At 32.2% G+C, this 70,497-nt stretch overlaps 9 protein-coding genes across 12 annotated transcripts in view; 4 read left to right on the forward strand and 5 right to left on the reverse strand.

Annotated features, from left to right (window-relative positions):
* Positions 1–5,562: 5,562 nt before the first annotated feature.
* On the reverse strand, positions 5,563–25,473 carry LOC130641280 (uncharacterized). Its single transcript, XM_057448017.1, has 6 exons — positions 25,078–25,473; positions 23,193–24,698; positions 22,938–23,010; positions 7,345–7,413; positions 6,471–6,586; positions 5,563–6,286 (listed from the first exon to the last, which is right to left on the reverse strand). Exons 2-6 carry the CDS (start codon positions 24,684–24,686, stop codon positions 5,753–5,755), a joined length of 2,286 nt encoding a protein of 761 aa, XP_057304000.1. The 5' UTR covers positions 24,687–24,698; positions 25,078–25,473; the 3' UTR covers positions 5,563–5,752.
* Positions 9,622–11,292, forward strand: LOC130641282 (uncharacterized). The gene is made up of 5 exons (XM_057448021.1): positions 9,622–10,080; positions 10,235–10,407; positions 10,490–10,561; positions 10,646–11,014; positions 11,129–11,292. Exons 1-5 carry the CDS (start codon positions 9,830–9,832, stop codon positions 11,260–11,262), a joined length of 999 nt encoding a protein of 332 aa, XP_057304004.1. The 5' UTR covers positions 9,622–9,829; the 3' UTR covers positions 11,263–11,292.
* LOC130641283 (uncharacterized) lies at positions 13,221–14,692 on the forward strand. Its single transcript, XM_057448022.1, has 5 exons — positions 13,221–13,313; positions 13,462–13,770; positions 13,895–14,071; positions 14,201–14,370; positions 14,474–14,692. Exons 1-5 carry the CDS (start codon positions 13,238–13,240, stop codon positions 14,690–14,692), a joined length of 951 nt encoding a protein of 316 aa, XP_057304005.1. The 5' UTR covers positions 13,221–13,237.
* A 586-nt stretch (positions 25,474–26,059) lies between the features above and the next one.
* Positions 26,060–28,755, reverse strand: LOC130641285 (uncharacterized). 2 transcript variants are annotated; one of them, XM_057448025.1, is made up of 4 exons: positions 28,209–28,755; positions 27,788–27,828; positions 27,384–27,496; positions 26,060–27,227 (listed from the first exon to the last, which is right to left on the reverse strand). In XM_057448025.1, exons 1-4 carry the CDS (start codon positions 28,753–28,755, stop codon positions 27,182–27,184), a joined length of 747 nt encoding a protein of 248 aa, XP_057304008.1. In that variant the 3' UTR covers positions 26,060–27,181. The 2 variants fall into 2 exon arrangements, with proteins under 2 accessions (XP_057304008.1, XP_057304007.1); XM_057448024.1 differs by having other exon boundaries at positions 28,101–28,755.
* A 3,478-nt stretch (positions 28,756–32,233) lies between these two features.
* Positions 32,234–44,741, reverse strand: LOC130641281 (uncharacterized). 2 transcript variants are annotated; one of them, XM_057448019.1, is made up of 16 exons: positions 44,520–44,740; positions 42,897–42,935; positions 42,404–42,484; positions 41,608–41,679; positions 41,159–41,248; positions 40,420–40,533; positions 39,885–39,980; positions 39,707–39,802; positions 37,721–37,828; positions 37,015–37,119; positions 36,839–36,925; positions 36,553–36,721; positions 35,227–35,298; positions 35,041–35,151; positions 34,353–34,397; positions 32,234–33,266 (listed from the first exon to the last, which is right to left on the reverse strand). In XM_057448019.1, the coding sequence occupies exons 1-16, from the start codon at positions 44,661–44,663 to the stop codon at positions 32,938–32,940; spliced, it is 1,758 nt and encodes a 585-aa protein (XP_057304002.1). In that variant the 5' UTR covers positions 44,664–44,740; the 3' UTR covers positions 32,234–32,937. The 2 variants fall into 2 exon arrangements, with proteins under 2 accessions (XP_057304002.1, XP_057304003.1); XM_057448020.1 differs by lacking the exon at positions 42,897–42,935 and having other exon boundaries at positions 44,520–44,741.
* A 225-nt stretch (positions 44,742–44,966) lies between these two features.
* On the forward strand, positions 44,967–48,806 carry LOC130641286 (N-alpha-acetyltransferase 20-like). Of its 2 annotated transcripts, none has more exons than XM_057448026.1 (7): positions 44,967–45,027; positions 46,283–46,346; positions 46,623–46,647; positions 47,312–47,402; positions 47,936–48,071; positions 48,160–48,296; positions 48,438–48,806. In XM_057448026.1, the coding sequence occupies exons 2-7, from the start codon at positions 46,294–46,296 to the stop codon at positions 48,521–48,523; spliced, it is 528 nt and encodes a 175-aa protein (XP_057304009.1). In that variant the 5' UTR covers positions 44,967–45,027; positions 46,283–46,293; the 3' UTR covers positions 48,524–48,806. The 2 variants fall into 2 exon arrangements, with proteins under 2 accessions (XP_057304009.1, XP_057304010.1); XM_057448027.1 differs by having other exon boundaries at positions 45,012–45,031.
* Positions 48,807–50,076: 1,270 nt separating this feature from the next.
* LOC130642239 (glutamic acid-rich protein-like) lies at positions 50,077–53,105 on the reverse strand. The gene is made up of 6 exons (XM_057449327.1): positions 53,060–53,105; positions 52,881–52,980; positions 52,490–52,729; positions 51,480–51,863; positions 50,995–51,184; positions 50,077–50,889 (listed from the first exon to the last, which is right to left on the reverse strand). The coding sequence occupies exons 1-6, from the start codon at positions 53,103–53,105 to the stop codon at positions 50,077–50,079; spliced, it is 1,773 nt and encodes a 590-aa protein (XP_057305310.1).
* On the reverse strand, positions 52,520–55,014 carry LOC130641288 (paramyosin-like). Its single transcript, XM_057448028.1, has 2 exons — positions 52,881–55,014; positions 52,520–52,729 (listed from the first exon to the last, which is right to left on the reverse strand). Exon 1 carries the CDS (start codon positions 54,980–54,982, stop codon positions 53,222–53,224), a length of 1,761 nt encoding a protein of 586 aa, XP_057304011.1. The 5' UTR covers positions 54,983–55,014; the 3' UTR covers positions 52,520–52,729; positions 52,881–53,221.
* An 11,609-nt stretch (positions 55,015–66,623) lies between these two features.
* Positions 66,624–70,497, forward strand: part of LOC130641289 (POTE ankyrin domain family member J-like) — an 18,242-nt gene continuing 14,368 nt past the window's right edge. The window contains exon 1 of the mRNA XM_057448030.1: positions 66,624–66,972. Within this exon, the coding sequence (XP_057304013.1) occupies positions 66,894–66,972 (79 nt within the window). The 5' untranslated portion in view covers positions 66,624–66,893. The remainder of the gene's footprint in view (positions 66,973–70,497) is intronic.

Here is a 70,497-nt window from a genome sequence, read left to right on the forward strand (position 1 = left end):
GCAAAGTGTAAATCAAAAAAACACCGTTGTTAAAGTTCTGAAGAATTTTTAAAACAAGAATTAATACTTTTCAAACGTATGAACAAATATAAAACAAGACGTATGATATACACAAACAACCTCGCGAATAAAGTTTACAAAAAGGTGTCTATCAAATTGGGATTTTTGTTACGAAGTTAGACACGACATATTTTACTATTCAGATACGCAATAATATTTGTTACACACTTATTTTTCAAAATTGATTTGTGAGACCTTCCTGAACGGAAAATTCTTTGAACTTTTAATTTTCGATGGGTCCGTCTTGGGTGAACCGACTGACAGGAAGAAGAAAGACCACAAACCCACAAACCCCAAAATTTGCGAAATTCATTAATTCAGTTAATTCTGCCTACATTCACTTTTAAAAAGTTTGGTGGAAACACCTTTATTTACTAGTTAGTTAAACAAGTGTTTTGAACACTTGTCTTATCTTTTTAAAAAAGAAAAAAGAAAAAAAAAGTAAAAATAGTTACCAAGATGAGATTCGAACACACGACGACTCCCGTGTCGGTGCTCGGAGAGGCAAAAATTTCCATTCTTGTAGGACACATTTGCGTTTAAATACAAGCTCACGAGCTTGTAATTAGTTTCTTTAAGCGTCCAAGTGATGTTATAAAATTAGTTTAATTCTGAATCCTTTAAATTGCTTACAATACCAAGGCATTGGATCTTAGTGCCCTGCAGTACTGAATTATACTTAACTTATGTAAAATTAAAAAACGAAACGCATGGAAATACTTGGATTAAAACCAAGATGCCTTGTTTCTGCTTTATTCTGTATGGTGATGGATAAGGTGGTGTTACTCGGATTAATGTCCAAGTGTTTCAACATGACGTTGTCTAATTACTCAAGGAGGAAAACTCTCGCGAACCAAAGTTACGCAATTTCGCATTTGTATCTAAACTGCGAACGTTAGGTCCTGCGAAAAATCTAATTTGAATGTAAGAATAAAGAATACAAAATATTTGTTTTTTACTTGCATTTCACTTTTACTTTACTTGCATTTGTACATATTTTTTTGGTTATATCTATGAATTCGCAAAAGTTAATTCTCGTAAGAAGTTCAAAATCGGTCAATTCGCAAAATTCTAGGAAGGTTTTATCAAATATTTTGCGATTGCTTTGTTTCGCAAAAGTTTTTTAAGATTTGTACTAAAAAGTTGTACTAAACTTATTCCTTCTATGCATGCATTCTTTATTTCCAGATGGATATTAGACACATAGCGCTCATTACTGTATTTACAACAAAGGTATTGCACGTGTCAAAAATCCGTGGGTTCGTGCGAATTTTAGTTTTTTTTCATAATTTAAATTTCTCCTTACTTTTATTTGAAATGGTCTATGTATATCTCGAGATTAAAGATGAACAAGCACTAGCTATTGTAAGGTACAGAATACAATATGGCATATTTTTTGAGCTCTTATATTTGTGATATTTTCGTCTGGTTATTTTCCGCGCATTTAGGCAAGGAAAAGAAAAAGAAAAATTTAGTTTAGTATAAATTTTTTGTTTACTCTTTAACCTGTGTTAGTTTGACTGACAAATGTTAGCAGCACGGGACTCTGAGTATCAAACAAATGCGTTGTTGAATTTTTCTTTACATCGTGCAGGATGAATTGTTTATTTCAGTGTGTACATTATAGTTTTGCATTTATGTATATATTCTGTTTTATCGTTTTAAAAAAAACACATTCTGCCTTTTTCTTCGATTTACTTTGTCTGTTTTAATGCATGTTTAAGTCGAATTATTAAGTAGTGACATTGAAAGTTACAGTTGCAAGAATTATATTTCCGACAAACTATACTTAGGATTTAAATTTGCACTATGAAAATTTTTTGTTATTTGACCAATTATTTGTCAAACAAATATTGTTTAATTTTCAAATATATATTTGCCCCGTGCAAATTGTTTAGATTATTTTTAAATTTGGTATTGTTTACAAAAGAAGTGTACACGGATAAAGGCACGGAAAATTAACATTGTTTTGTTGGTGCATGATTGTTTGAGCCTTCTTAACAAAATTGACAACAAATCATTTTATGATAAGAAGTGAAAGAAGTCTTAAAAAGTCTCAGTAATTTTATTCTTCTAAGGGGTTAAAGTGTAACCAGTAATCTTTTTTTTATTAATACCGAGCTTGTGATAAAAACACCACACAAGCAATCTGCAAGATACAAAAAACAAATACGATATAATTTTATCGATTAAATTTTTTTTTTCTTACGCGTAGTAAACCAATTACCTTGGAGGTAAGCAATCACCCCTAATTCATAGAAAATAGCTAATCCTAATTCTTCACTTTTTTGAAATTCCAATCAAGGAACATGCAAAGAGAAAGAGTTATGATAACGAGACCCAATTTGGTTTAAAAGTGATAGTATTAACATTTGGAAGTCTGTTTCTTGACTTTTTCTCTTTTAAAATAGTTGTACAGGAATATATGATTTTCATGTTCCCATATGCTAACATGAATCTTTCATCGCGTTTTTTTTCTAATACGGGAAAGGTGTATACAGTATCAGAACAAAAAATATCTATACGACGACTGCTTATTTATATAAACATATATTTTAATGCAATTTTAAATAATAATATGAATGCACAATAAAATTTATTAGCAGATAATACTCAACAACTAAAGGCTTGGTGATAAGGTTCAATGCCTGCTACTTGCTCCACTTTATTGTGGACAATTAGTGCATATGGCGAAATATATCTATCTATCTATATCGTATACAACGCCATTTCCCAACTTTGTGAACAAAATGAATGTAATTTTTGAAATCCTCACCTGAAATTTGACAAAATGTGTAATCTTTAGATTCATATAGCATTTTTAATTTTGTACTAATTGACCTCTGCTTGAAACAGCTTCGATACTATAATACAGTTTTTTTCAGTAAAAGGCCGATGGGGGAACAAGGTGAGGGAATGATTTTTGAATATTCTTTTTGAACATGTGTTCGTTGAGCGAGCGACGAAGCGAGCCGTATATTTTAGGTCTTGAATTTGTAGGGTGACAAAAAATTCTGGAATTGTACGCAGATGTTTAAGTCGTATTTCATTCTTTTGCTCTTGTTTATACATGCACAAGTTCTGATATGCCATGTTAAAAGTTTGCATCGTACATATTCTGGCCATCAAATTTTCTACCCATCGTACGTATCCCGTGTATTGCTATTTCGTGCACCCTTAGCATAAAGTAGCGATTCAATCACCATTATGTGTTAATTATTGTATGGCCATTTTCCACACATTTCAGTGTCTTCGTGGATTATTTCGGTGTACGGGCGTGCTAGAGAATGCGACTAGAAAATATTAAACATTGCTTGCCTGTGCGGTACAAGATTTTGTAAAAGTTCCAAATTGAAAGTAAGTGTCAATAAAAACAAAATTGTTACCAAAAATAAACCTGCTGCTGAATTATGACCAAAATGCCTTTAACAGAATTATTAACCTTAGACTTTGGGCAAAACCTTTTTACAGTAAAATTAAAATTAACTGTACTTACTGTAAATAATAAAAACTATATAGAAAATTTGTTTCGGCTAAAGTACAAAGCTACTTTTACTTTTTAACTGGAGGTAGCTACAGGTAACTTTAACCTCATCCTCCTAACAAAGAAACGATTTGGCTACGAAAAAACCACTTGTGTCAAGATAAATAAGTTTTTAGTCCAAATCCTTAAGGGTTTGTTTGACAGTTGTGCACGGCTAAAACACGCGATGAAAGATTCATCTTAACACATGGGAACATGAAAATCATATATATTCCTAAACAACTATTTTAGAAAAGAAAATGTCAAAGAACAGACTTCCAAATCTGTATACTACCACTTCCAAACCAAATTGGGCCTCGTTATCATAGCTCTGACCGTTGCATGTTCCTTTATTGGCATTTCAAGGAAGTGAAGAACTAGGATTATTAGCCATTTTTAAAAATTAGAGGTAATTGCTTAAAACAAAGTCGATAAAATAATAAAAAATTAAACAATATTTGTTTGACAAATAATTGGTCAAATAACAAAACATTTTCATAGTGCAAATTTAAATCCTAAGTATAGTTTGTCGGAGATAAAATTCTTGCAACTGTAACTTTCAATATCACTACTTAATAATTCGACTTAAACATGCATTAAAACAGACAAAGCAAATCGAAAAAAATTTATCCGTGTACACTTCTTTTATAAACAATACCAAAATTTGCACGGGACAAATATATATTTGAAAGTTAAACAATATTTGTTTGACAAAATAATTGGTCAAATGACAAAACATTTTCATAACGCAAATTTAAATCCTAAGTATAGTTTGTCGGAAATAAAATTCTTGCAACTTTAACTTTCAATGTCACTACTTAATAATTCGACACGACACAGTAAATCGATGAAAAAGACCGAACATGAATAAATTCGAAACTATAAAGTACGCATTGAAATGAACAATTCATCCTGACGATGTAAAGAAAAATTCAACAGCATATTTTGTTTGATACTCAAATTGTCAGTCAAACTAATACAAGTTAAAAAGCAAAAAAAAAATTAAACTAAACTACATTCCAAAATTCCTAAGAGATGCTAGAATCACGTTGATCATATTACAATGGATAATTAGATGCAAAATTATTTACAATCAATAATTAGATGCAAAATTATTTACAATAGGTAATGAGATGCAAAAATATATAGATAGATAATTGATAAATATATAAATATATAGATAGAGATAATTAGATGCAAAATTATTAACAATAGATAATTAGATGCAAAATTATTAGTCTTCATAGTTTGCTAAAAAAACTTGTTTGAATAATGACACTTGGCAATTAATTCACTACGTTTTATTAATAATAACTCGTCTTTATTTTGATAAAAAAGGATCTTAAATTTTTCTTGTAAACTGAAGGGACAATTGCTTGTGTAGCTGTGAACTTGTTTTATGACCGACCATTGAAGTGATGGTTTGATGTTACTTTTTTCTTTCAGATCCCAAACGTAAGATGAGAGAGCTATTTCTGTACTTATTGCTATTAAGAGATTGCTTAATTCGCCCCTTATAATCTTACTTGGGTAAATGATGACTAAACAATTTTTGTGGGGCGTTTTTCTACAAGTAGCTAAACAAGATTTGGAGTGATGTGCAAAAATTAATTGTTTATAAAAAATTAAAGTGTAGTGTGTCACCTTGTAATTCCGTCGCACTTTTTAATCTTAATGCACTATCCGATTTTGTCCTACTTTGTAATTCTATCGTAACCCATTTTGTCATATTTTGTTATCCCAAGTCTATGGCAATCTTTAATCCTTTATTTGTCGCACTTTGCAAGTCCCCCTTATCACACTTTGCTGTTTTTCTAGGAGTCTTTTCCAAAATGGCTGTTTTCCAAGATCAAGTGTAAAAAACAACTAAACTATCTTATTTATAGAAGAAATTTGTGTTCCCAACAATATTTTAGCAATTTGACAAAATTTGAGTTTTGAGGATGGATTTTTTTGGTAAATTAAAAGTTTATGTAAAGTTGGTTTTAGATTTGTGCTTTACATTTTTATTCACGTTTAGCATAATAAATTCATAATAATTATTATATACACTTCTAATAAAAATTTAAGAAAGTTTAAATCCTTGTCTCTTTTGTAAAGACAAAAAGTTACTGAATGTAATACATGCCTTTAGTCAATTTTCTCCAACAGTTCGCTGCTCCAATTTTTCTAGATCAGCTCATACTTCCATTTTTCGAATGCAACCTTCACTTCCTTCATACTCGGAGATCTAATTACAGATAAAAAATGTTTAATTTTCAAAATGTCTCCATTTTTAATTACTTCAGTATTATTTAGTATTGTGAAGAAGTCATGCGGTACAACAAAAACACCAGCCTGCCAAGAATTGGACAATTCTATGTCAACTACAGATAATAATCGACTTGTAGCTGGTTTTTTTAAAAACTTAATCAAAGATAGGAACCGATATATAACATGCTTTTGATAGTCCATGGTTTTATCTTTTAATAGTCCCTTTACTCTTTCCAAAATATAATATCGGTGCTCAATACTAAAATTGCCTTCCAATTCAAATATAATGCGTTTTAAATCATTGTCATCACAAGCAGCAAGTGATCTCTCAAGATCGTCAAAAATGGTACGATCTTTATGTAGTAATTCTTTAACTTTGGAAGAATTAATTGCAGTTGTTTTCCATTCACAAAATGAAGTTGCACATATGTTGCACCAGTCGTGTTCAGCCTAAAAAGAAGATAGCACATAATGGGTTTGTAAAAGATAACAACATTAGGTTTGGAAATTAAGTAACGCGTTGGGCATTTTCATGTTTAATATGTGGCACTTTAATAGTTCGGGTAGTAAAAGCGGTCATAAAAAAAACTAATTTTAAAGTTCCGAATGCTTAAAACAATAAGTAAATACAAACCATTCGACTTCGCCTAAGTTCATCGTGCAGCAGATTCTTAATTCTATTTCTAGACGCGATGTATGCAATGTAGCAAGCTTCAACTGCTTCAACTGACTTTAACCTTGTTTCCGCCTCTACGAAAATAAAATAACCGAAAAAAAAAGTAATTTTTAATCTTCGTGCACAAAAAGAAACAAAACAAAAGCTGAAAAATTTCAATTCTCAAAATCGCATTACATGCCTATGAAAAAATCGAACTGTGGCTCCGCCGCTAATGTACTAATTGATTCAAAGAATCAAATCTTTCTTACTTGCTTTACTTATGAATTACACATCCGCAAAATTTACATGAAAATGATGTGCTGAAATTTTAGTGTTTGAACTTATTGAGGGAGCCTTTACTAATTTATTGTTTAAAAATAGGGTGATAATATTTTTATTCCTAAATTATTGTACAAGTTATGTTTAGATATTTTGTTCACCATTCATAACCTTTTGTCATTTTGTATTATATTTGCCGAGGCAATATCAAATTGGCATACAATTACGGGGTGCATACAATTACGAAATAGGATGTAAAATTAAATGGGTTAGGGAAGAAATTTGAGGGGTGAAAAAGAGAGAATGCTGATATAAAAAGAGCAGAGCTTCAGAGTGGCTTATCGGTCCTATCACATGTGTGATGTAACAAAAAACCCTCCCATCTTCACTATACAAAATAAAATTCACAATGATCTATATCTGCAGGTACTTTTAACCCCCAAATTTGTAGCCTGCTAAAACATAGATGATCCCATTCTTCATTGTTAAGCAATTAACTTTTGTTAACATAATCTCGTTTGTTTTTTTTGGTTAATTTGTTTTTTTGTAAAAATAAAGAAAATTCAAATACCTTTTCGTTCATTAATGCGTTCGATCAAATCTTCATCTTCTGTTCTGTCCAATTGATTTCCTTGAATGACTAGAGTAAAAAATAATCAAAATTAACCTAAATTTGCTCATACATTTTTGTTATCTTTCATTAACACAGTCATTTAATGTTAAATAAAAAATGAGTTTTTTTATTTGCCTTCTTTTGTGTTATTATTTTCTCTCTTATTTTTAAATGCTAAATTTATAAAGTTACGCAATTCTACGCATGAATAATGTCTAACATTAACTAAAACGCGATCACTTACAGATTAGTTAGTACTTTTAGTTTTTAATAGCTAACTTAGGAGCATTTTTTCACGTTTTGGCAGAGTTGAACTAACTAATCTTATTACTTCTATCTAGTCATGGATAATTAACTTTTATTGTTCCATCGATGCAGTTTCTTTGTTATAAGCGGAGAATTAACATTGCGTTGTTTATTTCATTAAAGAACTATTAATTATTCGCGCTTTTTTTAAGATATTAATAAACTTATGATGAGAAGACAGGTTAATTTCAAGGCGTTTTTGTAAGTGGATTATGAAACGAATTATAATAATACAACATACTCACCTAACAAAAATGGATATAATAGCGATAATGCAAAATGGATATTATATCCATATGTACGGAGATATTAGAATGGATATAATATCCATTTCTAGAGAAAATGGATATAATATTGAATTTGAAACGACGAGAACTGGCAGCGTCCCAATAATAGCACATTGAGGTTTTAGTTATGGATACGAGGCTGTTTGGAGAGAGTTTCGGAACTGCGAAACAAACCTGGCCAACGAAGACGGTTCTCTTTTTTGCGTTTGCTTCTAGATTAGAATAAGGTCAATTCAAGTGTGTTTTGTGATAATGTAGTGTTGATTTATGTATTTTTTGTTGGTTAGAAGTTTCTGCATAAGAAGCAACTAGATGTCCTGACTCTTAGTAGGTGTTGGTGTGGCAATTATTGTAAAGACAACTCCATCCCATATCTGCCCATTTTTTTTCTTTTGTACTTTTTTTAAACAGCAATATTAGCTACCTATAGCTAACTAGCTATGGGATACATTTACGGTGACTTCATTGGATAACAAGGCAGGAACATAGCTAGTAAGGGTCTAAAAATAATATAAATAAGCCCTCTTCTTCTTGGCTTAGCTAGCTAAAAAATATCACAGTCGGTGATATTCAGGGCTGATACAGGGAGTACTCAATTTTCCTTGTGTTCTTTCTTGTTCTTCTATTGCCTGTGAGGATGCACGCACATAAACACTCACAACTCATCTATCGATGCAGGATAGCTAATGATATGGCATGTAAAAACTAGCACCACACCACTTCACTAATTACACTGAAAATATTTTTTAAATTGTTGTCTTTTGTCAGATCACGAAATTATAAGCAACCTTCTTTAAACCCAACAAGAAGTAAAAACTATCAGAGGTTTATCTGTTATTATATAAATGGTTTAGGAAAAATAATAATAATCACAAAAACCTATAATTAGGGGATTGTTCTGTTCTGCCCAGATTGCGAAAACGACCTGTTTACAACCGGGACAGCCGGATTATGTACGCACGGTCCGATTATGTTTTTTTTGCACTGTTATGTCGTGGTGAATGGATTATGAACGCTGATATAAATAGCTGGGAGACAGGCTGTGATTGGCATTTTCTTCAAGCTTTTGTAAATTAAACATTCTCTGGAAGATAGAACACCCCTAAAAACTAGACATGGCGAAATAAAAAAGTGTCGACGTAATTCTTAGTATAAACTACCCTTGTAGTAAATACATTTTAATATAATATACTTTGAAGCAACTAAATTTCACGGAACCTAAATTATTCATTTTGCGGGAATTAATTTTGGTGAAAAGTTATTAAACTTGCGAATCCCAAAATTTAGTATTTGCCACGAATGATATAAAAGCAGTCAGCCCCAATTATATTTGTGTTATTTAAGTCCTATAATTGTCGAATAATATTTGACTGTCATACATAAGTCGGCCTGCCCCGATTATGTTCGTTCTATAATAAGTGAGAAATAATATTACACTGTCGTATATAAACTGCCCTGATTATGTTCCTTTTATAAGTGCCAAATAATATTTTTTGAGTAATAAGCCGGCCTGTCCCGATTATGTTGCCCTGATTATGTATTTTCTGCCCTGTTCTTAACCGGGGCAAGCTGCCGTACTTAATCAGGCCAATGTTCATTATCCGGGCAGAACAGTTCCACTGTGGCCATTAGAACAAAAAAAAAATAAAGAAAAGAAAAATCTTATAGACTGCCTCAGCTTAATCACATAATTTTGCTAGTAGCCTAGTACAGTTAAAAAATGTATTTTGTGATAGTCCCTTGCTTTTCTTTCTTGCAGGGGCTTTTGCGTCTTGATCCGTATTAGAAAAACGTGGTAAATTATCTTTCTGACTAAACTTTCTTTATAGTAGGTAAAAACTAAAATCGAGATGGGACCAAAGAAAAAAGCTGGTGGTCAGAAGCTGAGTGACTATTTGTCTGTACCTAGTCGTCACTTATTGTTAAAAATGCAAGAAGAGGAAGGCAGGGTTTTTAAAGATCCCAATATTCTCAAAGCAATCTACCAAGCAAAATTAGAAAGATCAATGGATAGCCGCACGTCTTCAACGTCAAATTCTGCCAGTTCTGATTCTTTTATTAGTAGTAATAGTACACCATGCTTTGCAAGTTCAAAATTAGGGTAAGAACATAAATTAGCATGTAAATTGTATGAAATATATTATTTTTGATTGAATTAATATATCTTCTATTAAACATTGTGCCTACAACTTTATCGGAGTACGAGTATAGTCCGGTTATAATAGCCTTTTTAGATTTATGTCATTTTATTTAAGTAAACAATCCTTATTAACATCAAGTATGGTCGCACTTCTAAATGAAAAGAAGAAGAAAAGTGTGTCATTAAAGAAAAAGATAGTTCCCTTTGTGATGTCAAGGAGTGGAACTTACAAATCTAAGAGACCAGTGAAGTTAGTAAATGAAAGGGATAAAAAAATTGAATTGACTGGTAAGTTGAAATTTGTGAGAAGTATTGAAAGATGTATTTATTTCTGCAATATGTTTAACCTGAAATTTACAATAAACTTTAGCTCCACAATTACAAATGGATGTCTGCGAAACACCCAGTATGCCTGAATATGTTATGGAAAACAGCGAAGAAGGTTGGGGTGTATTCATATATAAATGTGAATTCATTGAAGCTTTGGTGTCATTTCGAGTTTTAGTTTATATATGTTTTACTTTAGCTTTAAACAGACAACTGCAATTATCAGAGAAATTTTTGGGCGAAATTTCAACAAACCGGAAAGCTCCTATAACCTGGGCTGAAAGAGCAAGTAGATTTCAAACATCTTTCATAGCAGAACGTGAGCAGTTGCACAAAGCATTTATGCTATCACAAAATCCAGGGCATAGTTCATGCACTAACTGTCATGAAGCTGAGTGTTCTGTGATCTGTATGGATTGTAAGCAGTACAAACACCTTTGTATTGTCTGTGATGAGATGCTACATTCACATCAACCATTTCATGATCGCATTGGTTATGTTAATGGAGAAATGGTTGAGTTAAAACCAATACAGTCAATTGATTTCAATGGAAATTTAATCGAATTTGGTAAAGTGTATATATAGATATTATGTGCATCATTGTTGGAATAAAGCACCACTTCTGTGCATGCTAATATCTATACTTGCTATGACTGTACAAAATTAATGTTTTGATATTCAGAAAAGCATGTACCACTGGCAGTAAAGAGTTGTCCACAGTGTGGTTCTTCTATTTTCCATAAAAGAACTGACAACAGTCGTATTATATCTGTTATTTCATTTAAAGGTAACAATTGTTTTCTGATATTTTGTTAACATTGCATTTATTTGATAAACACATTTTTTGCAGAAACAATGTTAAAGTACATGTATATTAATTAGTGTAAATATCAATGTTTAGATGACGTTACGATTTGTTTGGTTTTTCCTGCATTTGTGTCCAATGCTCAGCTACCTTCGATCCATTGACAATAGAAAGCATTGTTGAAAGCAATTATTGGCCAATGACTGTAAAACGCATTAACACAATCATTGATATTGCTTTGTTGGAATTTTTAACCAAACTTCAACAAAGGATGCCAGGTTCATCAGAGCATAGTTTATTATCAACACTCAAAATGTTATCTACAGATAATGGTCGGGTGAGTTTAAGAGTCTTGAAATGAAACATATAAATTGTATGCAAAAAACTTTTGATTTAATTTTAAATTTCAGTCCTCAAGCATAAACAACACTGCATTCTGTACATCTTGGAGAGAATACAAATTTTGCATGCATAAGATGGACATGCTGCAGCAGAAAAATTGGATGGAATGTCCTTCGTGTCATAATGATCAACATTCTTGTCATGTAGATGGAAACAACAAATTGTATCGCTACAAATCTGCTGGTAATAAAAGGTTGGTATTGTTATATTCATTTTTCCAAGTAAATTTTTATCAATTTGAATTCATTTACCTCAAGAAGTGTGTTGGAGTAGTTTAGATTTGCGTACAATATTTCAGCTCTGGGCCATCGTTCTATCAAGATTTATTTATTTGTGATTCGGAATGTGTGGAAAAAACGGTAGACAATGTATATTCAAAGAAGTCCGGTGTTATGTAAAGGTGTGTGCTTAAATGAAAACATTTTTTCTTTTTTTTCATTTTCTTGGAACTCTTTAATGTAGTTTTGAAATTTGTGGAAATTTTTCAAGATTTTTTTTTAATTAAAACACTAAATTTAAAATTTAGACTAAGAATGACTGTGGTAACACTGTCTGGAGGGCTGCTAAGAACACTGCAAAGCATAATAACAAATTAGATGTTACTGGACTGAGTTATTGTGCATGCAGACACTGTGTTGCTCAAAAGGGACTGAATATGACTCAGGGAGAAATATTTGCATACTCATATCACCTACAATCTTCCTTTATGACTTTAAATAAAGTAAAGTATTTTTGGTGTGATGTTGCTTGCAAATATTATCCATGGTTAGCAGATGTTGATGTGAACCTCAGCCGATCTATGACTCCAGCATTATCAGTTATGCATGCAAAGGCACATTCATCATCGTGTCAGGTACATTTAAATTTCTCAGGTTATGTTTATGAAAAATTTGTATCACAACGAGATATGTTTTTTATTTTATTTTTTGTTTTATGTTCTTAAATTTATCCTAGTACAATAAAAATAACACATATTTATTGTTGTGTAATAACATTTTTATTATCAATTAATAGATACTCTGGGACGGTCGTATGACGAGTGGCACAGGTTTGACAACTGGTGAGGAGGTGGAGCAGGTCAACAGTTATTTGTCTCGTTTAGGAAATTCAACAAAGCATCAGTTGCGTGAAGGTATGTTAATCTAGAATAAAAACAATTAACTGGAAACATTTACTATTATGAATATGGTAATGACCAGGAAGATTTCTTGTTTCATTCATTGTAATGCTTGCCCTACCTTCGAGAGTCTCTCACCATAGTTCGAAATGATACAATTACCTGCATGGTATTGTCTTGGAATCGTCAGAAAGTCATCAAATTATCATCCACCTTAAAAAAGAAATTCTTTAAGGTAGGATTTAAAGGCCCTTGCAATGTTATACTGTTGTCATTACCCTTATATAATAATGTTATAAAGAATAAATGCTAGCACAACATCCAGCATGTAAAAACTGGTAAATAAGGCAAATAAAGATGGAAAAATAATTGAACAGTTATTAATGGCTATTAAATTAATCCAGTTTTCTTTATTGTGTTAGACAAAAAAGTTGTTGGCTTTATCGAAAACACAGCTGGAAGATAAAATGATGGGAAAGGGGTGTGCGTTTCAGGAACAGATTATATTAAAATGGAAAGAAGAACTTATTTTTTGGGCTAAAGGTTATATTGATATTTTTATTGCTTTCAAAATTACTTTTTCACGTGTTAATGTGTTTTTATACTAGGCTATACATAAAGATTTTATTGATTGTCTCTCTTTTCAATTCATAGTGTTTTTATCAATTTACTATATATTCAAATATTGCAGAATCCCAGAATGACAACAGGAAAATCTTCACTGAAATGGAAGAGTTGGTCGTGTTATCTTGTTATCTAGGGACAAGTGATATTTTATCTAAGGAACTAACAGAATTGTTAATTGGCACACCTTATCTGCGAAACACAAATCAACAAAATTTCGAAAGAGCAACGTTTCTCAGATCTAAAGTATCATCTGAACCTACCTTGGACGATGTTGTTCCTATAAAAAGGAAGTTTCTGCAGATCTTCCAAGATGAAACCGAAAAAGCATATTCTGGCATAGCCCAAAGTAACATGCAGATGTCAAAGTTAGCAGGTCCTTATTTTCTTCTTTATATGTATGGATGATAAATATCTATTAAACTCCGAGTTTTATATTTGTGGTCAAAAATTTTGGAACAATAAAGTTTTATAATACGTGTGGAACTTTACTTTCATAGACTCCTGTAAAATGAGAAAAAGAATTCGACTTAAAACGTCTGAAGAGAAAAAAAAACTTAGCGAATTTATCAGGAAATATAATCAAGTTGCTGATGAAGTGGGTGTGGCTACAATTAATGTAGATGTTGGAAGAGACAACTTTGACTTTCCGTGGCTAGAAGAGGAAGGTCATGAAGGTACTGCAAATAAAATGTTACTTTGTGTTTGCCTTTGTACTCTCTGTGACACATTAAATCATTGAATGTATGGTGTGTGCATTTTTTATTATGTTTATTGCCTCATATTATTTTGTTTTTATGTTTCAGGATTATCGATGAACTTTAAACGTTCTGTTGTCATTCTTTTTGAACTGATAAAACGATGCGAAGAAGAAATCGAAATTTTGCAAAGAGAAATGACAAACTATCTGTCGTATTACAAAAACGTGATTGTTAAACTTGAAGAATCTACGAAAGTGATTCAACAGACTCCAAATGTTAGTCATTTACCTGCACAGCATAACTGATCAAACATTTAATTTAAGAGATTACACTCTCTTTTTTGTGTAAATTAGTAAGCCGTGAAATTTTACGTTTTAGGTGATATCCCAATCGAAAATTCTCTTCATAAAAAAAGGTGTACGATTTGCAAAAAAACAATTATTGAATGGTTACCAACATTTTTTGGACATAATGAAGACGAATACCGACAGTACCTATAGTGTAGAAGAATTGACTGATGAAGATGATTCCGACAATGACCTTGATAGTGATGATGATATTAGTGATGATTCGATTTCAGAAAACGAATACGAGTAATTAGTTGTAAATAAATAACTTATTTGTTTTTGGATTGCCGTTTTTACACCTTTTAGCAATTTCCTAATATTTGCATTCTTCGAATTCTACCATGGGGTTCTTTTGCTACGTAAAACATGACTTCTTAATTTCGCATGAGTTTTTAACTCCAAGGAGATTTTAGTATCTTTCTGTGTTTATATATAATTGTATTTTTAACAAAAAGAGTAAAGTATGTAAACAGTATATTATTCAAACATTCACGAAGAATTGGATTTATAATTTGACGTACGTGTACGAGTTCAACTCGACCTTCCATTTTCGGAGTATTTGTGTCTAAATCCAAATATTCTAACAAGACGTGGATACTAGCGAAGAATTGAATTTCTGATTTGACGTACGTGTACGAGTTCAACTCGACCTTCCATTTTCGGGGTATTTGTGTCTCTATCAAAAAATTCAAACAAGACGTGGATACCATCGAAGAATTGGATTTATAATTTGACGTACGTGTACGAGTTCAACTCGACCTTCCATTTTCGGAGTATTTGTGTCTGAATCCAAAAATTAACCCACGACGTGGATACTAGCGAAGAATTGAATTTCTGATTTGACGTACGTGTATGAGTTCAACTCGACCTTCAATTTTTGGGGTATTTGTGTCTCTATGAAAAAATTCAAACAAGACGTGGATACAAGCGAAGAATTGAATTTCTGATTTGACGTCCGTGTACGAGTTCAACTCGACTTTCCATTTTTGGAGTATTTGTGTCTGAATCCAAAAATTAACCCACGACGTGGATACAAGCGAAGAATTGAATTTCTGATTTGACGTACGTGTACGAGTTCAACTCGACCTTCAATTTTTGGGGTATTTGTGTCTCTATCAAAAAATTCAAACAAAACGTGGATACTAGCGAAGAATTGGATTGATGATTTGACGTAAGTGTACGAGTTCAACTCGTCCTCCCATTTTCGGAGTATTTGTGTCTGAATCCAAATATTCTAACAAGACGTGGATACAAGCGAAGAATTGAATTTCTGATTTGACGTAAGTGTACGAGTTCAACTCGTCCTCCCATTTTCGGAGTATTTGTGTCTAAACCCAAATATTCTAACAAGACGTGGATACTAGCGAAGAATTGGATTTATGATTTGACGTACGTGTACGAGTTCAACTCGTCCTCCCATTTTCGGAGTATTTGTGTCTGAATCCAAATATTCTAACAAGACGTGGATACTAGCGAAGAATTGAATTTCTGATTTGATGTCCCTTGATGTACGAGTTCAACTCGACCTTCCATTTTTGGGGTATTTGTATCTCTATCAAAAAATTCAAACAAGACGTGGATACTAGCGAAGAATTGGATTTATGATTTGACGTACGCTGGATCTTGCCGAACCATCTTAACCGTACGAGTACTGGGCATTCCATTTTCGGAGAATTTATTTTCTATCAGTGAAATTTAAGTTCACCGGAAATTTTATAACTTTTCCTTATGTGTGAAGTTTGAATCTGTGAAACAAACTCCATCCCCCAGCAGAGGAGCCAACAGCGAAACTTTGGTCCCAGGTAGTTCCCCCACCCCGCGCCTGAGAAACGCTAGATAGCCAATCAACTTCAAGGTATTGTTTTGAATAAGCTCTATGAAGAAAACAGTTCCACTCTCTCTTTTTGATTCCACGTGAAGAAACTTGATTGCTGTGAATCTGTACCATCTTTTTAGCAGAGGTAGGGATTTTTGGGCAGAAATGTTTTTTAAGCGTTGTATGATAGTATTTTTACTTTCTTTTACTTCATTCTTAATTTTCTTGTGTGAGCTGCTAGTTTTTCTGAAGCCATACTTGATTTGTTTTCTCATTAGTGTTTTGTTTTATAGAAAAAAAATGTCAACATCTTTAACGTCAGTATTGTCAATGACAACGTCAACAATATCAGCTATGTTAGCGACAGAACCTACGTCAACGACATCAGCTTCGTCAGCGACATCAGCTTCGTCAATAAAGTCAATTGCGTCAGCAAAGTCAGCTTCGTCTGCAAAATATGCAGTTAGTGATGGCAAAACAGATTCCAAAAAGCCATTTGGAAGCAAGGTAGGTTACTTAATATGATTCCACAAGGAGAACAAGAAATTTTTGTTGACTTGCCCTATTTCTCATATAAACATGCATTTTAATTTTTAGATTTGCCCCAATTGTTCTACCTTGAATGCATCTGCTTGTGGTCACTGCCGACAATGTGGTGAAAAATTTGAAAAGAAAAGTAGGAAGCGTGCATTAAACATTCCTAAAAACACGACCCGGAACGACCAAATCCAATTGTTAGAAAAAAGGGTAAGTAATGTTATTTCTTCATTCCTAAGCATGGTATAAATAAAAAACTATGGACAACTATGGTTGTAGAAATATTTTGATTTTTCGTAATAAACAACTGTTATTGTGTGTGTTTATATTCCCAGGCCCCTCTCTAAAAATGTTTTAACCATTTGACTTAAATCTGCAGTGAACAATATTCTTTTAGGCAAATATTTTGAACATGCAGCACAACATGCACGTATTAGTTTTGTATGGAAAGATGAATCCCTCTGGCAGGATGACATTGACATCTTTTAGCACAGAAGGATTTGCAACAGACATAAAAGAGAGTTACTCTGGTCAGTTGATCCAAAGCGTGTTTGCGGAAAGTTTAAAAGGTATAGTAAATTTTTCATTGTGTGTAACAGTGCACATCATTTTTACAAATTTTGAATCCCAAACATATTATTTTCAGATGAGTTTAAAAAAAATGTTACAGAAGAAAATGAACAGAACGCTGTAGGTAATAAGGGTAAGACAATTTTAATGACAATCATCTTGTTTTGATATTTCTATATTCTTCCCCTTCCTTTCATTTTTTTAATTCAGCTTGTTCAAAGTGGGTTAGGAAAGTGACCAACAGAATTGTCTTTTTGACGTTGTGAACATTTTATTTCAGTAACCAATAATCTTGAAGTAACTTCTCCAGAATTACAAAACGAGGAACTGCCAGGCACTAGCGAAGGTAATAAAAAAAAATTTTAATGTAAAAGTTCATTCGCTTAGGTTTTTTGTATATATATATATATTGTTAAATCTAGTTTAAACATTTAAATTGCTCAAATTCAATTTTTTTTAGCTACAAATGCACATACCTCTGTGGAACTTGATATGAACGTACATGCAGATAGTAATTGTCAAAGTAAGTTGGGTTACTTGCATGAAAATTAATTTTTGCATTTTTTTAGTTTTATTTCTCGATACCCACATAAATTTGGACTAAAGAGTTGCGTATAAATTTTTATTGAAATTGTAAATTGCAACTTATTGCTCTTATGTCTGCATTATTTCTATTCAGTTTTAAACAGCTCCTCTACTGCTGAAGACAAGGTAGATTTTAGAACTGATGTTGCATTGGAGTGTAAGTATTTAACTGATATATTTTCAAAATATGACATGCAAATTCTCCCACTAAATAAAATGTAAAGCAACATCCAGAAAGTCACAATATCAATTTATATTTGATTAGTTTTATGACAGACAGTCAATATTTAAGTAATAGTTGGTGGCCAGTGAAAAAATCCATAGTTCACAAGTTCTTTATACATCATTGCGTGTATCTCATTATTTAAGGTACCATTTTGACAGACAGATGTATACAGGTATTATAATATATATATATAATATATATTATTTGTTTTCAGCAGTGGATGCTATTGATCAAAATGAAGACAATTCTACAGGATTGACAGTAATAGATGTCAGGGAAGGTATATAATTTTAAATTTAAATTGTGTCTTAATACGATAAAATGCTTAGAACTCAGCATATCCAATTGTGTGTTTTAGCACCTACGAAAAATGACTTAAAGAAAAATGACATTTTGGCTGTTTATGCCCCAGAGGAAGATGATGAAAAGTTTTGGCTGATGCGTATAAATAAATTAACCAAGACTTTTATTCATGGGAATTGGTTTAACCAAACTGGAACGAATAATGAGTATGGATTGGGTGACAACTGTAGAATAATCTATAAAAATGTAATCCGCAGGGGTAAACCACTGGGGCATTTTTTTTTGGTAGATATGGCATGCGAGCATGGTGTATATAGGTTAAGTTCTGCACTAAGTTATATGATCACTAATGCTGTTGATAACATATAAAATTCTATTGTAGTCTTTAAAGTTTAATGAACTCTCAAAGGTTTTACCTTTTTGTTTCTTCAGATTTTGCAGTCTAATAATTTGTCATCCTATCAGGTAGCCCATGGAAATTAGCTTGTCACTAGTTACAGCCACCATCTAAGGTTCAGACAATAGACATTATACTATAAATTGCGATTTGCTCTTAACATTAATCATCATTGCAATTTCGTTTTGTTATCCGTTGTATCTTGAGAACTTCCAGTCCAGGTTTTTTTATATTTTTGCACAAAAAGTTTTTGTATATAGATTTATTTTTATTTTGTATGTATTTTGTACGTGTTTATTTTCATTTTTGATAGCAATACGTTTGGCATGGAAGTTCACAATGTGTGTATTTTCTTTGTTTCCCAGAGTTTGTCCAAAAGAATTCAAGTTTTTTTTCATTTTGGCTCCAAATATTGCACTAAAACGCTATTGTTATCGGCTCTTATTCCATCCAAAACTTGGAAGAGTGAGGTAGAGAAAAATGTTTTTATAATTTTAAAAATATAAAAGTTTATCATTGCTGAATAATAGAGGAATACGGCTTAGTATACGAAAGAATATCTCCAAGGCTGAAACTAGATTTCCCGCTGGCAAAACTTACCGTAGTTCGCCTGACCAAACTTTTTCTCTATACTCACATTTTGAGTTTTGTTGAGTTTTGAATAATATAGGAGCGGGGAAGGTAAAGAAAATTTCTTTAATTGAGACCGACGGAATGCGACTAAATTTATGCATTGTTGATTAAAAAATGCTCCCCCGACTAACCTTAAGCCCGTTTTTTGTATCTATAGCGTATATACTACCTACGCTCTCCGTCGCATTGAGAATGGCGAGTTAAGCGGCGGGTCAACACGAGAAGCGACGTGGGAAATTTAAGATAACCCCGCCCTAATATTAATCCTGAACTCCGGCATAACTTTCAAGGTTCAGCCCCACTGCGGTATAATTCTTATTCTTTTTTTAAGTGACTCATAAAATAAAAACATCGCGCCACAAGTAAAAGAGCGCATTACATGAGCAAGCAAAAATTCGAAATCAAGCTGGGCTATGCTTATCCAAACAATACAAGCAGACTTAGAATAATGCTTACGTTATGCTTATTGCAGAAACAAATTATAAACTTAAACGCTCCCTCGTATAAGATGAAAATGGTCTTGTTTTTAGTGTTTACAAAACAACCACAAAACGTAAAACGAGGTGCAGGCAATATAGTAATTCAGTCTAAGACTTTTAATATATTAATTGGGATAAGAGCACTTTAGGAACTTTAAGTTTAATACATTTGAAAACAAGAAATTTTAGGAAAGATTAACTTTTGACATAACATACCACAACAAATAGTAAACAACAAATAGCATTGTTACAAAGAATATATTTATATATACAATCTTCATATTAAAATATTTACAATTGAATTTGGTGTGTCACTAAAACATAATTTTCCTACAGCACCTAATTCTAATACAGCTCCTGTAAATTTCTTTGGCTTTAGTTTATTGCACTATTAAAAAGTCCAAAGCAATTTTCAAATTGAAAAAAATTGAAACAGTCTGTCAAATAAAATTTTAAAATAAAATAAGATTCAACCTTAAAATTACAAAAATTTTGGAAAGCTTACCTGGAACCAAACTGCGTAAATCAGGGCTATCAATAAGGGGAGAGCAAAGGCTCACTCAATTCTGAGAAATGAGAAACTAGTTTTGCCATTAATTCCCCCCCCCCAAAAAAAAATTCTGGCTGAGCAATATGAATTTATCTCACATGGAAATCAATGTTCTCTTTCTTATTATTTTCAGTAAAAAAGAACCAAAATAAATAAAAAAGACTGTGATAAAATATGCGTTTATAATCTTATTCTATTTATTCAGATTGCTCGACCAGTTTAAATTATTGTAACCTTGGGAAACGATGTATTTTTCTGGTGTTATTTTCTTATTGATAAGCCTGATAAATATATTTACGGCAGCACTAAAATATTTTGTATGTCCCGGACTATTGTGAAAACAATTACTTAATTTTGTAAACATACAGACATACACACCCTTTTTATTTTCCCACTTTGCAAAACAAACATATGTTTTGCGCAAAAAGAGTAAAAACCACAGAAATAATAACTGAAAAAAAATGAACTTGAAATGGAGCCTAGCTAAGTACAGTTAGCGCTCACAATAAAAACAGAGAATAAAATATGACAGACTCACTTTTGTAATTAGAAATAATACCAACCAAACATATTTTGAGGGTGGTCAAAACAAAAAACATAAGGGGCCATAACAAACGAGGTTTGTTACGCCTAGGAGATTTCGTCTATTAACATCCCCACACACCCAGCCACTCCCTTAATGGATACTTTTATTCCTAACCCCAGAATCCACCCAAAAATTAACTATATACACATTGAACTTCTGATCGACAGAACAAACCCTTGTAACAAGCTTGCAGAGAGCGGAATTTGATACTGGAAAATGAACCTGTCATGGATGACATTTGCCATTGTTCAAATAACCAAGAAACTTTATCCCATACCTTCTGCCTTTGTGGTTTAACTGCACAGCAAAAACACAAAGAAAAAAAGCCATGACCATGACTCATGCTTAAACAGATTTTCACCATGAAATAAATATCTTTAGCAAATTTATCTCAACCCTGACCACTACACCTTTTGCTGAAAAAACCCGCTAAGCGTCACAAACCTATTTTGTTGCCTGCCCCTAGCTAGCTATATAGGCAGATTTCTTTGTTTACATTTTCAGTGGTCCTCTAACATATGTGTGCTCTATGATGCTTTTGTAAGAAAAATCTGCTAGAAATTTTTTATTTTAGCAAGATCTAGCTAGCATATTATTGCATGCCACACGAGGAGATGTCAGTTGCTGAAACTAAACAAAGAAAACTGTCTGTGTTTAGCTAGAAATTAGACTATAAGTAACACAAAAATCGACATATAGTTATATAAGATTGTGCTATAAAGCATCGTCTGGTATTCTTCTCTGAAGAGTTATCAAACACCTATCAGTGATATCCGTTATTAGCTTATAGCTGGCTAGCTAGCTAACAACATACCACCATCACAACTTTTGCAACCCAGACAGCCATTCCTTTTTTCACTTTCTTCTTCTCTCTGACCTTTTAAATTTAAGCAGACTGGCTATAGCTAAACTAGATCTTTGTGGATAATTTCACAATACTTCTTTTTACGGTCCTTAAGTCGCCAACTGCGAAGGAAGGGCAGTATAGGATTCGTTCAAATCAGGAAGTTGTGGCTTCCACAGCTCAGTACACCATCTTTCTTTTTTGCAATAAACGGATTGATTAGTTGACGAAAACATAACAAAGCTGATATCAGCTATTATATCCATTTTCGCTAGAAATGGATATTATATTCATTTCATGAACCCGTGCATATGGATATAATATCCATTTTGCATTATCGCTATTATATCCATTTTTCTTAGGTGACTATGTTGAATAATAACTATACAAATTCGAATTTACTTTTTCGTGAATTTTCTTTGATCTTACAATAGGTTTTTTTTTTATAAGATCACTGAAGCTGGGTGTACTTATTTTTTGTTGAAATTGTTTTTATTATGTTCTTAAACAATCTGCAAAAGCGTATGAAAGTGTCATATTTAAATTTCTGAAAACTATTTACAGCTTTTCGTTCTTAACCCAGATCTGGCTGTAAAATGCGATCATTATTGTTACATATATGTCTTTTACGAGAAAGCGACATGACCCTACTTTGTCTTCTTTTCATAAATTTTGCTAAGCTTAAAAGTGGATTGAGACTTCGAATAGTGTTAATATGTTCTCAGCCTAGTGCTACATCATGATGTCCTACATATTACATCACCGTAACTCAATTCATTGTGACTGTCAGCTTTCAAAGGGGTATATATAAACAGCTGGGTGGTGATTATAGGTGCGATTATATCGGTTTGCAGACAGACAATGAGTACTATGATGTAGATTGCCTAAATTTGTCAGCATAACTTCGATTAACTAGCATTCTATCAGCAGACCAAATTTAACCATAAACACACAAAAATACGGTCTTACATGAGTCAAAATTCTCAGCCTTGGTTATTCCCTTTTGTTTTTGTTTTTTCATAAAGATATCTGCAAAGTCTTTCTAAAAAAATATATATCACATAGAAGCGTTATATAAAAATCTCACAGTGTAGTGAAGATATTATTAGTTATGAAAAAATAAAAATAAAAGATAACAACTCCAGTCAAAATAAAACCTAAAAAGGTTTTTAAATCTTTGTCCACCAATTAATCTTCAAGATATGAAAGTGTTACAGCACAAACCTGTATTTCCCTCTTTACTTTCTCTTTTATTTCTACCAAATCATCCTCAATCAGCTGTAGAGCTGTTTTATCATCACTCACGACTGTAAAACCAACAACAAATTCCTGAGTGCTGTCTTCGAATGATACGTTAACTGTACAAAAGTGCAAATCATGATTTTCAAGTATCTTTAATACAGACGGCATGGATATCACCTTTCTAAACCCATCTTTAATCAGATCTCTTAATCCATTGGTCAATGTTATCTTGTGATTGTATATCTTATAGTATATATGAATTGAAGCAAATTTGCACCCCCGGCAATCAACAGAAACTGTAATATTCGCGTTTTCCAATATTTTGTTTAGCTCATCTTCACATACTTTCTGTAGTTCAGATCGCAAATTTTGTGATTCCACAGAATCCATTTCTGTATAGCAGTCTGGAACAATATTTTCCCTTGATTCTATGTGTAGCGTCGCTTTTATATAATTACTTTTTTCAATATATACGTCCATTTCCTTCAGTTTAATTTGAAATGGTACTATCCGACCACTGGCAGTTAATTTGTTGGTCAACAACTTTCTAACCTTTCTCATGAAATTCTCTCGGAATGATTTATAACATTCTGAGTCATACATTTCAAATCTTTCTAGGAGTACAGAAATTTCATTTTGGCCTAACTTTAGCAAGGAATAATTGACATTGACAGGACATGAATATCGCAGGTACGGTACTTCTAGATTAACTAACCCAGCGAAATTATTCCAATAAAAGTCTTTCGTTGTAAGACGCACTAACTCAATTTTGAGTTTTTTAATGTCATAATTTTTTTGATTTATTTCACCTTTTGTTAGTAAAAAGGTTAATAACTTCTCAATAGCATCTGTACCATCTTTAGTATTTCGATGAAAATCCAAAGCAACTTGCTCAGACGGATTAGTTTCAATTTTTTGACATACTTCTGGTACTAAATGTGAGTAACCATCTTTCAACGCTTTAATCATCAGCACGTGCTTTTTATTCGCCTTATATGTACAGCAGTGGAAACACAAAAAGCATTTCAGGCAAATACCACAACATACTTTTAAGCTCGTACAGGGAATTTTAACTGAATGTATAATTCTGTCACGTTTTAATGGCACATAAGGCTTGGAATTAGAAGCGAATATAGGAATATTACTTAGAAAATCACAAAGCAATGTTATATCAAAATAGTTGCATTTAATTTTTGGCTTGATGTCAGTCAAATCCCCTGATGATGTAATTAGGTGTTTGTTGTTGTTAAAGTCTAAGCTTTTGATTTCTTTCCGAAGATTATAATGAGCTTGAAAGTTTTTTAAAACTTTAGGAAATACTTCACAGGGGTCAGTAAGGCTTTCCTCTTTAGCAATATCCACATTCTTCAACATCCATCTTAACAAGGACAGGAGCACGTATTTGCCAATACAACAAAAACATTTGACCTTACACTGTAGCTCGTGTAATTGCTCGTTTGTTTCAACAGCATTCATTTTATATTTGCACTACAAGAAATAAACAACATCTGTTTTAGAATACATAATTAAGAAGCTTATCAGAAACTCGTTGTATTAATGTAGAGACAAAACATCAACTCAAGAGGAATTACAACTCAGACTTTGTTGTTTTAAATATAAAAAAATTTATGGTATAGTTGGGTTTCGATTGCCAGAAGTTAAACATTGACTTTGAAGCCTAATTCATAAAGAAATTGAGCTTAAAAGCTACACAATTCAAACTTCAATAGCAATACACTTATATAAAAATAAACACGTCAATAGTTACACTATCGTAAACTTAATAAAAAGTTATGCAAAAAGTAAGTTCTAAGGTTTTGTTACAGATCGAAATGAAGATCAAAATTACAAACAATGGTAAAGTCACCTTTTTTTTAAAAGTATGAAATCTCAAATACCATTTTCCAACACGTCAAAACCATTGCAAATGGGTCATGATTTCATAATTTTGTTATTAAGAGTCTTCCTAATAAAAAAAATAAGCCAGATTTGAAATATCTCTGCACTGAAAGTAATTTGATCGGGATTTCTCACATTTTTCAAGTAGTACAAAAATCAGTTATACACACCATTCAGAAAAACGTAATACTTGTGCAATAAAAAAGTCCTTTATTCTTTTTTTTCACTTAAGAGGTTACAATAAAATTTAATGATAAAAAATGCTGAAAACAAAAACAATATTTTTTGTGTAGAATATAAATAGTGTCTTAAATTTTTACAAAAGAAGACGTAAGCACTCCAACCTTCGAACATTGTTTTTAATTTTATTCTTAACTCTGGTACATAAAGCGTTTAAAAACAGAAGCTAGTTTTCAGTGATAGGTAAATCTTTTTTTACTGTTATTATAACAAAAAATGTTCCAAACAGAAAAAAAATACAAATGTATTTACCAAATACAAGGTGAATAAAAAACAAAATTTAAAGTAAAACTTTTTAGAATATATCCATCATCAGTGCTTTCAATGGGTAAAAGTAAAAAAACATTTATCTGCATATACACAGTTAAAAACAGTGTTAACTTCAGAGCGATAGGTTTTCGGTGCATGGAGAATATTAACCGCAGCACCTAAAAACTACCGTTCCAGATAGAACTTTAAAGTCTCATTCATAGCGTTACGAAACACCACATTGAATATTCAAATGCAGTCAAAACAATTGAGGCTTTTTAGAAATGGCTGACGTGATGCAATTAACACTAATCGTTTTTAACTGTATATATATGTAGATAAATGTTTTTAATTTTTACTCTTTTAAGGATATTTTCCGAAAAGCTTTTGCTTTAAAATATGAAACATTTTTTTTCTATTTCTTCCCCCAACATTAACTTAAGGCAAATATTACTAACACATTTAACAAATACATCCATAGTTTTAAAAGTGATACAAGCAGTACCATGCACGCAAGTAAAAACATTACATAATTGCACAAAGAAATGTTAAACCACTTAAAAAGTTTAAATACTTTATAAATAAAATAACAAACCACCTGAAATCTGAGACAATTAACAGCCTTTTTAAAAAAGTTCTATACAAATAACATAAGAAATATCCTGTTATACATTTGTCAAGAGTCTGTGCAATATATTGCAAGAAAAAAGCAACACCATATATTTTAGGCTAATTTACGATATCCACAAACCATGTCTAAATTTAATGGACACGGGGCTTTTTGACGATCAATTTTTTATTTTGCTCTATTTTATACCTAATACGCAATATTTTATAACAGGGTCAATTTTTTGGAAATGCGGCTCATTTGGGTGACAAGGCAAATTCCATTTTAAAATGTAGAAAACTTATTAGGGAGTATGAAGATAAATACTAACATGCATTTTACAATTGTCTTGTAGCAGTTTACAGACCAAAAGATGTGAAAAGCAAAAACTACTTGCACCACTGGATAGAATTTTAAAAGTGGATGGGAAACGGTTTACATGTCAAATTAACTTGTTACATTACATTGTGTCATAGTCTGTTAAATGCTGAATTTCAGAAAAGATAAATGGCATTACTATAAAATGAGTGCAAGTGTGAGCCACTAATTATAACTCATGGTTCACTTTTTTGAAAAAAACACTATCTTCATGGCGATTACATAAATATTGCCTTATTCTTTCGCAAAAAGAACATTTAAAAGCCCTATCCTTAAAACAAAATCTTTCAATTCAGGTAAAACGTGTTGAATAACTCAAAAAATTCCGAAACGCTCTAGCTTAAATTGTCGTATAAAAATTCCAAAAAGAAAAATTTTTTGTAAAAATCTTTAAATCTTTAAAATAAATTAAAAATATATATAAAATTACTTACTAAATGCACTTCAAAAGCAAACTAAAGTCAAATTACACCATTGAGAAATAATTTTCAAAAAATAATACAAAAATACATAAAGATGCACTTGTTTCGTCGTCCAACACCATCATTTGTTTGAACATAATGCACATACCAATTTACAAATATTGCCCAAAATTCTTTTATTGACAGTAAGTGGTCTTATCTGCCAGAACTGAACTGCTAGTGCTGAAAAAGAAAAACAAATCAAGGTCATTATAAAACCAAAATAAGCAAACGTGGACATTGTGCATATTACACATTAAAATTTCAGCAGGCAATACAAAGTCTTTCAACTTATTATTTCCTAGGACTGTGTCTACAAACACCAAACACATAATGTACCTGAAATATTTTCCACAATAATGACACTTTCCATCACGGTTAACATAATGAATTTTTTTAATCACTTTAGGAAGCTTTCCTGTCGCAGCTAACATCTGTGTTAGGCTTGCACTCTAACAGATAAAATAGTTTAAAAATTACACAAGCTTTCTTGCTAAAATTGTTGCAAGAATTGTTGATAAGCACATTTATTTGTCAATTAATTTTTGGCTAAAAACACATATACGATAATTACAATTCCGAAGAAATGTTAAAGCTCTTAAAACATGTAGCCAGCTTAAAGTTTCATATTGGCAATGAAGTATGACATGTTAAGATTTCATAAGGATAAATATTATTAATCTATGAAATAAATATGTTGTCTAATAAAGAGACCGACGAAATTTAGAAATGTATTTCTATACCTGGGCACCAGTCAAAGATTTGTGCGAATTATCGTAAAAATCTAAAAAGAAAGGGAAAATAACAGAAAGTATAATGCCTTTGCTTTTATAATGACTGGCTTTTCTATTTTGTCATGCAGTTACAGTCATCTCCTGCAAGCAGTGGTCTTACTCTTTTTTCTGCATTTTACTTCAACAGGCAGACAGTCAATAGCTGCAATCCAGCTGACAACAGTAAGAACTAAATCTGCAACATTACAATTATAAAAAAAATACATTATAAAAAACCACAGTCTAACGCAATAATAACGCATAGAAGAGTCTGGAAGTATACCTAATTCTGGCGCTGGGCCTGGGGCTGTATGATAATAATAAAGTTGATAGCTAAATGTATTTTTATCATATAGGTTGGAGATAATAGTAAGAACAGGGCAATAAATACCTTTCTGTTCACCAGCAATAGCAATGCTCTTTTTTATATCACGTTCTAGAATACTTGATTTTCTAGTTAAAAGTTTTTTAATTTCATCATCAAAATATCTAACAGCCACTTCCATCTGCAGCATTCGGATTGCAGCAGCAGGGGTAACATCCACGTCCACTGATGCATTTTTACCAAGGAACTTCATTACCAATTTAAACTTGGATCCATTTAAAATACCCTGAAGTGTCATACTCGTTAACTCTTTTTTTAAATTAAATTCACCAGAATGATTAACTTCCATAGAAATACACAGTGTATTAAGCTCTGAAGGTTTTTCTTTCCAGCCATTAAATTTAAAACGTAACCTCTCTATATTTACCCCTATATCCTTAGCCATACCAACAGCCATGCATCGCTTAAGTTGCTGGGTCAATAAATAGGACTTCTTTGTGTCACTGCTACAGTATTGACTGAAAATTTCTTTATCGATATCCTGGAATGATAATCTCACTTTAACAGATGTATTTGGTACTTTATTAACAATAAAGCATTCTGATACATCCATTTTATATGTAGAACTACCTTCTTTAACACCTAGTGTTTTTTCCAAGTTTTGTTTATACCGACGAGCAAACAAAATAGCAGTTGCAGAACTCTTTCCATGTTTCTGAACATCGCGTAAACATTAAGCAGTATCGCCTTCCTTTAATAAATTTAAAGTCATGGATACTTTTTCAACAGGACTAGATGCACCCGTTTCATTACAGTTTCCTTCTTTGTTACCTTTATCATTAAGTGCAACAAGTGGAAATGACTTTTAAGTCTTTTAAGTTTTACCTTTTATTTCACAAATTTCCGTTTTTTTACATCTATTTTTTTTTCTCATCTTTAAAATGCTTTTCCAATTCGTCCTTCACAGCATCCTTCATCTCTTCAAATGCATCATCAGAGGATTTTGGAGCATTTGACTGTTTAGATGGTTTCTTTCTTCCACTTGATGAAGAAGTGACACATGCTTCTCTATCTTCTTTCATTTCGTCTGCAATTTCTTCAATTTTTTCAACAAACTTCTCAACAACTTGGTCCCAAGATTTGCACTTGTCAGTTTTCTCGTCCAACTGGTCTTCCTTGCCTTTTTCTTGTTTTTTACTTACTAACAATGTGCTGGGATCAAACTTAGTCAATTGATCTCTAATGTCACTGATCGTATCTTTCAATTTTCTCAGATCACATGACGTATCATTAGAAGCAGCACAAGCACGGCATTCATTACAATTGCAGCAACATACCTTGTACTCTCTCTCGCATTCCAATTTTGCCATACCACAAAACTGACAAAGATGATCACAATTATTTTCAACACAACACTTTCCTTTACACATATTCAATGTACACAAAGTACAAGCATGTGATCAGTTGGCACAACATGCTACATGTGACGGTCGCTTACAAGATAAACTATTTCCAATTCTGTCACTTGTAGGAAATTCATTAACATAAAGCAAAAGAATATACAGTGTAGGAATGTCTAAACCTTTTGATATCAATTTTTGATTTGAGCAAACCATTAGGATCAATAAATTTATCAATATACTGATGAGAAATATAAGTTAATGTGTCTAAGTTGCTGATTTTTTGAAGTAGCTTTGCCAGACTTTCTTCAGGATCCTCAGATCCACCATGCTGAAGACAAAATTTCTTCCACAAGATCGCATAAGTATTCATGACTCTCATAAAGATCTTTTGCTGGTCTTGATAAAATGTTGTTTATTGCTGTCATGTCTGTTGTTTTAATCTACAAAATATAGAAAATTATCTGGGTCATAGAAATCAAAGTACTAACAATTGCTAATCTAAAGGGAATTTGTTTTAAAAATCAGGGTAAATGTACAATAAACCATTAACCAACAATCACACCCAAATAAATGTTTTCTGCAATTGTAAAAAGGATTTGTATCTAATTTAGCAGGCCTTTTTGTGTTGCAAAAATATAGACATATAATCTATATAAAATATGCATACTACTTATTTCAATCTATAAAAAATTAAAACTTACATATATACCTTCTAAATTCTCATTCAGATTAGTATTAAATTAATATTAAAAACAACAATATTCCAGATCATAAAATTTTAAAATTTTAAACAGCAAACAACTACATTATTCTAATGGTACTTAAAATATTCATTTTCTGCCTTAATAATAAGGTAAAGATAGTCATTCTGCAGGCGAGGAATAGCTTGTATAGTAATAATGGCATTCAGGACAGCAAAAGAAATATGTTAAGGAATATAAAATCTACATTGCTCATGTAGTAAATTCTTTTGTAAACTTTACAAAAAACTATGCCATACTTCTGAAAACTCTTTCAAAAAACAAAAATACAACGTTCAAGAAATTGCAGTGATTTTAAATAATTAGAGCTACCTTATAAAACATTATTATATCTGGGTTCTAGCTAACACTCTGAATCAATAAGGAAATCTATAAAACCCAATCAAATTGAAGTAGAACTACTTTGCACATCGCTAATGCACTACGTGGCAGTGAGCGGAATTTGATCTGTGGTCCCCAAAACTCAAGAGCTGCAGAGGAACCCACTACACTACATGCAGCAATATATTAGTGGCGCACGCAGATAGCTGATCTGGATGGTGTATTATGTAGATAAAAGTTCATCATTGCACATCTATGAGTTCCATCTCTACTGAGAATGGTTTGGTGCGATCAAACCTTCGATCATGACAGGAGTGTATAATCAATGTAATGAAATTGGAAATAGGCAACTTTCTTATATTCAATGCCATACACCAAAAATAACACCACAATTTCAGTCAAGTTATCGGTATATTTACAAAATCATTATCCGGACAACTTAAGCTTCTAAGTTTTACAGAATTTATTTTCCGGTTATTTACCATTTGCAAAAAATTATATCTCAAGCCTTCAGGTAAGTAAAATATTTGTAAAAGTTCAAGAACAAGAAAAATATATGCCATAATAAATGAGATGTGTGGCACAACTAGTATATCATTAACTCAAAAAATATTTTTGCATATAACCGTTTTTAAAACATACATAACAAAACGGAAAGCATCGTTCAAAAATTTAGAAGAAAAACAAAACGCATGTTGCGGAGCGTTTACAATTTCAATTTTGCGTTTCTTTTAGCAATTAAGAAATATAAACGAACAACTAACATTTACTAAAGCGAATTAATTTATTTCCTTTGAAATTTGACAATACCTTCAGAGGTTTGTGCCTTTGTTTTCACCTGTTTTACGTAGAGTCACCATTTTAAGCGGTTTTTTATCTACATAAATCAACATTGAAAAAACAACAGCACTGTTAGCTACATGCTGAAAAAATTAAATTCTGCCATTGTAATATGATGCCCACCCGAATCCTTTTAGCCAATCATGTTTAAGATATTTTTGTGCTAATCATGATAATTACTAGTTACCACGCGGTACAGAAAACAACATGACCTCAACTTTGCGAGGTCTGATATTCTGCATATTGCACAATGTTCAAGCAAGTATCATCTGCAATAAAAACATTACCTTATTCAATACTGTTTAGCATATGCGTGAAAAGTTACATTTACAAGTGTGGTTCCAAATTAATAATAATAATAACAATAATAATAATCGATACATCTTTAACATCCATTTACAATGGTCCTTCTCATAGAAATGCCCAAGGAGTATTTATGTAATTTCTTCATATACTTATACTTCAACTAAAATTATGCTGCTTTAAGAAGAAATATGAATATACATATATAGATATGTTTTATTATAAATCAATGAAACAAGGAACTGAATTACTTATTTAATTATTTAAATTTATCTTGTTTAGATAAATTTAACAATCAAGATATATAACCTATATCTTTCAACAACTGCGACACTAAATTAACAATATATCTACAACACCATGAAATATGCATAATAATGAATTAAACATATCACATTAAAAGGACTTTCATTTTATATAGAGGACAAGAGGGGTCGATCCACAAAAATAAAAAACCATAAACGCCTTTTAAATTTACATTACCGAAATACAATAAAAACGCAATAATATTCTAGATTAAAAATTAAAAAGGCAGGCTCTTTTTATTCATTTTTATTGTCAGACGATATGTAAATATTATATCATAGTCTGATTTTCAGATCTAAAAAAGTATAAGTACTAAAAACATCAAAATCTTACAAATTATGAACAACTCTACACAAGAACTAAAAACTGTTTTTATATATAAAAAACAGTTTTAAAATTGCAAAATGATATGTATATCTTAAAAATAAAAATTGCAAAATTTTGCACATAAATCACATTGACATTATGCATACATAATTCATAACTGAAGCTATTGTGTTAAGAACAATAACTTTGCTCTTTGACTTTGTTTTGTTAGTCAATTCTCCCAGATCATTGGGAATAATTATATTTCAAGCATATGTTATATCCGAAAGAAAATATCAAAATCCTTGTGACTTGTTTAGTGAGAGTAAATAACAATAACCTTGGTAAAGTTTGTAGGAAATAATAAAAAATATTGCATGTCTTTTTACTGCAGAATTTATTTGCAATTCTAGTGTAATATGTATTATTCTGGTTGGTATTGAAAGTTACTTCTAACGCCATTTATTTTAATTACCACACCAAGGAAGCCATAATTAGAATAGCAATATGTCTTCCCTTCTTTAGATGATAATTGTAATTTAAATCTTTAACTGGTTATGACACCTTCCACCAATCGTTGTCTGTTTCCATCAACATTGCTATGTTGACATTCATTACACTATCATTTGATGTAGTGTATAGTCTGGTGTCCTGATTCAATGTATTTTTATATGTCCACCAGTTCTCGGTGTTACTATGTGAGATTGAAGTTGTAGGAGATTCAGTTTTGTTTTCATCACATAAGTTTTGTTGTTTTGATGGGTTTTCGTTTTCGAAATCCAGATCTGATACTTGAAACACAGAACAAGGTGCTGTGGATGCCAATGTTGTATCAATTTTTTGATCATTGCTTTCCTCCGAAATGTTTAATGGATTACCTCTTCCTTAAATATTTAAATAAATAAAATGATACGCCCACACAAAGACATATGTATAATAAATTAATTATAAAATTTCAATTTGTAAGAAGGATGACAGTTGGTGTACATAAAATGATTTTTCCCCTATTGTGAAATCCAGTCACAAAAAAATGTAAAAAACCTGTCTGTTGCAGAAGAAATTTTTGTTCTTTTTTCTGCAAATTGATGGAATAAACTTTTTCAACAATTAAATTTTGTTAATTTTGAGAATATTTTCGCTTTTCGTTTCAAACTTATCTTCCACGAAAAACGCAAGTAAAGCTTGTAGGGATCTCTATTGGTGTTTGTGATATAGGTCTCGAATTATTTCGTTAATTAATTAAAATTATCATCAACCACCCCTGAAACACGTAGATATAGTAACTAAATACGGAAATGTTTAAATTGCCAAATGCTAAAACGCATTTTTAATGCTACGTGGCTTGGGTAAACTGTTAAATACAACATCCTACCCAGAGCTAGTTCATGATGTCATGCATAATCAGTGAAGCTTCTAAGTCCAGAATCTTAAGAACCACTCAGGATTTTTCGAAAAAATGTACAAATTCCTAGACAACTTCTCAAGCTCTTTCAAATAAAGTAAACTTGTTTTTGGTGCGAGGTAAGATTTAAATCGCCAGTGCCGTCATTTGCGAAATTATTTTCTTGCAGATTTCAATAAATTTGCGAAAATATTTTCTTATAAAATTCAAATTTTTAATTGGCAAAATCAACAATATAAAGTCAATCAAAAATAAATTCTCAGACAAATATTTCTCGAAAAAACAATTATTGGTAACTGATAAGTTGAGAATTCAGGTAGAAAAAAAATGAAATAAAAATTCATGCTATCTCTGAAACAAGGTATAGTGTTGTACAGTTCCCATTTAACTCATTATACAGAAACCTTTCGCTTCCAAATGTACATAGACAAGTAACAAAAATAACATAAATTTCATTGAACCAGGAATCAGTCATCTGTTTTTTGTTGAATACAAAATTGTAACAGTATAATGCTAAAGTCTAGTCTAGTGCCTAAGCAAGAAAGGTTTGGAAACAAGGTTGTCATACCGTTACTGTCTGCACCATTTTCGTCGTCATTGTGAAAGGGTTTTACTATAACATAACAGAGATATAAAGTCAGGCTACAATATGAACTTAAAAAATATTATCACAAATTCACATATTTACATGCAAAAAAATGCTTCTTATATGAGAATGCATCAATTCGTTGTTGCCATTGTGTATGTATTTTGCAATTTCTCTGAAAAAAACTCAATCTTAATTTCAAATCAAAGCTTGTTAATGGAGATGATGTTTTCTGGCTTGGACAAAATTACCAAAATCATGCTGGAACATCATAATGTAGCCAATACAGGTGAAGGGGTACGTTTTAAAATTTTTCTTGCATAAGAAGAGTATAAAATAGGCTTGCTCAACAAAATTTTCCTTTTAGGTTCAAATAAGTTGATGGTATACTTATTTTAAATAAAATATAAAAAAAGTGTAATATTGTTCTGACAAAGATATATAAATAAAGTTGAAAACACTTTCTTCTTAGCAGGAAAATCCCTCCCTTTTCATAAAAAAGCCTGTTACGAATTTTAAATCATAAAAAAATGGAACATTCTAAGAACTAAGCCAAATCGTTATGCTTAGTGTAGGATTACTTTTTTGGTACACATGACTCTGAAATATGCCTAAAAATATGGCTTAAAAAAGATTTTGTAAGTCCACAAATATTCATTTAAAATCTTACCTAACTCTACTCTTTTGGTAACTTGATCGTGTTGGTTGTCCACTTCAGAATCCATATCCATATTAATTATAGTAGTATCTCCTGTTGATATAACATTCTGGGATTTTACATCTAAATAGATAAAAAGGAATAAAAAGATTAGACTACCTGGATAAATAAATATACTTAACAGAGAAGAGTACACACCTTGACTTGATTCTTGGATAGCATAAACATTATTACTTTTACCACAAATACTGTTGTTGATAACTTTATTTTCTAGAATTAAAAAATCATACATGATAAGAAAAACACATTCTGTTTAAAAAACCTTAAGCCTTGTTTTCATTTGGCTGTATTTTCTGCCATTGCGCAAAACATTGTTTTACTAGCACCTGTACACGAAGTCCAAACTAACACTGGTTAAGAGATTTTTTTTTCTATATTTGGATAAATAAATATGTTAGTCTATTTATGAAGTCTTAAGCCTCGTTTCTATTACCATTGTGCAAAAATTTACACTTTGACTCAGTTAACACTGATTGAGAAATTTTTTGTGCTCGACAAATTTAAATCAATTCTACTTTTTGCAATGTTGTTTTTCTCTCTAATAAGAGATATCTTTTTTTGATTATCAAAAAAAAATCAATATAATAATGTGAATTTAAACGTTCAAGTTGATTTGAAACTGGTGTTATCAGGAATACATAGCATTTTTCTTACATTAGTTCTCATTTTAAACGGCTATAAAAGTGTTTCGGCTAATCGAACAGCTTGAGATATTTTTACGAAAGTTGTTTTAAGCTTCTCTGGAACAACACAAAATTTTTGATCAGTTTTTAGTAACCTTAAGATTTGTTTGTGGATTAAAACAATTCTTGTTTACAGCAGCTGTCACATTACTCTTTGTTGTTTTCATTCTGTGCATAATAGAATTCAATCTAGCTGATTTTAGTTTAAGTGCAGAAGACTCTAAGAGCTTTATATGTCATGGTGAAAAATAAAAAATTAAATTTCGACGAAAGTAAAAAACCATTTTATCTACATCTTGACCAAGCCTACAGCTAATTACTCTTGGGTGACTAATGAATAGTGTTAAATTTAAAGATTTTTTTTAAAAGTTTATAAAATATTTTAGGACGTATATAAAAGACACAGGTTTATTTAGACTTTGGTATATGGATTTTGCCAATACCTAATTTAGACACCAAATTGATATACGTAGTTTTTGAAATGTTTGAAAAATATTTTAAAGTTCTCACCATATAAACAACTCTTCAAAAACCAAAATAATTACCCGCAATGGAAAAATGCAATATCCGACACTAAGATTTTTTTTACATAAGTCTTAATAAAAGTTAGGAAAATTCACAGAATCTTCGTCCTAAACATTAAATAGACTGCAGGTACCATATGACCTGCCATTTCCCTTGCTCTAATAAGGTTAAAGCATAAAAACACCAGCTAGTCTATAGGTAAAGAAAAGACAAGTAACAGCTCTTGTATTTATTATGTCAGGGATACGAAACTTACCAATAGTATCAGCCACAACCACTGTATGTGCGGCAGGAACAAATACATTATGTGCACGGCGAGGAATTATCAGTGTAATACTGGCACCGCTAATTTGTAATTGAGTATTAATATTTTGCTGGAAAACTTTTAGTTGGTCTTCCCATAGATCATCTCGATCATCTTCGTGCTAAAAAGAAACCAAACAAAATTATTAACTTTTTAAACAAAAGATACAAGCAAAATCATAAACATTGTCCTGTATGAACTTTGTTTCTGTTTTCATCTTCACCAGGTAACATCCCACCTTTTTTCTCCATGTTTTACATTCTTTCAGGATCTTCTTAGATTCCAGTGAAAAGGGAGAATTTATTTCTTGTGGGGTCAGTTCATTCTACAGAAAAAAATATAACCAAAATTACGAATAGTGATATTTATTAGGTTCTTTGTTTCATCTAGTAGATAAAAAAATTGTAAATGTACATTATTTTTTTCTTCAAAATCTTCTAGTCGGCAAACCATTGAGATGTAATAAACCATCTGGCAATTATCAGAATATATTGCTGAATGTAATGGTGTATCTCCAGCCTAATAATATAAGAAATACATCATATTATGCATTATAACATACTGATTTGAACATTATACACTGAGGCAATTAAATACTTATCCAGCACACAAATTGTAAAGAACCTTTACATAATACCTGAATGTTAAGACAACCTAAAATAAATGATAAACAAGGTCCCCCATATGTTGACTTAAATCATGTATGTAACAACATATCTAGAAATTATACTGTGTATACTGACTTTTTATCACATTTTTTATTTAAGAAATATAATAAAATTATATAATAAATTAATAAGTGCAAACGTTTTGCAACGCCCTGTTTTAAAATAATTCCAGAAGCGCTTCTTCAATGTCGACTGTCGACTTCAATGTAGACTTTAGATTGCTTTGCGAATTTCTAAGATTATTTCTTACTGTGACTAATTGGAATAAGAATTAAGCCCAGTAAATCTCTATTAACTTAAAGACTGTTACTCATAAATTTGAAAGGAAACAGATATTTATTATAAGCTTGAACTCTCATAAAACCTGACAAATAATCAATCACTTGAATGAAGAGATGTATCACAATTTTCTTTCAGGAATATCTAATTTTTCAAATTTCTATACATAATACCTTATTTTTTAAATTTGTTTTAAGATTGTTTGAATCGACAAATTCTCCAACTGCAGCAATGTTTTTCCTCATGATAGCATAGTGAAGAGGCGTTATTAGCTCACTTCCCTAAACAAAATAAAAAATTGCAAATATATTTTATAATTGTATGACATACCAAGTAGAAGTTGTTTGTCTGTACAAGAGTTTTATTCATTGAACGTTTCCTGCTTGCAAAGTACACATATATAGAGCTCTGTGTATATGTTCTAACATGGCTTCTTGAAATCATTCATTCATTTTTTGAGTGAAAAACTTGGCAAGAGAATTGTGTTAGGATTGAGTTAGAATTGTGTTAGAAAATTGAAGAATAACGTATACCTTTTAAGATTAGAAATTAAGTTGTGATATTAGTGGAGGTTTATTAATAGAAGGCAGCAAAAATTATGCTTGGGCAGTTAAATAAAACTGTAGTAGTGTACATCAAAAAAGCTTTTATCTCTTATAATAATACAGAGACTGTGTCTGTTTGTAACAGGCTAAGTGGATATCGTCATTTTCCTTTGATGTCGCCGAAAAACTTATGTCTAATATGTTAAATTTTCTGACGTTACGGCGCGGCGTCAATGACACCACTTTAACGTCAATATGGTATATTAAATTAATGAAGCCATTACAGTACACTTAAAACTTTGAGGCCAAATAACTTGGAAACGAGGTGATGACGTCAATGATTTTCACAGGGTGGGTAACTATAGACCACCTAGGACCAATTTGGGTAAGTTTGCCAAACCTGGGGCCCCAAATCCTTTTTGGAATGGACGGGTTATTGACGTCTTCTAAAACCTTTAAACACTAATATCTCTGCAACCGTTTGTCGAAAGGACATAATCCTATACATTTTCTTGATCAGCGTTTCAAGATCTATACGATAAAGATCTATACGAAAAAAAATATTTCGGTTTTGATGGGGCCATTGCTGACATCAGGAAAATCTTTAAACCCTTATATCTCTTTGACCGTTCATCAAAAGCAAATGATCATATACATTTTCTTGATTAGCGCTTTAAGCTGTTTTGTGGATGGGTTGCGGACTTCATGAAATGCAAATGACGCTTCTTTTTTTCATTTTTCTTCTGCCTTGGTGGATTTTTCCACAGGCTTTTTCGACTAGTGATATATATATTAAACTGTTGCAAAAAACTGTGAAAAAAAACGATGATGTCAACATACTCAAAAAAATTTGAGGATATTAATTGAGCACTTTTTGCATTTAAATGTGTGAAACAATGATTTCTATATCCCCTGCCAAGAAGGAAAGATAGAACAAGTTAAACTTAAATCTTTCTTGCAGAGAAAATAACAGTAACAGAAAAAAAAACCTGTTCTGGAATCCTTTTGCATTGTGTTTTTTCCAGTTAATATCAAAAAACAAGTACTTTTAATAGGGATAAAGACTAGTCCTAATCTCATGGAGACTTGACACACTTTATTTCATAAAATTACCGCCATTTTTACACTAATACCACTTCAATATACCTTATTACTAACTAACACATATGGTAAGTTAGTCAAGTGTCAAATTTGGGAAAAAAAAAGTATTACTTTATTTTAAATCCACTTTAGTATACAACCTTCGTTTTAATTAATTATAAGGTATTTATCACAAAAAAATAAGAATTAGGTTATGAGAATTAAGACTAGTAATTTCATGCAATGTGTATGCTCATTTTTAATTTGGAAGGTTTTTTGGTATAATTTTTCACCATGTTTCACGTTTCTTATCTAACTGAAAAATGTTAAGGTACTAATTGGAATTAATGATAATATGTAGATTGTTGCCAGAAAAATAATAAAATAATCTCGTTTTGCAGGAAAGAATTAATTTCTTTCTTCATTATTATAGTATAACGTGTCATATGATTTTGTGATATGTATTTTGTTCATATCACAAATATCTTTCTTTAATGCAACAAATAGAGCTACTCGCAATTTAAATTTGCTTACCACTCTCTGATTTACATCTGCATTTTTCATAATAAGCAAACTCAAAATACCAAGGTGTCCACATTCTATCGCCAGAAACAGAGGTGGTTCTAAATACTAAATAATAATACTAAGATTGTCTAAACGTTTCCAGTTCACATTGCTTCATCATTAAGGATAATACAACAGAAGACATTACCTTGGGTTCTAGCTGATTAACGTTTGCACCATGTTCAAGCAAATATTTGACTATAGTCATATCCTTTGTCTTTATTGCAGCAGCCAATGGTATAGTCTAATAGACAAACAATTTAATCCCTAGGAATACTGTGGGAAGAAAACTAGAGGCACAAAACAGAAACTGTTGCTCTTAAATTTACAAGAATTGTTATGTTTTAAAATGCAAACACGGCTTAGTTAGAATGGTTATGGTAATTTTTAGTAAAGTCAAGCTTGGCTGGGTCGATACTGATAACAGATTTCTGTTGACTCTGATTGACAGGAGCATTTTGGGAGTTGTTAGACCTTTATCCAAGAGAAAGCTAGTTCCATGACAACAGGAACTTCATTAACTGAAAACGATAAAGAGTTTCCACAACCTCATTACTATTGATATGTAAACGAAAAGAATTTTCTCCCCTTTTTTTTCAAACCTCCAGGAGTATAATCCATTTTCAGAGGTTTCAAGAAATACTTGTCATCCTGCAATTTTAAAATATGAATTGTAAACAAACCTTTTCATTATGATATTCAATATTTACAATTGGCTTTCCTTGCTCCTCACTTTCAAGTATAATTGTTTCAATCTCATCTTTTTCTCTACTTCTTAAAACCTCTAAAACAGCTTTCTAAAATTAGTCATAAAAATGTCAAAATGGCTTGAAATCATTAAATTAAATGTTTGTCAGTTTCAAAATATACACAGTGATTACATTTTATCATCAAGTGTTAGGCAGCGTCTACAATACTTTACTAAAAGTAAAAAGTGAAATGACTTAGGTCTATATTGACAAACTTGCTTAAGTGATACCATCAAAGTAACACTCACTTGGGTCTGAATTTCACTTATTACTTACCTTATGTAAACAAACTGTAAGCATGTGGAAATAGTCAGGGTAAAGATTGCTGTGGTGTAGAATTTTGCTTTACTTCTGATGAAATAACCTCCATGAAAACACCTAGCATTTCCGTTTGGTTTAAAATTACACTGCACTTTGGCAAAAGTTAAACATCCATGTAAATATTACCTCAGAATAGGGTTAAAGATGGGGCATATGAGGGAGAGCACCTACCTAGCTAATACAGAGTAAAAAATATGTGAAAATTAAAAGTTACTGATTCTTAATTATTTTACTTCCTGACTGGGCACAATCCTCTTGCTTAAAGTGATTTATTCCAGGAAGGTGATTAATCACCTTGAAAAAAACTATTTATTTTTGCGAAAACAAGTACAATATGTGTTATTATACGAACCTTTACTGCTTCATTTTTAATGGCATGCAATGATTTAGATTTTATTTTTTCGATAACTTCATGAAAACTATCCGTAATGTCATATTTTTCCTAAAATGAATATAAACAATTTTATTATAACTTTGTGAAATCTGAATACCATAGAACTTAAATAAACGTCCTAGGCATAAGCAACGTATTTCAAGGCGTATCAGCAGGGTTGACTTTTTCTCTATGAGGGAGGGGTTACAAGCATGATTACTCCGAAGCAAAAAAAGTTTTCTAAAAATATTTAAATAACCAATGCAATTCATCAGAATACCTTTTACTTTCTCTTAAACCGAACTTTTCCTACTTTTATTCCTTGTTTGAAATAAAGGCATTCTCCAGTAGCCATATCATTTGCCAACTATATTCTATGAAATCTGTGATGCTTTATATAAAATGTGGAGCACAATCCCCCTACATACCTGTTGTGTCTTTCCTTTATATTCCTTCATTGTCTTTGGAATTTCCTTATTTATTCTTTTAATCAAGTCTTCCTACAAAAAATGTAATTTAAATGCAAATTTTTATACTTTATTACAATATAATTTAGTACTATAAGAATTGAATAAATTGCGTCTCATGTCATAAAGTTGCCTACAATCATTATTTTTTACACATTTCTGTTTCCAAAACATGGTTTCGCTTTTTTTAAAATTTTAACGACATAAAAAAGTGCCCTAAAATTGCTTACCTTCCTTTTTGAAACAGTAGCTGTTAGATTCAAATAGGGAATTATATGACTCTATTTGGCCCAGGAAAAGGGGGGAGGGCTGCTATCTTTTAGCACCTTTTATCTATGTCCCATAGCAATTTTACTGAATTTTATATTTATTTGTTAGACACCTCCCTCCCAAATATTTAGGTTCCATGCTTCAAAGTATTGGTTGTTACTTAAAACTATTCCTCAAACTCTTATAATCCAAATATAACTCTAAAAAGTGTGGACACTTAACCCCAATTTCTGATATATTTTTTTACATTTTTACTTAAAGTTCAGAAAAAATGGTGTTTTCAAGCGATTTTTGGCAGTCATAGGAAATATTAGCCATTACATAATGTGGTTTAAGTAAACATTTTCCTCCTTAAAACACTTTGTTGCTGCCTAAATATTCATACTTTGCTTCAGAGTTTAATGGTATGAGTCCTTTGATATCATTACACTTAAAATTATGATTACATAACAACAACAACAACAACAACAACTTCAATGAACTATACCCGAATCCTATCACCAAACGTTTTAATTCTTGAAAACATTTTCTTTTCTTGTCTGCCACGAATTGCTTCAATTAATTCCCCCTAATATAAATAAAAAAGTGTGAAAGTCAATTTTTCAAGTCAATTTTAGGAGATAAGGGAACAGTTGGTATTATAGCTTTGTCACAAGTCCTAATTCTTTATAAAATTTATATAAAATTGCAAAATAAACGAGATTTCGTTCATTCATACAACAAATTTTATTAGTTGAACACCAGTACTTTTCCTCAAAATTTCAAGAAATTAAGAAAATAGACAAAAACAATTCGAAAAAAAAATTATAAAAAAAAATTAAACATAAAAATAGTCATGACAAAAAGCTTTTGATTAAACAGTAATGGTGTTTTCACTCACAACAATCAAGACTTGATATGAGCATGAGGGTTTATTAATTAATGTATTTGGGTACTGTATAGTATCAGTAATATAGAATATCCTGCCCTAAAAGACGTACCACTCTCTTTTGCTGCACTTGATTTGAACCATCATTTTGCTAAAAAACATAAAACATGTGAACTCTGAAAAAAAAACTATTTTTAATTTTAATATATTTTCTCGTCATTTTAGAACGAAATACAGCAATTTTTAGGCTTTGAAGGGATTTTTTCTCGTCATTTTAAACAAAATATGGTGATTTTTAAGTTTAAAAGGGATTTTTCTCATCGTTTTAGAAAGAACTACGGTAATTTGTAACCGGAAATAGAAGATCACATATTTTATTAGAAGTTATGTAATGTCAGCATCTTAATCATGACATCATAAGCTAAGCAATTTTAAATATTAGAAAGATTATGGTGGTGATCAGGGGCGATTCTATATAGGTGAGTAAATGTGGGCATAGCCTCATGTGATGAAAATATGGGAAATGGTACACTTTGTGGGCTGTTGGATGTTGCACAGAGTTGTCTGGTAGAGTGTTTACCCTAACTGGGTCTGTGTAGCTCAAAATGAACATTAAATACTCTAGGACTCCCCATATAAGCCATAGCCTGTCCCTTTTTATTGTTCACAACATATAAAAATATAATTTTTAATGCAATACCTAAGACTGAGAGAATCCCTAGCTTAGTTATTGTGTTTCGTTTCATAAATTTTAACGTTCCCTACTGGGTGCAGGACAAATCAAAAAATAAAATAAAAGAAACCATTTCCAACGTGTGAGTGCTAGCTACGGTATTACTTATAACATACCAGTACATACTTTATGAAAATATATATATAAGCGGTAAAAATTTGCAACTTAACCAGCCATTATAACACAGAACAGTCCTTTTGTCTTACTCCTGATGATAATAGTTAAGAAATACCATTATTATAAGTTTTTACAATTTTTCTCTAAATGGTTAATTCGAAGAATGCTGTCAAGGAAAAGGACTTTTTTAGGATATATGGTAAAGTATAACAATAATAATAAAAAAAAATTATTTTGCAACTTGAAAAAAGTTTCAGAACTTATTTAGATTGACCCGAAACTCCCCTTCCCACACCCCCCTCTCCTTCACTTTGTGAGAAAAATTCTGCTAAGTGTGACAAAAGGTTTTAGTGAAACATAAACGAAAAAAGTGGTTTCGGTGTAGCTACATTTTAAAGATTTAGCACACTGATTTATATGAAAAATACATTATGTATATGACAGAAAGGCACATCCTTTTTCAAAATCCCCTTTTTCTTTGCAAACAAACAATGAAAAGTTGACGTATATTACTTTTCACATGCATATGGTTTAATGCATATTAGAATACACTACTGTTGCATACCATTATTACATTTTAAAGATTTAGCACACTGATTTATATGAATTGCATTTTTGTTGACACTGGTTTGTCAGATAAAATAGATATTTGCCACAGAAAAATATTCTTCACACCCCTTCCACAGCAAAAGACTGCAAAGTGTGATAAAAAAAATTTGTGGTCATACAGTTATTAGTCAAAAAATAACGGAAATACAGTTTTAGTGTGTACAAAAAATTATTTCAAATCGATTTAAATGTTTCGTTTGCCTAAATAGGTCTTTCCATGGGACTTAGCAAAGGCTATAATAGTAATAATAATAACTTATAGCTAGCTACCGGTACCTGAACTTGATAATAGATATCATCATCTTGTTGTTGAACGGGCGTATAATTCTCATTACCCACTTCAAAACCAACCAAACCTAGCATCCTGCAAATAAACCCCATTGCTGTGTTTAGCGCACTGCCAGCATATCGAATGATCATCGTCGAGAAAAAGGGGAAAGTGAAATAGTCTCGTAGGGAAATTCCTAGTTTTTTCGTTTTATTTATTCCGTGTTTGGTTCGAAGGGACAAGAACGAAAGCAACTAGCCTGGAAAGAATACCGTATCCTTGATACTGGTTCGTTAAGGACTTTGCAAAGTCGGGACGGACAAATACTTAAGTCTGATTGGTTCTAAGAATTTTTAAGCTAATTTTTTTTCCGCCTTGGCTCAGGCTTATTCCCGCAAAATATTTTCGGAAGTTCAGGCTAAAATTCTTAGGAAAATAAATGAACACGGTTGGTCTCGCAAACATTACGTAGTTTTTTGCAGCGTGAACTCTATTTCTCAACAGCTTTTTGTAAGTGTAAGTAAGTAATATATTTCTCATGCAAAAACACGTATTATATAAAATACATTTCTTCACAAGTCTTTCATAGTTTAAAAAATCTTTTCTTTTTTTGACTTTTGGAATAAATATATAAACAGAGATATACTACAGGTATAAAAACTTGGAAAGTTGAGTATTAGACCTTTCCCGAATTTCCTAATTATGCCAAACTAAATTAAAGAGATAGAACAAATTACCTAATCTCGTTAATATTTCTGTTTGTTAAGTGCCTTAATTCTGAGCTGAAAGTTATGGTCACACCCTTCATATAGTCAAGCTTTCCAAGAATACCCTCGTTTTCAAAATAATTATATTCTTTAAATCTAAATAAAATCCAATCAGAATATTATATTGTTCTAAAAACTTCATTTTTGTCATGATAATTTAATATTCTGAATATCCTTGTTTGAAGAGCACAAAACCATATTAATTTTTGGATGACGTCATAATTATTATAATTTATGATATTCAGGAAAGGTGTATTAGGTTAAGATAATGATTGCATTGCATGAAAGAAAACACAAAAATAGCATATAGCTAGTATGACTTATAATCACCTGATATGCATGGCCTGAATGACAATATAGGCCATAACATTTCTGTAGCAGAAGTTTTTGTTTTTTTATTTCTTTGTATTTTTTAGCTATAACTTGTTGATAAGCCCGTAGAAAAATCTACTTAGGCAGAAGAACAATGGAAAATAGGCTAGACTTTAGAAAAAATCCTAGTTTTTTAAACATCTAACTGTAGCTAGCTAGCTATAGATAAGTTCAATGTTTACGTTTAGAGGATTCTTGAAAATCGACAGGCAAAAAAATGCAGATCTTAGGTAAAGAAAGTCAAATTATGGTTAAAAACGTTTGTACTGTGGTGTCAACTAGCATCTTCTCTCTGATGAAGAATAGATTTTAGTTCAAAGAACGTTTAAAAAATCCTATATATGAATGTTTAAATGTTTTGTTTTCTTTTTGTCCTTACTAATACTTTGTTTAACTTTTAGGAACACGATTATGAAAAAATGATGAACACATTATACACCTTTTTTCTTTTTTAAAAAAATACATTGTGTATATGACAGAAAGGCACATCCTTTTTCAAAATCCCCTTTTTCTTTGCCAACAAACAATGAAAAGTTGACGTATATTACTTTTCACATGCATATAGTTTAATGCGTATTAGACATAATACACTACTGTTGCATACCATTATTTAGTGTGTGTGTATTTTTTAGTTTGATAGACAATGACAACATTACGTCAATTCAGATGTGATGATTTGTTTCGTTTCAATAATGTGTGAGTATTAAGATGTTTTATTTTTTGGTGTATAACAGATTATTAAAATAAAAACTCAATCAGAACAGTAATACAATGTCCCTTGGTCTTCATTTATGAAATTTTTTTGTTCTTTCAATTACTGTTAACTATCGTTAAGACAGTGTGTGTAGATATGACAGATAAAATATATAGTTTTATAAAAATGTTACTACTGGGTCAATTCGCAAGCTTTAACGAAACATGTTGTTTTTGTTGTTGCTGTTTTATGTTTTATATATTTTGTTACAATTTTAGGAACCTGGATCCATTAACAGAAATTGTATCATTTCATTATTATGCGATTGCACTTTCATTTCCATAACAGTATTCAAAGTTGACAAAATATATGTTAAAATATTTGCATTGGTTTGAGGCTTTGAAAATTAGAAATGATAGACAGACAGACAGACTGACAGATAGAGCTATAACCACTAATCTACGGCGCCACAATGATAGTACATGTTTTTATGTATGCTTTCATTGCAAAGGGCTCTCAAAAATTTTGCTGTCAGAGATTTTGATTTAAGTATATATTTGTATTTTCGGGATCAGATTTTTTGGTGGTTTATATATTTCCCGTATAAAGTCATGAATGGTACCCAATACCCATTATATTATAAAGCACCTGAAAAAATTGCAACTTTTTGTTATGGTAATGATAAAAATAGCACTTTAGGAATTGTGACCAAAACAGCCCTTGCACGTATTTAAAAACACACCCAGGGTTATTAAGGCTTGGTTCTCACTATGGTCTAACAATGATCTAACCATAGTGCGCATAATGTGTTAGCCGATTTCAATTTTTGAGCTACCGGTACCTGACGTTTTTGTCTTGAGCCTAATGGGCACTGTGGTTAGCTCATCATTAGCCCATAGTGAGAACCAAGCTTTTGAAATATGTGAAACATTTTCCACAGAGCTTATTCCTTAATAAAAAATTACAGTATGGCTTGCCATTCTATCTTTCCTACATGGCACATTGGCCAGAATATTTTCAAGTGGCTGAATCACCTGATGGGAAAATAATGGGATACAGTACGTTGATTAAATATCATCTTTATTTTATTTGTTTTTTAAAATTAAAAACACAAACATATCCAGTGCACTGGGTTTATTATTTTTAGAAAATTTCTCTGTTTAGTTGATCAATGAGGTTCCTGCACATTTCTGTTTGGTAAAATATCAACTGAAATTAGTAGATTTGCAATGACAAAATTTAAGAGTGATTTCTGGAAAGAATTAAATATTTCTCGTAAGGCTGTTTTTAGTGTTTTAAAAGAAAAATAACAGAGATATTTATTTTTTTAGTTCTCTTTTTGGCAAACTGTGTTATGTGGACTTAAGTATTAAATTAAAAAAAGGGAATTTTAAAACCCATAATAGAAAATAAATATTTTATGTAAATGAACTGTGATGAACTTTGTTTAACCCAGTTCTGTTGATTATTAAAATATATTTACATAGAGGCTTCTGGAGGAAACAATTACCAATTTTAAATGTAACTTGTGTTTAATGCTGTTCTGAGATGGTAGTATTTATTAAAGCTAAATTCTCATGTTTGGTTTCAGTCATGGGCAAAGCAGAAGGGCACGTCGCTACTGAACAATGGCATGGTCACGTGACATGCTTGAGTGTAGCCCCGGAATTTCGCAGATTAGGACTGGCAGCAAAATTGATGGGAGGGCTTGAAGAAACTTCTGAAAAGTGAGTACTGGTGGTATGAAGAAATTATAATGTTAGTCTTCACAATAACGTCTAGCTACGAATTCATGCTTTGTTTTGGTTTTACTAGAAAGAAGTGTTTCTTCGTTGATCTCTTTGTGCGTGTTTCAAACGACATCGCTGTGAATATGTACAAGAAACTTGGTTATGTTGTCTACAGAACAGTGTTGGATTACTACTCAGGCGATCCTGACGAAGACGCATACGGTTAGTTTGTTTCCTTTGAAGATAGGGAGATTTCTAGAACGTGCAAGTGGACAAATACCTTAATCGTTGCGCAGGGCTGAGAGCAGGGAATATTTGATTAACTTAAACCTGATTGACATGTACACGCCTGTTTATCTTTAGACATGCGCAAAGCATTGTCACGTGATGTACACAGAAAATCTGTCATTCCGTTAAAGCATCCAGTTCGGCCTGAGGATATCGATTGACAAATGTGGATATTGGTTAGTGCAATCCTCGCACTTGCTCTAGCCATAGCATTTATTGTACTTAATACTACTATCATTTGGCAGATTCTTGGCTACTTCTTATTGACTTTTATTGTAATAGGCCTTGTTTATCTGTTTCAGTAAAACATGTTTGTTTTTGCTGCAGAAATAAACTGTATATTTTTTTTTATTCAGAAGGTGTAAACATGATTTTGTGGGTTTTTTTAAAAAAAATAACTCATTTCTGTATTAATCATTTCTGTGAAATATCTTTTTTATTCAACTAGTTGTTATTCACAGGGATTGTCTCCCATGGTACAATTTTGCATCGCTGATTCTTTCATCTTCAGGGCAAAAAAAACGAGATTGCAGTCATTTACAACAAGATGCAGGGGCTGCATAAACCATCTACCATGTCAATGTCAGTTACATATCACTGCAACAATATATTTTCAATTTATTAACGGAGTAATTTACAAAACATATAAATTAAAATACAGCTGTTCCTGGCGTAGGGGAATGATGCATGGCTATGGTATCTACTGACTTTTTATATTTATCTATTAGACACTTGCATGTGAAATTTTGGTTTCACAAATGCTTAATATAAAAGCCGTCAAATAAAATACTCAAGGCGTAATAGCTTAGTTGGCTAAGGCGTCGTAAGGTGAACCCAGAGGTCGTCGGTTCGAATCCACCCGAAAGCAGTCTTTTCTAAAAACGAAAGAAATTTCCTAAAAAAAAGCTTGTTGGTGACGTAGATCAAGGCGAGTTGGCTGCCATTAAAAAATAACCATGAATGAGTTGTACGGTAAAAAATTGGAAAAGCTCTTTATTTCAAGTTCCTTGAAGCTATGGTTACAGTCAGTTCGGCTTAGGCTAATTGGTCTAAGTACATATTTGCGCAATTTTTGCAGAATACGGTTGGTAATTTGACCTGTTTATCGCTGTCATAACTTTTATACCGATAAAATTATCACACATTTGTTATTAATCTGCGGTGCCTAAGAAAAACTGTGGAGCAACCATTTTCATTGCATAAATTGATGGCTATTAAACATATCACATGGAAGCATCTCATCGTATTTGGTGTCTCCGCCATTCTAAGTTCGGGATGTTTGGCTTGTGGGCTTGATACTGCTGTTATTGTCATTTTTTTTTTGTATTATCAATACTTGCGGAATGAGTATTGATAATACTATATGAATTAGAGTTTATGCGGCTACAAAATTAGGGTTTTTTTATTTAACCGGTTGTGTTTTTGCAATTAGCTTCCTTGTTCTGTAAAATATCACCTTGTTGAAAACAAATATTAGACAAACACATTTTTTTAACATTTAAATATTTACAAAAAGGGGGAATATTTACAACGGACAGGGCTATCGGTTTTATTTACAATGGTCTGGTTTATTCATTAGGGTTGGGCAGTATATTCAAGGAGGGGAGGTGCAAGGTGGGGTTTTTTAACAAGGAGGAAAAGGGGTAAATTTTTGAGAGAGGGAAAGTTTGATATTCTTCATGAATACTATTTAGCCACGTCATTAGTTCTTAAATTAATTTGATGTACTGTTGTGGCTACATTGGTTATTGCAAGCTTGGTATCGTCTGCCACTCTTAGGTCGCCGTTTGACAAAAGCCAGCTCATCTTTGAATAAATCATCAACAAGTTCATCATCTTCTTTGTTTTCTTTTGTTAGTTTCTTTGGAATGTACGTCAGAAATTCAGTTTCCTCTGGACTTAGCTTTTTTTGTCGTGATCTTCTTTCGCTACGCAACGCTGCTTCCCGATGCAAGTCAGTTGTAAACAACTCATCGAGGGATTTTTGTATTTCTGCGGCTGATTTTCGCACTGGTGGTGGTGATTCAGGCTTTTTGATGACCTTCTTTGCTGGTCGTTTAGGTTGGAGCTCTGCAATCATATCACTGAAAGAAATTCTCTTCACTGTCTTAGACGTGTGTCCTGGAAGTTTAAAGTTAGTTCCTTCAAAAATTGTTGGCACGTATGTGACATTTTCAAGATCTAAATCAATATCATAATCCGGTTTTGTTGTTGAACTTCCTTGTCCGGTTCCACTTGGCTTTATTTTATCATCAGAATTCTTTTTCTTTCCTTTGACCCCTTCTTTATTTTCCAGTTGTTGGTTTTTCTTCTCATCTTTTTCGCCCTTCTTAGCTTTGTTTAGTTCTTTCTCGCCAATCTTATCCATTGAATTCTTTACTTTTGCATCTTCTCTTTGTTGTTCTGGTTGTTGCTGTTGTTGTTGTTGTTTTTCAACAATCTCACCCGTTTTTTTGTTGTTCTGCTTCTTCTCTCTGATAACATCCATGAAATTCTTTTCTCTCACAATTTTTTTGTGGTCAAGCTGCTGTTCGTTTGCGCTAAGTTCATTATTATTATTATTATTATTATTATTATTATCCTTTTTCTGTTTTTTCTCTCTGATCATATCCACGAAGTTCTTCGGTTTCACCTTTTCTGTAACAAGCTCTTCTTCAACATTTCCCACCTGGCACTTATCAGATTCCTCATCGCTACTCGATTTCCATGTCATCCAAATTGGCCGCTTTTTCTTCTTACGATTTATTATTGTATCCCTCTTTTTTCCAACAACCGCTGTCTCAAGAACTAATTCCACAGATGTTTCTGGAAGTTCTTTTATACTAGAGATAAAAACAGAACACTGATGCAACAGAAGAATCGTTCTTAGAGCTAGTTTATTTTCTTAACTGGCTACAGTGGAATCTGTCTAGAACGTGCATGGTCTAAAACGGACATCCGCTAAACGGATACTAACACTTCGAACTGATCTAGATTGGTATAAGGAATAACACTTAGGGAACCTATAAAGGGAACCTATAAAGCCTACATCTGCATAAGCGAGCACTTCTTTGCACCAATAACGCCTGCTTTGGACAGATTATACCATAACAAGGGACTGTATGTGAAAATACCTACCATAGCTCTGTATTTTCTTTCTCTGTTTTGTTGCACTCAACTGCAGTTGGCACAGAGGAAACACAGTTGACGATATCCTGACCTTTACTGGTACTCTGTGGTAATGAACTATCAACATCACTTTGATCCACTGCTCGTTTCTCTGCGTTTTGCTTTGATCTATATGCAGATAATTCCTCATCGCTAGACGAATCGATGTAGTGCATCTTTCCATCCTTTATTACTATGTATTTTTGGATTAATTTAGCAGCACTTTCTTCATCGCTTTTGCTTTCGTCATTGTTTACCTCCTCTTTTGTTTTTACATCTTTCTTTCCTCCCAACTTTTTTCGTTTTTTCTTCTTTTTCTTTCCAATAACTGGTTTCATCGAATCATCTGAATGACTACAATACAAGGTTTAAGGCTTGAGTACATTAATTAACATTACGAACCTTACAAAACAAGAACAGGGGTTGTCTGCACCAGCGTCGTGAATGACTTTTCATAAAATCCCGACACAAGAAAAGGACGCCCAAAGTTGATTACACAAAATAAAACAAAAGCGACAACGTGAAAATATACTCATAAACAAACATGGCTTGAAAACAAGCTGTTGAACACACTGCTTGCTTTAATCAGTAGTATTTTTTTATGACATTTACTTCATTAAAATACTCGAGATGTACTACCCACAATCTCGAAGCAGCTCTTTTCAACTCGAAATGAAAACATCAACTTTGTATTTGGAATCTACACATGCGCATTAAAAAAATATATTCGCGGTAGATGGTCCAGTTCTTGTTACGTAGGATCGGTATTGCCTTATGCTATGCAGCCTTGCTTGGTGGGAAAGACTTTTGCTAGCAGATAATTTAAAATTTTTACATGGATTGATTTTTGCTTGAACCTTCATGAGGCTAGATTCTTTCGGCGACGCCTGTTTGATACAGGTTAAAAAGATGCAAGACTCATTTTATAATGTTTTCTATAACATTAAGGCTAGGTTGAGCGAATATAGCATCTAAGTTACCTTGCTAAGGAATCATCCTCGCTGCTACTGCGTTTTACAACTTCAGCACCCGATTCTTCACTACCAGATGATAAATCGGTTGCATTGGGATTTGCAATGTCAGAATGTGAGCTATTTTGTTTCATATCTGTATCATTTACAATGTTATCATTTGGTTCAACAACAGGTGTAGTATCGGGTGCAGTAATAGATTCGTTTTCATCACCAGGTTTGTTGTCAATGTTAGAATCACCTTCTGATCTATAAGTAAATTAATTTGTTATGAAGCCTTTCTCAGAAAAAGCAATTTAGTTCAAAAAAATTCTATTGTTTGCTTAAAGTGGATGACATGGCAACTTATCGCAGACGTCTTTAAAGTGAAAAGAAATGGTTAAACAAGGCCGTGTCTTACTTTTTCGCTTCTTTATTCTCTTTGTTGCGTCTCTCAACTTCTTCCCTCGTTACATTTAACTCATCGCATGCTACAATATTTTCTTCTTTGCCTGGCTCGTCTAGGTGTTTTTCTTCATTTTGTTCGTCATGAGTTGTTAGCAGAGGGCTTTGTTTTCCAACGTTACTCTGTTCGTTAACACGTATTTCGTGCGTATTTGTTAAAATTTCTAAACGGAAAATACATTATAGATTATCTATATTACAATAGCCGTATACGTCTGTCTGTCACTCAAAATTGTACCACAAGTAGCGAGACTCACAAAATGCAGTAGAAAAAGGACGCGTAAACCCGTGAATTTTTTACGGGCCAGCGACTAGTAAAATTAAGCAAGTGTTATGACAAGCACTGTGACACCGAAAAACTAAAACAGTAACCTTACCTTGTGCTGGAAATTCAAACAACATGCCATCCTTTATTCGTCCCACATTTGCAACCAAACTTGCCAGCAATCTTCCTTGTACAGATAAATCCTTGCCATCTTTGTCAGGATTGTTTTTGTTGTAATCTTCGGTCAAGAAACGCACAGCTCGCTCGATTTCTCTGATTAAAAACATTTGCTGGTTTTTAGACGTTCTAACACCATTCACTGAATTCTTGTCTGTTTCAAAATCAGGATTCCGTACCATTTGTTGTTGAATTGATTTCCGCTTACGTAAACTTAGCTCTTTCTTTTCCTTCTTGGGTTCTGCTTGTACTTTGCTTTTGTTTTCGGCACAGCAGAATTGGCAATGAAAACCCACATGCGCAATCGTAATTTTCTTTTCTTGTTTTGGTGTTTTAGGCTTGTTATTGACACCGAAGAATTGTTTAATTTTGGCATTCCCTTTATCCTCTTTCTTTTCTGATGCCTTGATTTTGTCATGGTTGGTGCATAGAATGCAATCATCTTTAGATAAACCTTTTCTATGTTTTTTCTGTTTACGAGCACTCTTGCTTTTTCCGTCGCCACACGCATGCAATTGCTGGGCCAATTTCTCGTTTGATGCAATCAAACATTTAATCTTTTCATCCTTTTCTTTCAATCTTATTGTTAACATTTCAATTTTCACTTCAAGCTCCTCAATTTCTACTTGATCTTCTTTAATATCCAGTTTTTCCTTGAGAGCATAATACTCCTCGCGTTTATGCCTAAATAGCTCTTTCATGCGCATTTCCTGTTGAACAAAGTGAACTTTGTCCTGCTCCTTGCAACGTGCATGCTCGTCCAAAATATTTTTTTGCTGAGCTTTTAAATCAATCATCATCTCCTGGATATGCTTCTCCTTCTCCTTTAACAAATCTAAACCATTCTCCTTTATTTCCTTATCTTTTAACTTGATTTCCAATTGGATCATCTTTTCCTGCATATCTTTCAGCTCCAATTGATACTGATTGCATGAGATATTTTGAAGCTTGTATCTAAACTCAAACAATAACCGTCTTTGCTCGACAATGGCATTATTTGAGAATGTGTCATATTTAGATTGCCATTGGTGAAACAACTTCCGGTATTTTTCATATTTCTTTGTTTCCTGCAGACTTGCTAATTCAGCATCTGCTTTGGCTTCCTTTTCCAAGAGAATATCATACTTTAAGTCAGATACTTCTTCCGCCAATCGATGTTTTTCTAGCATCATAGTATCCCTTTCACTTTTAAATTTATGTATTTTTTTCTTTAAGAATGTCGCACGTATCTTCAATCTGTCATGCACGCCAGATGGAATCATGGTTTTAATATGTTGTTGAAGAATGCTTATCTCATTTTTAAGGGTAACATCTTGATCGATGTATTTTACTGCACCATTCTCTTTCTTTATTGCAATTGCATTTTCAGCAACTGCGACTTTCCCATCATGTACGTGATCTTTATTATCATGAACTACTGAAATATCAACTGGGGTGCTTTCTTTTAATGCCAATGATTTAAATGCGAACTTCAACATCACTTTTAACTTATCAACAGGGCTCGTTCCACTGACTGGAATATATTTTTGAAATTCCTTCATAAAATCTTGAAGCTTGCTCTCGTTTGTGCTATTTACTAAGCTATCGATCTCTTTATCAGTCATTGAACTAATCATTGCTAAAGCATCAATGTGTCGAACAACTTTCTGAAGTCCATTCTTTCCCATGCTCTTGATCTCTTTCTTAATAAACTTTTCAGTTTCCTTCATCTGCTTCTTCCAATCTTTTAGCTCTTTCTTCGCCAACTTCTTTTCTTCTACAATATCAATATTAAAATCATAAAGAAATACAATAACATATACAACTAAAAATTCCATAGGAAAACAAAAATTATTACCCACATCATGTGGGAAGTCTTGTCGCCTGATTTTTAGGTCCCATTTTATACTTGCATATAATTTTTTTATTTTATTTAGTATCAAAGGAATTCTGTAAATTATAAAAATAATTTCACGAAGTTCTTGCCCGTACATTTCATATTTTGCGCGCGAAAAACAAATGTGGCTCAGATAAACTGAAACTAACGTAAGAAGGTTGGCTAAGCAAATGCTCAGATTGCATATTTCTTTTATTTCCTCTTTTTTTCATGGATAAACGTAAAAAGTTTTTTTTTAACTTTATTTAAATTGATCTTGACTCACACAAGTTGCTTTCTTCGATATTTATTCCTGTACCAATTTTTTAACTTTTGTAAGTAGTTTTCTAGTGATATCATATCCTTTTGTTTTGGTTTTATTGATTTCCAGAAGGAGGTATATTTTGAAAAAAGTAGCAAAGATTTATATTTATTAAATGTTCAGCGGACTTGTCTTTTCTTTTGGGAACCTAAGCCGTAAAAAAAGCAGAATTGAAATGTTGATTACCCCAAGTTGTCACTAACCTTTAATATCAATGAACTGAATAAGATCAAATCCATGGTCTGCATGCTAAAAAATAACAACAAATTCATTTATTCCAAATAAAAAGTAGAAATAATTTTACTGAGTTCAAGATTTCGGATTCACTACGATAGGAAGGCCATACTGGAGAGAAGACAAAGGGTTAACAAACTCAAAAATTTAACATAGCTTTTAAAAGACGACACATATACTGTAAACGACGGTTGAACACCCTGGGCGTCTTATTTAATCTAGCGATCCTAAGAATAGACATTAATCGGACTGGGCGTTGATTAAGAATGTCATTAAATGTATTTTCAACATATTTTATGTTTGTTTGTTTTATTTTTTTCTAACTTTAAGACTTAATGAGTCATGTACGGTACGTGCAAAATGTATTCATACATAAGCTACAAATGAGAGATACAACTGTATTTACGTTACTTTATTCTTTACTTGACTTAATTGATAAAACATCGACGTAAAAATGTTGCGAGGACAATGCCCTGCATTAATAAAGGCAAAGCTCTTTAAGTACTGATTCAACATAACAGAAAAAATTTTGAAATGTGTAAAACCTGTTAAAAGAACGTCCTGATATGTGTTCACAAGCTCGTGTAACCATCTTTAAGCTAATAAGTAATAAAGGACCTTACCTCTACGGCCATGCTTTCCCCTCTTCCTTTCAACTAGACCTTTAAAATGGTTCTTCTTTTGATCGATCGTGCTCTTAAACTTTTTACGATAAATAAATGCACTAACTACTTGTACTAACTTCGTTGTAAACTGTCTATATACGTTCTATCACTTTCGGCTTTATTCTTCAGATAAATACTATCCAATCTTTAAAGTTAAGCAACACTTTTCAAAGCGTCAATTCGCTTTAAAGAATGTCGTTAACTAATTTTTTTAAACATCGCGCAAAAAGATATATGACGTCAAAGTGGTTTTTCAACTTTAATACGTCAAATGAAACTTTCGTATTGCGTTACCATGGATTTTAAAGTTTTGTTTATTTTTTTATTTTGATCAACTTTGTTCCCACATCTCTTTAAGAATAATTTTCGCTAGTGATTAAGTACTTTTTGAAGATTAAAAAACAAAAAATTGGATTGTGTCATAGATGCTAACTATCTTGGTAAATATAGCTTGGTATTACTGGATACAAACTCGAAGTACTGTTTTAGCCGTCCCTTTTTCTCTAATAAGCACTTCAATATTTTCCAGAACATGGATGTACGCAGTGAAAATCCGATAAATCTTACACCGAATGACTCTTCGAGGTTATTTTCCATAATATTCAAGTGTATTCACACTTTTCTGGGCTAAGAATACTTTACTTGGGCTCAGACCGTTTTTTAGGATTGTTTGTACAAGTATGTATCACTTTGGGAAGTAGTGAAATTTGGCTTCTTACTTCAGTTAACTGATTGGAGTGAAATTTAGAATTGTTTGGGATATCCCTGTAAACACTTCAGCCCTGAGTGACATACAGTTCTCGATCACTACCAATTCGAAACTTTACAAATCAACCTCCAAGTCGAATTTAACCCGAAAAACCTCATGTAAGCACTTCCTTTTTCATTGCTGCGTTGAACTTCTCTTCGGGCTTCACCAGTTAGCCTCTTTTTTCTGTTTTCTAGCTCCCTTTTTCCCCATCGCTTTTATGCTTCAGCCATAAGTTAGTTTTCACTAAAAACCAATCGTTAAAACTTACCCGCAGGACTATTTTTTCATATACTATGCGAATTTGGAGCTAAAAAACCTTTTCGCTAAGTTGGTTTTGCAGAAAAGTCCGATTTAATTTGTTAGACTGTGGTTCACCGTGGTTCTAATAAAAACCAGACTGGTGACCTCAGGGTATCTTACATCGTTTTGACACAGGGACGGCGATATGAACATGATGTTGGTATCGCCGTCCCGAAAACCAGAAAGATAAATGATGCCCTGGGTTCGAGGTTGACTGGTGGTGAACATCCTACTTATAAGTTACTAATTGTATAGAGAGTCGTTTTTTTCACTGAAAGAGTACGGCCAACCTCGTCCTCAGGGCTTTTTCGCGCTTGAGCCGTCTTGTCAGTGTGTGGCAGATGTAAATGGAGGCCAAGTTGACTTCAGGAACTGCTTTTTTTAAAAAAAAAAACATTTTTAAAAAGCCTGACAGCAGAATTGTGAAATGAGCTTCTTCTCACAATCTTTTTTAGCTTGCATTAGCCCTGGTGACGAGTTTGTTGAAGCCAATTTCCAGAGTATAAGGGACATTTAAAGGGAATGCATTTCTAAATTTACTATCACCACTAATAATATTCACTATTTGAACAAATATTACAAAAGTAGAAAATGTATCTAAGAGTTAGTTTACTTTAAGCACGTTGCCACTAAAAAAAAAAAAATTATGAAAAAAAATTAGCAAGCTTAGAAAAGAAAGCAGTAGTTTTGACGACTAACGTGATTAAGAAAAACTAAAAAAATGTCATTAAAAAAGGAATGTCTTTTTATGTGTTGTAAGCTAAGTGAAAAGAAAAATACTTTGTGAGTTTATAGAAAACTTCATGTTGCACATAAGAACGGTTCAGTTCTTATTTTGTTATTTTAATTTAAAGTTTTAAAGAAGAAGAAAATGTAGAATTGTTTTTTGTTACGCGGGATAGAAATTTTTTTGGAAGTTTTGTTGTTATTGTTGTTGTTGTTGTTGTTGTTTTACAAACAAGAATTATGGAAGGAAAGGATGGTTTCAAATTCGGAGGTAAGACTTCCATGCTTCTTAATTCATATAAAAGTTTGTATAAAAATAATAATTCATATATCTTCAAATATCTGGACTTTTCTATTCTATTTCAGTAAATTTCAAAACATGATACTGAATAGTTTGTTCTGAGTTGGCAATAGATCCCTAATTTTAGAAAAAGTAAAGATTCTTGCCAACCCAGGGTCCTTATTTTTCACTAAATTTTGCAATTCAGTGCTAGGTTACGCCTTCCAATTGAGTCTCCCTGCAGAAAAGCGATGATAATATTGTGGAGGGCGTGAAAAAAAAAGATTTGGGAGGAGCCAAATATATTGAGGTTGTTTTAACTGTCACCATAATGCTTAACCAACCTCGTTCTCTGGTCTTTAACTCTGTCAAAGGCAAATTTATTTTGCCAAAAATTGATATCAGACTTACAACAGGGACGTAGCTATGACTATTAAAAAATCATTTTAATGCCATTCTCGTCCCCAGACTCTCTTTGCTTCTGAGCCACTATCACGGGGCGGGTAGTATCAATTTCATGAAAAAAGCGAAGTGGCCTGGAAAATAGGTTGCAATGATGTTTGTAGATCGCTATTTTATGAGATATATATACTGCCTTGATGCAAATTTCTTACTTAAACTTACTTTTCAATGTGAGCAGTTTTAAAACACAAAAGCAAAAGGACTTTCCCTTTACAAAAAACTTTTATTCCACGAAAGAGCTCTTGTTTTGATAATAAATGACCCGTTCAGATTTTTGCATATTCCGTTAGAATTCCTTCTTTTTATCGCAAGATAATATTAAATCTGTGTTCAGGAAGAAATTATGCTTCCGTTATATTTCGCAATAATGTTGGATATAGTGACTCACAAAACAGATTAGATTTAATTTCCCAAATTTGTTTGTTTATATATTTTATAGGTAAAGTCACGTGTACGAGTCTGGGTACGAAGTTATAAGATTTTATTAAGTTAATATTGTCATTACGCGTTAAGCTAGTGGATAAAGTTGCCAAATAAGAAAAATCGCATAATAATTATATGCTTCAGTTATGTTAGATATTTGAAATTGAAAAAAAAATGTACCATGAAAATGTGATGTATATCATTTCCAGATTTTTTTTTTAAGAAGGTTTAAAAAATATAAAACAGAAGAGTAAGATACCCATTTGTACAAATCTTTATTTCACAAAAAAATATTATCTCCTTTCCATTTTAACCTGCCTTCGTAAAAAAAGGTGATTGATGCATACTGCGTTCTCGTCCCCAGGGTTTCTTGACCCGAGAGCCGTTATTACGGAGCGGTCAATATTAATCAATGTCGCCGCTATCAAATTAATCAAAAAAACAAAATGGGAACGAGGTTGCGAATATTGACCTTTCCGTAATAACGGTTCTAGGGGCGAGGAGACCCTGGCGACATTTAGATGTTAATTTTTCGTAAAAAAATCCCTGTCCTTAACCCATTTCATACAACGTTATCCAAATTCCATTTCAAGCGTAAATTCTTCTTTGCTCGTAAGAGCTAATAATAAATGAGTACAGTGGAAACGCACAGAGAAAACACACTAAAAGGAAAATAAAAAAATTCTTTAAAGCTAATTACACACAAAAAATACATCAATAATTTCCTGTGACATGTAGTAACAGCGAAGAAATATCCAATTTATTCCCTCTAATCTTTTTCCACATCTATAATGGCTTCCTAACGACAAAATGAAGAGCTTAAATTGGTTTAAAATGCTAAGATGTTTCTCTCGAAAAGAGAAATTTATTCTTTGGAGAGTTTTGATGTGAGATGAGATAATATATTGACTGGTCAAGTCGATGTCTGTTTGAATGTATTTTTATGTTTGTTTGTTTGTTTGTTTGTTTGTTTGTTTGTTTGTTTGTTTGTTTGTTTGTTTGTTTGTTTGTTTGTTTGTTTGTTTGTTTGTTTGTTTGTTTGTTTGTTTGTTTGTTTGTTTGTTTTGTCTGGAATAGTTTAGTTCTTTTCTTTCTTTTTTTATATATGGAAAGTAATCTTTGTAAAGTAACCCTAAGTTTACCTCGCTTAGCACAGTATCAGAAGAAAGTTTGCTTGCACAGATTTTGGAGTAAACGAGTAAAATCTTATTTCTTTTCGACGTAGCAACACATTGTTTATCGAGATTTGCGTGTATCTGGTTTTAAGTTTGTAAATGTCTTAAGAGAGCTTGCTCATAATTTTAAGAGATGCTTACAGCTTTTTTTTCAAAAAAAGGCGCGAACACGTCTTCTGAAATCAGATTTTGGTGGCATCCATGAAATAAAATGACGGTGGCGAATACGTTTAATACTTTTAATAATGTTTTAACTATTTTTCCAATCAAATTATCTTATCACTCTCGAAAAGTGAACCAAATGTGCTCTTGTTACTCCGTGTCTTGTGATTTTGTTACATACAGCCATCATGTCGGTCATCGTTATTTTGAATTTCACGTGTTTTAATTTTTTTCTGTTTACGTAGGTTAACCGAATATGTCACTTCATTTAGACGTGAGTATATAGCGTAATTGTAGTGTTTTTTATTGCGTGATCAAGATTTCGGAAGTATTGCTTTTAGATTATATTTTTTCCCGTCAAAATCTTCCTAATTCGTTTTAAACGTTTTTGTACTCAGAAAGTTTTGATAACTCTTCGGTAAGACTTTCTTAAAAATTTTTTAACAAAGAGTTGAGAGGAGGAAAAATGAAGGATTTAAAAATATGAAGATTACTGTTCATTCTCCTTTGCTGATTTTAAGCATTTTTTCTGTCGTTAGTAGAGGTTTCTTAGGATTTTAACAACTGCAAGTATTCGTTTAGTTACAAGAAAATAGCACATACTTTCTGAGATTCAACAGAATTCAGTATTGGACTTTTAAAACTTTTGAAAGGCCGAGTACTTTCTTGTAAGCCGCTGACTTCAATAATATATTATTTATCTCAAAGCCTGGTTTTCAAACAGAGATAAAAAAGAACAAGATTATTTACTTTAAGTACACTCAAATGCTATACTTCGCTTTTTCGTGAATTTTTTAAATAGTTTCGGACTACTTCAATAGGTATCCAGTCAATTATTTTTAGACAGTTTTTTTAGTTTTTCTCATATTCCCACCCAAGGCATCTTGTATCTTTTCTGACGTCGGTACGGCGATACGAACAATGCCATCCCATGTCAGAAAAGAATGCCCTGGGGACAAGGGACCCTTAAACTCCACATTGTCTTGATTTTGGAGAGAAAAGCTACTGGTAAATCTCGAGTATTTTTGCAGCGTAGAGCCTTCTACTTTAAGCAATGACTGTATATGCAGTAAAAGAAACACCTTAACGGAAAAAAGTGATTGTACCAGCAGAACCAAGGTCATATCCATATATAGCAGCCTCTCTAGATAACGGACAGCACTGGATAAGTAGCTGATACCTTTTTTATTTTTACGACAGGGAATTATTTCTAACTAGGAAAATCAAGACTTTTTACTTTACTTTTAATTTTCATGCGATTTTACCTATTGTTTCCATCACATGCACCAAACATGTCCGCTATAATACTGCATAGTTCATTTTTTTTCTCCAAGGTTTAACTAAATAGCTATCCGCCTATTATTCAGTCGATACCATAATTTATGATTTCGACGGACTTTATGGAATTACTTTTAGGTTTTTGGCGGTGAAGGTTTTGATACTAGAGAAAAATTTTATCTATAAAGTTTGGGAAATTACTGTTCTAAGAGGAAGACTAATTTTTTAACCATCTGGTACTGATATCTGGATAGTGTCTAGAAGTTTTTGTCAAATGGGTAAGTGGGTTAAAATCAAAATAACGGTAATTTCAAGTCAACTTTTATTTTCACAAATGCTGAGCATGACGATTAAAAATATTTCTTTTCATGTTGTCAAAACTTCTTTAAATTTATAGACGGAAAAGACAAATTACATTACACTGACCAGACTCTGCGCCGGCGTTCGAAACAAAGGGACTAATGTTAGGCTTTATAAAACGAACTCTCAACCGCACTACCTGTGGCCATGTTTGGCAAAAATTTATTTTTAAAATATGTGCAAAAAGCTCCCAACGCGTTGACTTTTAATTATTTTACATAAATTGCTAATCTGGATAGTGTCTAGAAGTTTTTATCAAAAGAGGTAGTGTTATTTTTATTTGTGTGTTGTTCTCTTTTAAGCTTAACTTTTGGCGCCATTTTGTGTTTACTCTGTTCTTTAAAAGGCTCGTATCCTTAGGACCGCAATTTTTTAGTACAGCACAAAAAAGCTCACTAGCTTTTGTGTTCACGCATGCGCAGTTAGACAAGTAATAGTTTTTTTCAAGCGCGCACGCGCAAACAAGTTGCGCTATAGCAGAAAATTAAAACTGGAAACTAGCCTCAAGACTAAGTACAATGTACTTCTAAAACAGTGACGTAAGTGACATCAGCACCGTGACGTCATATTTCACATGTCAACTATTGTCCTAATAGGAATTTGGGATCACATAATAACAGACTTTATTTTTCAAACAGTAATCTTAAGGAAAGAGAACAGTGAAGCATTTTTCAAAAGTGATTAAAGCTGTTTGTTTTTCAGATTAGTTACTTCGTAGCGATTAAGATGACGTCATAGCACTCCTTCGTAGTTGATATGCTGCTTTTAACAAAAGGGAGAATAAATTCTAGCACTTTTGCAACTAGCGAAGTTTTCTTTGAAGCAGTGTAAAAGTTCGCGTAAAAGCTGATATAAATTTCTTCCTTAGTTCAATATAAAACTGTTTAAACAAACTTTCAGAACCTCAATTTTAACAGCAAATATCAGCATATTTAAGAATAGTGAGAAAAATAATAGTTTCAGTGAAATTGAGTAATTTGAAGAATTTGATTTATTTTTAACAAAACATTTGTAGATTTTGCAGGAGTATAGTTCAGTCTACTGCAAATCATGTTTCTGTTACTAAACTAATATTTCTGCACATCTATTTGTCAAATACTAGAAACGAAGTTGCTATGAAGTTGTTACATTACAGTAAGATGATGCTGATAAAGTATATATATTACTAGCTGTTTCCCGTGGAAGAATCCACTGTATTCCATTTAATTTATGTAGCAGATATATGTCCATCAAAAAACAAACAATACAGCAGTGCGCATCTTCCATCTGCATTATTATATAAATTACCAAAAAAATTAAAGGTTTTCAACAACTACAGTATGTATGTGACGTTTAAAATCTAAATCTACTAAAATTACTTGCTCTGACCATCTGACAAATGCGAAAATTATTCGCAAAAAAGTTTTTAAAAGCATTTCAACATACATCTCACCCATAAAATTTAAATCACTTAAAACGCCACATATATACAAAAAAGCTGATCAATGTCAAACACAAATCTCTCTCATTGTATATGTTAAAATCAGTTAGTTTATTGCAAACCCTGCCAAAGGTTGACACAAAATGTGAAAAATAAACAATAAATTTTGCCTAAGTAGAAATTTTTATCTAAGGTGTTAAAAAGGGATTGCAAGGATAAATTATAATGCAATAAAACATTATTTAATATATTGCATACGGTCCTTCCTCACCAAACTTTAGACAAAATGCCAACAAAATAACGTGTTTAAATCTAAAATTAATAAAGTCCTTTTAGCAATTTGCATGCTGTTTTACTATCAATAAAATAAACAAAATTTCAAATCTCACATAGTATTCTGTCACAAATTTTCATAAAATATATATATAAGTCATAATGAGTCATGTTAAACAACAGCAATCAATCTTTATATAAGTTCATTTTATGTCAATTTTTGCACCAATTTTGCAACACAAAATACAAATTCTAAATAATACTAAAATCTCTTATTTTGGTCCTTCGCATACCGGCGGTCTTCCACAAAAGTTTAATCAAAATGTAAAAAATGAGAGGTAACGACAAAATCAAAGTTTGCAAAATTTAATTATTTCGGTACATATATCTACTGCATATGCCCTCTAAAACAATATTTTAATCCAAAATGCCAATGAAAAACAGTTTGCAACAAAAATCAGTTATTTCGATAATATTGCATACACTCTTTCCTCACAAAAGCTTCACAAACTGTAAAAAAAAAGAATGGTTTTAGGGAGTGCTTCTGATTCAACAAAAAAAGTTTTTTTGACATATTGCATCTAGCCCTTACCCATTAAATCTTACACAAAGTTTCCAAAACTATATACGATTTAGAACACATCAAATTTAAATCGAGAAGGATCAGTCATTTCGATATATTGCACGGAGTCCTCCCCAGTAAGAATTTATACAAAACATAGAAAAACAAAGCTTGCAAGGTGTAAAATTGAATTCTTCTTCTGTGTATATATATATGGTCCTTCCTCGCAAATATAACATAAAATGTCAAAGAGGTTCAGATATAACATCTAACACAACAAAAATCAGTTCTATCAGTATATGTCATGCCATTGTCTTCCACCAAATGTTCCCCTTAAAGTTACACAGACACAGCCTGCAAATTAAAAACAACTAAGATCAGGTATTTCGGTCTATTTCATACCATTCTGTTCCGAATAACTTATAAAATGTAAAAATTGAGTGGTAAAACAGAAATTTGCAAAGTTCCATTTTTTTATATACATGTATATTATATGCCTTCTACAACAATAAGTTAATTCAAAATGTCAAAAAGAAGAAAAAAATAGCTTACAAAGAGTATAAAATTGAAATCAACAAAGTAGCTCTTTTGGTGTATTAAATATAAGCCATACGCACAAAAGTTTACACTAAATGTAAGAAAATGGTTGTGTTTAGTAATTCTAAATTAAGAAAAGTCAGTTCTTTTAGCATGCTGATTAAGGTTTTTGCCCACAAATTCTTACATGAAAATGTCAAAACCACAATTTGAAGCAAATTAAATTTACATTTTAAAAATAAGTAATTTCTGAACTTTATTTTCAGAATATTTGGAGGAAAAGAACTTCGCAAACCAAAAAAACCAGGAAAGTGTTTAAAATTTTCAGGGTTAATAACGTTTGATGGGTTTTGTGGGAATATATATATACTGGGAATCTTTAGTTTAAAGCTAGCATTAGCTAGCTACAGCAGCTCATAGCTAGTCACTTAAATATAAACTGAAGACTTAGCTAGGTATAAAGAACATGGCTACATATATATATATATATATTCCTAGCTAGCTAGCTAGTTGTTGGTGGTGGTTGGCTTTTTATGATGCTAGCTATAAAACATGTCTGGCAACAATAATATAATAAAAACTGAAAATAAAATATGAAAAAACCTTACAGAACCTTGCTATGATTAATTTATAAAACGATGCTCTTCTTCAAATGTTTTTTTAAAGATTTATTTTGAATGAAAGGGTAGAGAATACTCAAAAAAGAACAGCCATCTTTTTCGTAAACACAATTTCCGTTTTATGCTGGGAGCTTCATTTAACAGTCCGTATGCTTTGTGAATATCTAATACCGTTTCATATGTAGCGATACCTATATATATATGCTAACATAGAGTTTTTTGGCATAAGGGTATATATATTTATATCGTTATTAGCAGCGGGTTATATATTTACACCTTATGTGCGATTTCTATGAAGTACATCCCTAATCTTTTTAGTTAAATTTTAGCGTACAGCCACGTCATAAGAAAGTAACCCGTGATTTCCGTGTCGTGGACTCACAGTTTTAGTCACGCAAGGGAATTAATATATAAGATATAAATGTAACCTTGTTTTTAGGCTTCTTCATAAAGCAAAAAGATCATTCTCGTTCTCCTTATATTAAGCGCCCTCTTTTCATAAGAAGGGGCGTTTATCTAAGAAAGTCGTTAGGACTATTTATCTTTAATCTTTGATTAAGAGTCATGGCAACTCTGCGTGAACCTGTAACTTTTAAACCCATGACAATAGTATGGGGAAAACGCCCTCTTTTGGATGGGTGTTTATTAAAAAGGCGTTTACAAGAAGGAGGCGTTAGTTCGTGCAAATTATTAAAAAAAAGGGAGAGCAAGTTTAAAGGAAGTGAATATTTATTCCAAACATTGCGTAATGAGAAGCACTTTGGCCCCAGGGTCTTTTTGTTTCTTAAACGGCCTGCGTTGTCAGATATACAATTAGATAGTTGCCTAGGAAACCAAAATCACTGTTGTTCTCTGTATATATGAATTTTCTTTTTCTAGCAAAGTAAATAAAAATGAAAACTTAATTCAATGCAACTTCAAAATACAGAAAAAGTTAAATTTTTCGTGTTTCCAATATTCGCTGAACCATTTTGGTTCATTAGTAGACATAGCGCAGAAATAAAGAAAAGAGATCTATGATGGAGGGTTATTATTTTGACAGGGTATTTTTTCCTTTCCTGTCTACTTGCGACATAAAATTTAACACTTTATAATCAACGAAGTGTTTTGCGAGTTTGAAGTATGGGTCATTGTGCAAGTAAACAGATTCCAGATGACACAACAAAAGCAAATGAAGAACAACAAGGTGAAGAAGATAGTGGTAGGATGACGGTTTTTGATTTATTTTATTCATTTAATGTTTTAATAAAAAATTGGTCCAAATTTTCTCATCATGTGCCCTTAACGGGCAGTGTCAAAACTATATGACTGAGTCAGAACGTTGTAATTGTCACCCAGTAAGGGTGGCCTACTAGTGAAATATGCTTAAAATAGTGCGGTTTTTTTCTCACCAATATGCTGAATTTCTGGTCGCGTAATGGCTGTTAAGCGTGTATCACGGATTAGATTTATTTATAAATCAAACTCTCTATTCCTAAGAACTCTTCGCTGGCAATGTTTAAAAACAATTTATTAAAGTTTGTAAGCGATGTCCAATGTGGGGCAGCATTTAGCGCAACTTGACTTGTTTTGAGGTTGTACCAAATCTTTAACAACACGAAAGTAAAAAAATACTAAAAACATAAAATTGTAATGAAGCGAAAATAGTTCGCAATGTCATGCAAATTTATCCAAAAGCATTATTTATTCTATTTACTAACTACACATGCTTAAGTTCTTTTGTTTCATACGCAATTAATGTACACAGAGATAGTCAAACTTTATTGCTTGACAGTTTTCTTTGTTTTTCTTGTCTGTTACTATATATTATGGTATAAATTCAACAGTAATAACAAATGATAAACTGTTTTTATGCTGTATAGATCCACAGTGCAAACGATAAGATTGTGTCCACGGTTCCTACAGTCGCTAAGCTAGTGAAAAAGATCATTTCGCTGAGGAAGACTTCGCAAATAGTTTTTGGTAAACTTCGTCTCCAGGGTCTTGTGGCCCCTGAGCCATTATTAAAAGTGGTCAATTCATCAACAAGGAAAATGCCCTGGGAACGGGGGTTGGATATAACTGACAGCATTATTTTTCGTGTCAGATTTGTGACCAAAGCCAAACAAGCCAACCTTATTGGACTAATCTCTTCCCTATAATAATAGCCGTATTGTGTCTGTCTGTCCGCAAAAAAAGGGATTTTTCCATGGGTTGACGACTAATCTCTTTAATAATACCCGTATTTTGTCTGTCTGTTCGTGCGCCTGTTTGTCTTTTTGTTACAGAAACACGAAATGCGATATAAAAAGGACGGCCAACCTGTGGAATTATCAACAGGCAACCGACTAGTGTCTATAATAATGCCAACATTCTGCGTGTTCATAATGGTTGCAAAAATAGATTCTTTCACCTTCTAACGAGTAGACTTATATTAAACTAACTGGTCTATTGAAAAAAAAATTAACTTACTGAAAATCTATGCTTTTAAACAAAACATAATTGAAGGCAGTCACTGATAGTCACTGGAAAATATCTTTAAATGACAATTCTAAATAATTGGTTTTATTACTATTGACTGCAGCTATTCCGATCCACTAAGTAAGGAGCGAGTGCTTATTATTTAAATGCATGCATGCATTACCTTGGTAGAAAGAGAGAGAAAAAGGAATTGGATAATGCTGCAACAATGACTAATGTATAAAAAAGGAGTATTTAGTCGAGGGAAGTGTTATTTTTTGACCCTATCAAACTTGGGCGTTTATGTCCTTTGTAATCTCAGGGGGTGCTAAAGGGGGTAAGGGGGGTAGGGGGCTAGGAGAGTGGGAGGGACGAAAAAATGGTCAAGTTAACCAATATACGAATTGTCCGAGGTTCGAGTTAATCATCTTTTTATCAGAAAGTATTAACGAAAGTTGCAGGAAACTTAGAAAATAGTTCGAGATAATGAAAGTTCGAGTTACCAGGAGCTAATTGTAAATGCAACAAATATTTATATGGCCGAGACAAATTCTTCTGGCAGCTAGTCATAAAAACGACGGCCATTACTCTAACACAACAGCACAACAACAATTTATTTGACTTTAAAACATCCGAGCAAAATCTAATCCGCAATTTTTTCTACATTTCTTTTGAAGTTATTATTTGATCTTTTTTAATTATAAGAAGCATTGAGAGCTCAAAAATTGGATTGTAATGTTCGAGAATTGTAACTGGGTGGATTTGTATTGCTTGTCATTGTTGAATAAGAGCATCCATTTTTATTTAAAAAGCTTATTGAAATGATAAACTGTTTGATTACCTAGGCGTTCTGTTACAAAAATGCCTATCCCGTTATGGTATTCTTTAACCTTAATATCAGCTCTAGACCATGTTGGTTCAACCTCGTCCCCAAGGTCTTGTGTGGCCCCTGAGCCGTTATTACGGAGTGGCCACTATCAACCGCCGCTATCAACTTATCAACAAGGCAAAATGCCCTGGGAATGAGGTTGATGTGGGTTAGGACTGTGTTAGGGTGAACTAAATGAATACAAACCAAATACGTATTTATGTTTTCCTTGTATAAATCACAACTAAAATATGTGCCTCTAAAATGGCGGCAAAGTCACGTGGTATAACAAAGCCACGTGAAATAATGGTTTCCACTGACAGATTCAAACATAGAATAATCGTAAGAATCCTGTGAACGAGGTTGAATATTTTTCCTTTTTATATCGGTTATCAGGAAAGCATTTATTCGAATGAGTTTTAATTTAGGTTGGCATTTATTGAGTTTTTTAAGCGGTTTAATAAATATGCACATTTTGGAACAAGCTAAAATGTCAAATACTTTATTTAGTTTACATGCTCCTTTGTTCGCACAAATGCTTGACACGGAGTCACAAAAAAGTCGTAAAGATTTACTCACATATATTTCTATGCTTACACCATTGGTTACATTCTCGTCCTCAGAGCTTATTAAGATAAACCTGAGGTTTTATCTTAAAGAGCTCTGGGGACGAGAATGTATTGCTTAAACTTTTTCGTACTTACATTAGGTCCAACCTCGATCCTAGGGCCTGTAGCGTTTTTTGATATGAGGATGAAACGCGTACGCGTTGACATTAGGTCTACAACAGAATTGCTAGTTTCGTGTTTAAAACTTGGCTAAATAAATCCAAAATAGAGGATTTCTTGGAGTGACCTTTTTTTAAACCGAAGATTCACGTCAAATGTTTTACCACTATATTAATATTGATATGTACATTTTTTATCTTGTAAGTTTTACGGTTTCCTATCAGTGTTAATAAAGGAACTAAACAAGTGTTCATGCAAAGGGTCTAACAGATATCAGGATTTTCTACACACTGCACGAGAATTTAAACCGTGGGAGAGATTCCAAAATGTGCGCGAAGATGTCGTATAGTACCGCTAAAAATTTCCAAACAAAACGAAAGAGATTTTACATAGTACGAGAAAGTTTTTAAACATACGAAATAATTACTGAAACAACAGACCTATATTTTACCAATCTGGTTTTCAAAATTACTTATTTAAATTGTGCATCAGAAGAACTGTCTCATAAATAAATTTTAAAAGTTATTCAGCATTGAAAGGAGAGGGATCTACAGGGATGGTTCCAAGGCACTACACAGACTGCACCCGACGTTTTCTCTACACTTTCATAAGAAGTCTTTATCACATTTGATAAAGACTTCTTATGCAAAACTGTAGTAATCATTATATACCTTTTTATACCAGGACATAA

Source organism: Hydractinia symbiolongicarpus, chromosome 4, assembly GCF_029227915.1.
Source record: "Hydractinia symbiolongicarpus strain clone_291-10 chromosome 4, HSymV2.1, whole genome shotgun sequence".
Lineage (NCBI taxonomy): Eukaryota > Metazoa > Cnidaria > Hydrozoa > Anthoathecata > Hydractiniidae > Hydractinia > Hydractinia symbiolongicarpus.

Coding starts and splice junctions, on each gene's coding strand:
- LOC130641282 (XM_057448021.1), top strand. CDS start 9,830: ATGGGACCAAAGAAAAAAGCTGGTGGTCAGAAGCTGAGTGACTATTTG. Junction 10,081..10,234: donor TTTGCAAGTTCAAAATTAGG/GTAAGAACATAA, acceptor ATTTTATTTAAG/TAAACAATCCTTATTAACAT. Junction 10,408..10,489: donor TAAAAAAATTGAATTGACTG/GTAAGTTGAAAT, acceptor AATAAACTTTAG/CTCCACAATTACAAATGGAT.
- LOC130641283 (XM_057448022.1), top strand. CDS start 13,238: ATGATGGGAAAGGGGTGTGCGTTTCAGGAACAGATTATATTAAAATGG. Junction 14,072..14,200: donor AGAAGAGGAAGGTCATGAAG/GTACTGCAAATA, acceptor TTTATGTTTCAG/GATTATCGATGAACTTTAAA. Junction 14,371..14,473: donor TGATTCAACAGACTCCAAAT/GTTAGTCATTTA, acceptor TTTACGTTTTAG/GTGATATCCCAATCGAAAAT.
- LOC130641280 (XM_057448017.1), bottom strand. CDS start 24,686: ATGAATGCTGTTGAAACAAACGAGCAATTACACGAGCTACAGTGTAAG. Junction 6,587..7,344: donor ACGCATTAATGAACGAAAAG/GTATTTGAATTT, acceptor TTATTTTCGTAG/AGGCGGAAACAAGGTTAAAG. Junction 6,287..6,470: donor AACTTAGGCGAAGTCGAATG/GTTTGTATTTAC, acceptor TCTTCTTTTTAG/GCTGAACACGACTGGTGCAA.
- LOC130641285 (XM_057448024.1), bottom strand. CDS start 28,755: ATGGATGTATCAGAATGCTTTATTGTTAATAAAGTACCAAATACATCT. Junction 27,829..28,100: donor AGGCCCAGCGCCAGAATTAG/GTATACTTCCAG, acceptor CTTTCTTTTTAG/ATTTTTACGATAATTCGCAC. Junction 27,497..27,787: donor AATCTTTGACTGGTGCCCAG/GTATAGAAATAC, acceptor TTTATCTGTTAG/AGTGCAAGCCTAACACAGAT.
- LOC130641281 (XM_057448019.1), bottom strand. CDS start 44,663: ATGATCATTCGATATGCTGGCAGTGCGCTAAACACAGCAATGGGGTTT. Junction 40,534..41,158: donor TTAAAAATGAAGCAGTAAAG/GTTCGTATAATA, acceptor GACTAATTTTAG/AAAGCTGTTTTAGAGGTTTT. Junction 36,926..37,014: donor ATTTTGAAGAAAAAAATAAT/GTACATTTACAA, acceptor TTTTTTCTGTAG/AATGAACTGACCCCACAAGA.
- LOC130641286 (XM_057448026.1), top strand. CDS start 46,294: ATGACAACATTACGTCAATTCAGATGTGATGATTTGTTTCGTTTCAAT. Junction 48,072..48,159: donor CTTGAAGAAACTTCTGAAAA/GTGAGTACTGGT, acceptor TGGTTTTACTAG/AAAGAAGTGTTTCTTCGTTG. Junction 48,297..48,437: donor TCCTGACGAAGACGCATACG/GTTAGTTTGTTT, acceptor GTTTATCTTTAG/ACATGCGCAAAGCATTGTCA.
- LOC130642239 (XM_057449327.1), bottom strand. CDS start 53,105: ATGTATTTTCCGTTTAGAAATTTTAACAAATACGCACGAAATACGT. Junction 52,981..53,059: donor CAAATACGCACGAAATACGT/GTTAACGAACAG, acceptor AAAAACACCTAG/ACGAGCCAGGCAAAGAAGAA. Junction 51,864..52,489: donor GAGGATGATTCCTTAGCAAG/GTAACTTAGATG, acceptor CTTGTATTGTAG/TCATTCAGATGATTCGATGA.
- LOC130641288 (XM_057448028.1), bottom strand. CDS start 54,982: ATGATTAGTTCAATGACTGATAAAGAGATCGATAGCTTAGTAAATAGC.